The following is a 71,758-nucleotide window of genomic DNA, read 5'->3' as shown; positions in this document are numbered from 1 at the left end:
TAATTCCCATGATTTTGAATGAGATGGTTATCGAGCAGGTGGCCACATACTTTGGTCATGTAGTGTATGTGGTTCAGGTTTAGCAGATATAAGGTACCATCACTCATTCAATAAATGTCAGTCTAAACCCTCTGCTGTTTTCACTCTCTCTACCGGCCTGAGAATGGGCTGGTATTCACCAATGGACGTGTCCATATTTTTGACTTTGGTGTCTTAATGTTGCCTTACAGGATCATCAGGGACCATGGACTGATCAACCTGAGGAAGTTCCAGAGTAAGTGCTCTCCTAACAGATTAGAACTGGGCTGCAGAACAACCAGGAGACCAGGCGTTACTATAACACCCAGACTGAGTATGCATTATGTATCCATGGTTGTATGTAAACAACTGTTGCAATAATGATCAACAGTAACCCGAGGGACCCTGGAGGCACTGCCTGTGCTTTTATTTACGCTGGAAGCTGAGAATAGCCCAGTGCGACGTGTGCCAGAGCATGCTGCAGCATAATTATTGCTCCACTATGAATAGATGCCTATGAAATGAACACTGCAGGTCTAATGACCAACTGTATTGGAGATTTGTGAGCTCTTATTGATCCCCTCTCCATGGGCAGTGTTTCATCTAGCTTGGTAATATAATACATTTTTGTGTCCCGCTTTTTATTCATGGGAGATGGGACTGCAAGAGACTCCCTGAATAGATTTATACAATCGGTTCCTCTTTTTCCATTACTGCCCAGTGCAGTGTTATCTCCAGGTGATGCTCTGGGAAATTGGCTGTAGTTTTAGGGGTGGAAAAGGACACCCTTATGTTTTATTTACCAGTCTCCAGTCACTACGGCTCTCCTATCTCGTTAGTCTTTCAAGACAAAAGAGAACCCAGAGTTGCGGTAGAGCTGCAGCGTGGTTGTCATGGAGACTGTCAAAGTGTGTGTGTTAGTCATACGGTAATGGAAGCCGTGTCCAAGCCTGGGAGGCTCAGTGTCGTGCCTAGGCTGATCATGCTGTTGCTCCAGGCAGTTTGAACAAACTGTCTCACTCTTCTTATAGGCATCAGTACCTCAGGACCACCAATCCAGCCCATTCCTGTTATGGAGTGTTTCAAATCTTTGACTCCGCAGGACATTGGCTCTACCTGTGTGTGCATGTCAGACACGTTCTCATCACTGTACAGCCACTAAATCAATGAGGAACTCTTGCTGCCAGCTTGCAGATAGACAAAGCTGTGCCAGCCTTGAGCTGCTGTCATACTACCCCCACATTCACTGTGTACAGAATATATAATATAGAAATCACCATGTCTGCAAAGCCATGAGAGTCCACTCAATAAATAAATAAATAAATGTATATCTATATCTCAGCAAAAAAAGAAATGTCCCTTTTTCAGGACCCTGTCTTTCAAAGATAATTTGTAAAAATCCAAATAACTTCACAGCTCTTAATTGTAAAGGGTTTAAAAAATGTTTCCCATGCTTGTTCAATGAACCATAAACAATTAATGAACATGCACCTGTGGAGTGGTCGTTAAGACACTAACAGCTTACAGATGGCAATTAAGGTCAGTTATGAAAATTTAGGACACTAAAGAGGCCTTTCAACTGACTCTGAAAAGCAGGGTCCCTGCTCATTTGCGTGAACGTGCCTTAGGCATGCTTTAAGGAGACATGAGGACTGCAGATGTGGTAAGGGCAATAAATTGCAATGTCTGCCTGTACTGTGAGATGCCTAAGACAGTGCTACAGGGAGACCGGATGGACAGCTGATCGTCCTCGCAGTGGCAGACCACGTGTAACTCCTGCACAGGAACAATACATCTGAACATCACACCTGCGGGACAGGTACAGGATGCCATGCCCGAGTTACACCAGGAACGCACAATCCCTCCATCAGTGCTCAGACTGTTCGCAATAGGCTGAGAGGCTGGACTGAGGGCTTGTAGACCTGTTGTAAGGAAGGTCCTCACCAGACATCACCGGCAACAACATCGCCTATGGGCACAAACCCACCGTCGCTGGACCAGACAGGACTGGCAAAAAGTGCTCTTCACTGACGATTCATGGTTTTAGCTCACCTGGGGTGATGGTCGGATTCGTGTTTATAGTCGAAGGAATGAGCGTTACACCAAGGCCAGTACTCTGGAGCGGGATCGATTTGGAGGTGGAAGGTCCGTCATTGTCTGGGGCGGTGTGTAATAGCATCATTGGACTGAGCTTGTTGTCATTGCAGGCAATCTCAACGCTGTGTGTTACAGGGAAGCCATCCTCCTCCCTCATGTGGTACCCTTCCTGCAGGCTCCTCCTGACATGACCCTCCAGCATGACAATGCCACCAGTGACACTGCTCGTTCTGGATATCAATCCCATTGAGCACGTCTGGGACCTGTTGGATCCGAGGGTGAGGTCTAGGGCCGTTCCCCCCCCAGAAATGTCCGGGAAATTGCAGGTGCCTTTGTGGAAGAGTGGGGTAACATCTCACAGCAAGAACTGGCAAATCTGGTGCAGTCCATTAGGAGATTTAATGCAGCTTGTGGCCACACCAGATACTGACTGTTACCTTTGATTTTGACGCCCCCTCCCCCCTTGTTCAGGGACACATTCCATTTATGTTGGTCATATGTCTGTGGAACTTTTTGAGTTTGTCTCCAGTTGTTGAATCTTGTTATGTTCAAATGCCCATCGGGGGATCTTTTAAACCGTTCATGGCCACAGCAGGTTATCTCAGTGACGCAAGGGGGTCACTCAATGTGCAATGTCTGGACATTTTCTCCTCTGATGTTCCTCAAAAGCCTCTAATCTACCAAAAATGAATGTGCTACAGATCACTGCTGTCATACCCTCTTCCTGGAGATCTACTGGGTTTACAGTCCAACTCTAATGTACCACCTCATTCTACTTATTAGCTGCTCACCAAGACCTTAACTGGCTGAGTCGGGTATGTAGTGTTAGACTGAACCTACCGGACGGTAGATCTCCAGGAAGAGGGTTGGGCAGTCCTGCTCTACAATTACAGCTACGTCTCGCGACCATTGTGTTTTTATCTTACAGTCCTGGAGCATCGCTACCCTAAGGAGGTACAGGATCTGTATGATGCTATGAGACGTTTCGCCAGGGTGGTGGGCCCTATCGAACACGACAAGTTCATAGAGAGTCATGCATGTGAGTATGACATTATAATGCGCACACACAGTAGGCATTTGATGTTCACACCTACAGAATTCAGTTTCTTCCAACCCTTCTCCCTCCACAGTCACACATCCTATAATCCCTTGTCTTTAATAAACTTGGTAACACTAAGTTCATCGCTGGGGTAATGAGCCTATCAGATTACCTCCTGTCCTTACGCAGCAGCAGACCTCAGCGGCTGGCCTGCTGGAGGTCACATGACTGTCTGGGGCTGAGACATCTCGTTCTGATTAAAGGGCTTGGGCTTCAGGATAGCATGGCACTACTCCTTTGTGTCAGAGAGAGCAGCAGTAGAGGTAGAGCCTGCCTGGGTTACAACTCTGATCTGATGTTCACCTCTCGGTAGGCACAGGTCTGAGGGGTAAAGAGTTTCTCTCTCCACCTGTCTGTCCCTGTCTGCAGTATAGACCGGTGAGGTGAGTGGACAGGCCTTTCTGACCTCATGTCATCCTTGTCTTTCAGTGGAGTTTGAGCTGAGGAGAGAGATTGGCAGGCTGCAGGAGTACAGGAGAGCAGGCATCCAGTCTTTCTGCAGTGAGTCCAGTCTACCCATATAACCCTGCCCCCCCCCCCCCCCCCCCCCTACTGCCAGACAGTCCCCCTCAGAATCTGTGTCCCAAATGGCTCCCTATCTAGTGCATTTCTTTTGACCATAGCCCATACAGCGCTGGTCAAAAATAGTGCACTTTGTAGGAAAAGGGTTACATTTGGGACAGGCAGAGCCTCATTAGTGACTTCCTTGTGTCAGCCAGGACCCAGGGCTGACTGTACCAGTAACCCCCTCCCTCCTCTGTGTCCCCCTGCAGGTGCCAAGGTGTATGAGCGTGTGAAGCACGTGCGGGAGGATGAGCGGAGGAAGAGGACCATGCTAGTTGATGTGCTGCAGTACATTCAGGACGGACGGGCCTGCCAGCAGTGGCTCAGCAAACAGGCTGACATGTGAGCCCCGTCCTCTTACCCTTTTGTCCAGTGTTTCACAATCCATTCCTCTGGACCATGTGGTTGTACGTTCAACACTAGCCCACCTGATTCTACTAATCAATGGCTTGATGATTAGTTGACTATTTGAATCAGGGATACTAGTGCCTGGCTGTAACTGAGATACCACCCACTTCTGCAGTTTATTACGGTGTGTTTGGCTCTAACTGCAACAAGCAGTGCTTGATTGTTGATTAAATTTTTTTATGTAGAGCTGTTTTTGTCAATTTGTTTATCCTAAGCACAGCTCTTGGGTGTTCTGATAATGATTCTTTATGGGGGAAAAAAACAGAACTGCTAGTACTGCTAGTGATTAATTCTCTCTGTGGCCAATGATCCCGGAGAGTGAAGTGTGTGTGTGCATTGCCTGTAGTGACACTTCTCTTTCAACAGTGATGCTGGTATCACTCCTGTTGTCATCACCACATCAGGTAAGGATTCTCTTCCTTACCCTCCCTTCCTCTCCTTCCCCCGCTACCTCTCTTCTTGTCATGGTCCCAGGTGCAGTCACATTAATGTATTCTCAGAGATGCTCATCCAGAAATCCAGTCAACGTACAGGACTGTTATGCTTATTTGTCTGTTAGCTTTATCTTCCCTGTTTCCGTTGTCATTCAGTGACCTCCAGTGCACAAGTAGGACACATCTATGTACTCAGTCATTTCCACACAGCTATATTTATACTAATTTGCCTGTCATAAATATTTGTCTTTATTTTCCTCACAAAACTGATTTTGTCAACCCATCAGTTTGTCATTTATAACAATAAGAGAATAGTCTTTTTTTTTTATATAGATCTGTTAAACAGTGTTATTGTTCCACAGCAACAGGCAGGAGAAGCGCCCCTCCTCTCAACCTGACCGGCCTGCCAGGGACAGAGAAGCTCAACGACAGGGAGAAAGAGGTACACACAGAATCCATTACATTACATATGAATTATAGGATCTCTATGGATGTAAGACTCTCAGCCCCACCAGGGCAGGAAATGAAGGGCTAAACAGAGAGTGTGTCCTAAATGGTACCCTATTCCTCGTAGGCCCTGGTAAAAAGTAGTATACTCTATAGCAGGGCTCCAACTCTGTTCCTGGAGAGCTGTCCTCCTGCAGGTTTTTGCTCCAACCCCAGTTGTAACTAACCTGATTCAGCTTATCAACAAGCTAATTATCAGAATCCGGTGTTGTAGCGAAAACCTACAGGACAGCACCTCTGCAGAAAACGTCTTGGAGAGCGCTGCTCTATGGGGAATACAGTGGTATTTGGGATGCAGTCATGACTGGCATTTTGTTGATGTAACATGGCGTGTCTCTCGCTCTCTCTCTCTCCTGTGGCTGGCTGCAGCTGTGCCAGGTGGTGCGTCTGGTGCCAGGTGCCTACCTGGAGTACAAGCAGGCCCTGCTGAACGAGTGCAGGCGGCAGGGTGGTCTACGGCTGGCACAGGCCCGGGCACTCATCAAGATCGACGTCAACAAGACACGCAAGATCTACGACTTCCTGATCAAGGAGGGCTACATCAACAAGACCTAGGCCAGCCTGAGACCAAGGTTGTGTCATAAATGGAACCCGATTCCCTAAATAGTGCACTACTTTTGACCAGAGCCGGGTGCTATTTGGGACGCATCCAGAGTCAGAACTGTTCCAGCAGAGGTCGGCTGGACTGGACACTAACTGATACGTTTTATTCTCATGTTGTCTTGGTGAAATGGTTCGTGGGGCGACGCACAATTGGCCTGATGTCATCCGGGTTAGAGAGGGTTTGGCCGGTATGGATATCCTTGTCTCATCGCGCACCAGCGACTCCTGTGGCGGGCCGGGCTAACCAAGCTAACCAAGGTCGCCAGGATGCGCGCTTGGTTGGGTTGTGTTTCGGAGGACGCATGGCTTTCGACCTTCGTCTCTCCCGAGCCCGTACGGGAGTTGTAGCGATGAGACAAGATGGTAATAACTAACAGTTGGATACCACGAAAAGGGGGTAAAAAAAATGTAATGGTTTGTCGAGATCGGTGTGGAAGAACTTGACTGGCCCGCATAGAGCCCTGACATAAACCCATCGAAACCTTTTGGGATAAAATGAAAAGCTGACTGTGAGCCAGGCCTAATCACCCAAAATCAGTGCCTGACCTCACTAATGCCCTTGTGGCTGCATGTCCCCGCAGCGATGTTCCAACCACTAGTAGAAAGCCTTCCCAGAAGAGTGGAGGCTGTTATAGCAGCGAAGGGAGGACCAATGCCCATGATTTTGGAATGAGCTGTTTGACGATCACATACTTTTGGTCATGTAGTGTATCTCTGAATTTGTTATCAACTTCAGGTCCTACATTTTGCGTCAGTCTTGCCTTGTATATGTTCTAACCAAACTGACACAGTACCAGTCAAAAGTTTGGACACACCTACACATTCAAGGGTTTTTCTTCATTTTACTATTTTCTACATTGTAGAATAATAGAGAAGACATCAAAACTATGAAATAACACATGGAATCATGTAGGATTGAAAAAAAAAAAAAAGTGTTTTAAATAATCTAAAAAATATTTTAGGTTCTTCAAAGTAGCCTTGATGACAGCTTTTCATTCTCTTAACCATCTTCACCTAGAATGCTTTTCCAACGGTCTTGAAGGAGTTCCCACATATGCTGAGCACTTGTTGGCTACTTTTCCTTCACTCTGTGATCCAACTCATCCCAAACAATCTCAATTGGGTTGAGGTCGGATGATTGTGGAAGCCAGGTCATCTGATACAGCACTCATTACTCTCCTTCTTGGTCAAATAGCCCTTACACAGCATGGAGGTGTGTTGGGTCATTGTCCTGTTGTAAAACAAATGATAGTCCCTAAGTGCAAGCCAGATGGGATGGAGTATCGCCGCAGAATGCTGTGGTAGCCATGTTGGTTAAGTGGGGCTTGAATTCTAAATAAATCACTGACAGTGTCACCTGCATGTACCATCACACCGCCTCCGTGCTTCACAGTGGGAGCTACACATGCGGAGATCAAGCGTTCACCTACTCTGCGTCTCACAAAGACACAATAATCTCAAATTTGGACTCATCAGTCCAAAGGACAGATTTCCACCTATCTAATGTCCATTGCTCATGTTTCTTGGCCCAAGCAAGTCTCTTCTTATTATTGGTGTCCTTTTAGTAGTGATTTCTTTGCAGCAATTTGACCACGAAGGCCTGATTCATGCAGTCTCCTCTGAACAGTTGATGTGTCTGTTACTTGAACTCTGTGAAGCATTTATTTGGGCTGTAATTTCTGAGGCTGGTAACTCTATTTAATTTATCCTCTGCAGCAGAGGTAACTCTGGGTCTTCCTTTCATGTGGTGGTCCTCATGAGAGCCAGTTTCATCATAACACTTGATGGTTTTTGTGACTGCACTTGAATACATTTTCAAAGTTCTTGAAATGTTCTGGATTGACTGACCTTCATGTCTTAAAGTAATGATGGACTGTTGTTTCTCTTTGCTTATTTGAGCTGTTCTTGCCATAATATGGACTTGGTCTTTTACCAAACAATCTATCTTCTGTATACTGAATGGGTTAGGAAGGAAAGAAATTCCATAAATTAACTTTTTAACAAGGCACACCTGTTAATTGAAATGTATTCCAGCTGACTACCTGATTTAAGCTGGTTGAGAGAATGCCAAGTGTGCAAAGCTGTCATCAAAGCAAAGGGTGGCTACTTTGAAGAATCTAAAATATAAAATATATTTTGATTTGAACACTTTTATTGTGTTATTTCATAGTTTTGATGTATTCACTGTTATTCTACAATGTAGAAAATAGTACAAATAAAGAAAAACCTTGGAATGAGTAGGTGTCAACTTTTGACTGGTACTGTACCTTCCTATTTGTACAGTACTTTAATTGTCAGTGACACAGGAGCAGATAAGAAAATAGTGTATTTATTTCTCCTTGTAATGAAATGTTTTATGTAAAATGTATAACAGTACATGGTGTATTTTACTTATCATCAATGTGTAATAGCAGTTACCTGTTACATGATAACCAACTTTCCATCATAGCATCGGTGCTGAGTTGCTTTATCTAAGCAGGTTCTGTTAGCAACACCTCTCCCAGTTTGATAATGGGTTCCATCTCTGATTCGATTCCTTCTCTGCCAGTGGAGTGAGTCTGGGGCTGTATTTCTACAACTTTTCAGAGTAGGAGTGCTGACCTAGGATCAGACACCCCCACCCATCCATGTAATCTTAGAAATCCAAAAGGCAAAACTGATCCTAAATCAGCACTTTTAACTTGAAACTCTATATACATACAGGCCCTGGTGTGACGTGAGAGATGTGACTAATGCTAACTACCACCTAGACCCAGCCAGCCATCCCAGCGGCCTCTCCCTCTACTCTGATGGCATTATCAGAGCAGCGGTGTCACGTCAGCCAGCGCTAATAGCCTGATTACAGCTCCAGATCCCCCCCTTTGATGATAAGAAGGAGGCTGCTTCCTGAAATGGCCTTGGGCCTGGAAATGTGCTCTGTCTACAGGGATGAAGAACCCAGAAAGTCTGTTTTGCAACCTATTGTTATTTCTCTTTTTTGCTATGATACTAGAATATTGTTTATGATTCTGAGGTTCAGCAAGATCAGTGTCTGTTACTGTGGTCCCTAACTAGTATCCTTTGCCCCAATCACATAGTTTCTTATAATACCAGTCTGCTGCAGACTATGCAGGACCTTGTTAAGACCAATGCAGTTCAAGATGGCTTGTGAGGTTGTAGGTGTATTGGAGAGTTTGAAAAAGTTGTCAGCACTGTTGGTATAAGCTCTGCCTCCCAGGTACAATGACTGGACTCTCAATCAATGTGGCTCTGTGGGGCCACGTGAACCCCTTATCTACATTGCAAATGGGCCCTGGTCAAAAGTAGTGCAATATATAGGGAACAGGGTGCCATTTAGGATACACACACTCTGCCACCTGCCTACCTCCTGTTGAGAAGATGGAGGAGTGTGAAATAGGAAAGAGAGACTGTCCCAAAAGGTACATTATTCCCTATAAAGTGTACTACTTTTGACCAGAGCCCATAGACCCTAGTCAAAAGTAGTGCATTATAAAGGTACTAGGGTGTTGTTTGGGACATAGACCGAGTGCAGGTATCATGGGAGGAAATCGGGATGAGGTTCTGTGGGCGAGAGAACGTTTATCAGGCAGTAAGAAGCTCTGGGACATTCATTTTGACACCAATGTCTCATGGCCAGGTAAACAAGTTAATTTGCTGGGTTGTCTTGGAATAAGCGTGACATGGCAATGATCAATAAAATAACGAATCAGTGAGGTTAGTTGTTCAAATTACAAGAGCTTTTGCTTGTTATGGGGGGAGTGTCAAATTAAGCAGGTTAGGTTTAGCTACAGTGTAAATCCAAGCAGGCTTGGCTCAGCTACAGTGTAAAACCAAGCATACTGGGCTCAGCTGCACTGTAAAACCAAGCAGGCTGGGTTTAGCTACAGTGTACCATTTCTCTCTTCACCCACACACTGTCTGTTCAGATGCACTCACCATCACTCCCTTCCCCCATCCATCCCTACAGGGGTGAAGTGATACTGACTTCCTTTAGGGGAAACTCTGCCTCTGTTCATCCATTGAAGTTAAAGTGCATGTGATGGAATAGCGCCACTTTACATTACGCATAAAACACAGAACGCAAGTGGAACGTGTTAATATTTTAAGAGCTCTCTTTTTGTCACACACTCCTGTTGTTTTTCATTTTTGCTGACAACAGCTGGTAATTTTTTTATTAACTTTTATTTCACCTTTATTTAACCAGGTAGGCTAGTTGAGAACAAGTTCTCATTTACAACTGTGACCTGGCCAAGATAAAGCAAAGCAGTGTGACAAACAACAACACAGAGTTACACATGGAGTAAACAAACATACAGTCAATAATTGTTACGTGAATTATGTTATCAATGTTCATAAACTGAACTTCAATTAAACAGCTCAGTCTGCAACCCAGAATTTGTAAGAATATGGTTGAATGAAACAGAGTCCCAGCTACAATAGCCAAAATGTTTATTCACGAGGAGTGTTGGATGCTATTTTGTAAATGACATCGCCGAAGTCAAGGATCGGTAGGATGGTCAGTTAATATATGAGATGCATTGGATGGCATCAGTACCCTTTTTCTAGTACTCTCTACTCTGTGCCAAATCTGAAGCATTTCTAATGCACAACTACCAGATCAATCAGTTCAATTATGTAGGCCTATGTTCAGTCATCGAGGAGATATGATCAATCGATAACCTACAATACATCTGACAAACATGTATTTGGATGAATAGTACTCACTGCTCTGTTGTGTACGCATACACAGTAAGGACAAGACACTGTATGATAAGATAAATGACCCTTCAGGGATCATGAACAGGAAATAATTTGCTGCTTATTTGAGAAGGCATTGTTAAGTGCCTGCCAAGTCCCCCCTCACATGATCTCGTTCTGTGCCGTTCTCAGTGTTGAAGTGAGGATACATTTTACAGAGCCCTAAGTACAGTATCGTGTAAACTCCGAAGAGACCTTGGTTAGAAACACAGCTCTCCTAAAGAAATGGACATCTTGATTTTAAAGCATCCCCCGTCTTCCTCAGTATCGATTTTGAACTGCAGTATTATTTTGTGAAAATGGAAGAGAGATGTTTCCTTCCAGTTGGTTGAATAAACAAGCAGTCTTGGCTTTTTTTCCTGGTCAGTGGAGTCTTGGGCTGTGTGCTAAATGACACACTATTCCCTATATAGTGCACTACTTTTTGCCATGACCAATAGAGTCCTAAACCCTGTATAGTATCCCACTATTTGGGGAATAGGGTGCCATTTGGGACATAACCCTGCTCCTGCTGAAAGGACAAGCTCTAGCCGTTGCCCCCCCGCCCGCCCTTCTGCCTGGCCCCTTTCAGCCATTATTGCTAGGCAGTGATTAACACAGAGTGGAACCTGTCTGCCATTGTCAACATGCTTGGTTCCCTTGGCAACCAGTTCTCAGGCACTCTAGAGCTGAAGTCTGAAAAGAGGATTGGCTGGTGGAAGGAGGAGCAATGGGGGGAGATGTGTCAATAGCCACACACTCGCACACGCACACACAAGCACACACACACTTTCTCTTGCCCTGTTGCTCACGCTCATCACTGACTGAGTCACTGTAACGAAAGCCGAGAGCAAGCAGCTGCATTCCATTTAACACATAACATAGTGTTTTTACACTCAATGAGGCACACTTATTGCAGACATTTACTCCAAGTAGAATTTGAATTCTCAGTCAGTCAAATCCTTCTCCTATCAGGACACAGAGCAACAGCGAAGAGTGCAACCTCTTTGACACTCTGTTATCACAGGTTCTACATGGTTTTCTTTGCAGGAGTTAGCAGCAGCTAAATGTGTTGTTTGATGTGGGAGTAGTCCTGGTCACTGTGACAGAGACAACATGCTAAGCCCAGCCTCTCCTGCTGACATGTTGCCACTGCAAACACTTACGATCCCAGGTCTATTTACTGCAGTCACAGCTGGAGCGATGCAGGGAGGGAGGCACCTACGGGATCAATGGCAGCAGCCAGGGCTTAATTTAGACCGCCAGCCAGGTCTTAATTTAGACCGCCAGCCAGGTCTTAATTTAGACCGCCAGCCAGGGCTTAATTTAGACCGCCAGCCAGGTCTTAATTTAGACCGCCAGCCAGGGCTTAATTTAGACCACCAGCCAGGGCTTAATTTAGACCGCCAGCCAGGTCTTAATTTAGACCGCCAGCCAGGGCTTAATTTAGACCGCCAGCCAGGTCTTAATTTAGACCGCCAGCCAGGGCTTAATTTAGACTGCCAGCCAGGTCCAGCACATCTACTCTCCATCACTGACCACAAAACACTTTCCACATGCCTCATCTTACCAGCTCCCTGCCAAGGGGGAGAATGCATCAATGGCAGTTCCAAAATTAATGGCAGAGCAATCCGCAATGTGGCTCTTCCCTTTAGGTTGAGATAGTGTTGCAGCAAGGCTATATGACAGAGCAGAGGATTAGGGTGGATCAGACTGTGCATCTGTTGATTTAGTTTATTTTCTCAGGCATCATCATTAATCATATTATCAAAGGAGAGTATCAGGTCCTGTCTGAACTTTGTCCAACTTAGCCGTTTTTACACAGGCCTTTAATTCCACTATAGAGACTGTACTGTACCGACATATAATTCATATAATCTCTGCTGTCCAGAGACATGCCCACCTAAACAATTGAAGCTCCCTGGCTGACCCCTAAACCCAAGGCCAGTCTCCTCTCACTCTAACCCCCTGGAAGTGGCCTCCCTGGCATGGAAGGTGTGGAGGGTCCTGGGAGAGAGCAGTACACTCTTAGAAAAAAAAGGTGCTATCTAGAACCTAAAAGGATTTTTCAGCTGTCCCCATTTGAAGAACGCTTTTTATTCCCAGGTAGAACCTTTTCCATTGAGATGTATACATGGAACCCAAAAGGGTTCTACCTGGAAACAAAAAGGGTGCTCCAATGGGGATGACCTAAGAATCCTTTTGTAACCATTTTTTCTAAGAGTATACTAACATCTCTTATGGGGCAGGTCTCTCTCAGCTCCTGCCAATGCATCTGGCGCAGCACTTCTATTTCTGCTGTAGGGCTCTCTCTAACTGGGACGCTAAAATGGGTTAGCTGTTACGTCCAGCATTCTTCCTAAATGATTTAATTAGAATCTGGCTCTCGTGCCATGTTTTTATGTTCTTGATTTATTAGTGGGATTCAAGGTTTTCTATAGGCCCCATTGACACGCGATAGTAGTTATACCCCACCAGTCTTCATTATTTAGAAACTACATACTACAATGTTATGTGGAAAGATGCCTGTGTGTGAAATGTTTGATACTCCAGTGGTAGGTGTGACAGATATGTGTGACAGTCACTATGCTTGCTTAACAGCTTTGCTTCCACAAGTCTGCTACAAACAAACTCTGTTATATAGGAAGCCTCAGTCAAGTCATTGTGGCCCTAGTGCACCCTGCACCATCATCTGAGCACCTCTCTGAGTAACGGGAAGTGGTACTGCCCACCCATTCGGACCAGACAGCTCCACTGGAATGAGGCTGCAGGTGCTTGTTGTTTTTGGGTGACAGTGAGTGTATATTTTCAGCCTCCATCGCAGGAGGCTCTGGAACAATATTAAACCACCTCACCATCTCACCGGAATGCCTGTGACTCATCTGACATTTCCGTCTCCCTCTCCCTGCAGCCTCCAGCACTCAAACACACTCTCTTCTCTGTGATGCCCTGTGTCCCAAATGGCACCCTATTCCTGATATAGTGCACTACATAAGGAATAGGGTGCCATTAGGGATGTATCCCCTGTCGCACTCCCTCAATCTTTTTTCAGTTTTGCCCTCACCCTCTGTCCGAACACTCCTTATTACATCTTACTGCTGGCTTTAATCTCCTTCACTCTATTGGCAGACCACTATTTGCTCTGCTTTTACAATTTGCTCCCCTCCCCACGCATTTCTCCTGTGGTTCTTTGATAAGCACTGACATGTAGCATGAGCTAATATCTGTCTCCTACACCTTGTCCTGTCCTGTGAAATATGACATGCCAATATAGAAAGAGGAGCAATGTGTGACTAGCTGTCTACTCCCTGTGTATGTCCCAAATTGCACCATATTCCCTATATAGTGCAATACTTTTGACCAGGGCCCATAGGAAATAGAGCGCCATGTGGAACACACAAAGCTTTTTGGTTTTCATTTGCCCCCTGTTTCTTTGCCTTCCTGCCCATCTGGCCAGGCAGCCAGCTCTATATCACCAGTGTTGTGTTGTATTGTGACTGCACAGCCAGGTAGACAGACCACTGTTTCTTTGCCTTCCTGCCCATCCGGCCAGGCAGCCAGCTCTATATCACCAGTGTTGTGTTGTATTGTGGCTGCACAGTCAGGTAGACAGACCACTGTTTCTTTCACAGTTGATTGAGTTTGGTGATTATCATCATGGAACGTAATTAGGAATGACTCAGAGCGGGGACCATGCTTGGGTTTATGGGTAGGAAAATATCCCCCTCAGGATCTCTTCAAATAACATGGACTTTGTTGCATCCCAAATGGCACCCTATTCCCTACATAGTGCACTATTTCACCAATAGGACTCTGGTCAAACGTAGTGCACTTTATTTGAATTACGGTGCCACATGGGATGCAGACTTTGGCATGCAGCAGCCTTGATAATGGCTGTGTATGGATGTAGTGAAGACATTGTATATCACAGTGGCTTTATGGAAAACTCTACTGGGGCAGCTGTTCTGCCTGGTCTCAGAGCTGTGACATAGTTGCCATGGGTCATGTACGGTCATCTCACCCAGCCAGCAGACTGCTTCAACACATTCACAGCTTGGGCTGCCTCTGTCTGCTCTGCTCTACAAGGAAATCAAAGAGATTCCTCACAGGATAGGGATATGTGTATTATTAAACACGTTGGCCTATAGCAACAGGCTTATGTAGTCCAGTCTTTGTGAAATAAATGTACCTCATTGTTTGCATTTCTTTTGTGTTTGTTGTTACATTTCCTGAATCACATAATTCAAATGTAATGTGAAGAATGCAAGGATGCCCAAAGGCAGAAAACGTTCAACCGGTACACTGTAGTGCATGGAATTCTCCATCCTGTGTTCTATCTCTGAGCCTAATGAGACAAGCCAGACCTTCACAGGTGCTTGGTAACTGGCCAACAGCATTCATAGAACTGGGATGTCTATTGTGTCAGTCCCAAATGGCACCTGATTCCTAATGTAGTGCAGTACTTTTGATCAGGGCCCATAGGGCTCGGTATAGGGAATAGGGTGCCATTTGTGCCCCTTAATAGACATTCCAGATCTGATTCCTGCTAAAGGTATCAGGTTTTCATCTGACCTTTTCTCTCTTTGTTTTCTTTGACTACTTTAAACTCTGACCATGAGCGCAGCTGGCTGTTCTAACAAACAACAAACACTGGCATTGTGTCTTGTTTCAGGAAATTTCAAGTTCAAGTATGCTTCCTTGCAGTTCTATTAGTAGACATCGGTCATCTATGACAGCCATGCTCTTTGTGACCCTGTATGGCAGAACATTTGATTGCTTTCTGTTGCCCTTACCGCAAGACCCTACTTTGACCTATGGCTGTGACATTTTTGAAGCGATGCAGATGTTCATGTCTATGTTTTCAAAGAACTGCCTTTTGGAGAGATGTCCCCCTGACCAGCTTTGTGAGGCAATGTAGTTGAAGTTCTGTAGAATACCTAGTAGCAAGTCAGATTTCACCATAATTTCACGGGGGCTTGGTACTAATCTATTGTACCCTACCCACAGCTACTTCTACTGCGTTGTTCAGAGGGGAGGCGCTTCAATATACCACCTAGGTTCTTGCTTCAGTACCGAATGTTTTCCTGCGCGACACCGTTGCTGCGCGAACGTTGGAGAGCTGGCTGAAAAAAATTAATTCGCATGGAGTTCTCTCTCTGCTGACTTTGACATTTTAGTGATATTGTTACATACTTATTCTTTAATATTGTATTTTATTTCCCACAAGACTACGACTGTGCGAATTATCTGCTTTCCCTAATGTTCAGAGCAACCGCATGCCTGGAATCGTGCGTTAGCAACTCGCTTGGAAAATCATCGACTCAGGCAAAGTAAAGTGGTTTGGTAAGTTGGTTTATCCTCTACTGTATGTAGCTTATAGATAAAATATCTAGATTTAGTTGTATTCTTGTGATGATAATATTTTGTGTAAAACTCACATATTATGCAAAGCATAGCCTATGCATGTCTTTCTGAATGATTTTCTACAATATCTTATAGTAGGCAGAGAAGGTAGGATATTCAGCTGGCCAAAGAGTGACAGTAGCGTATCAGTCAAGAGACCAAAACATGTCTAGTCTATATCGCTCTATATATATTCACAGTTCGTTTGCATAATTCGTAGTTATTTTATCATATCCTGCTAATTTGGTGTGTGATCCAGATGGGATAAAGCTAAAAGGGGAATAATGTGTTTGCAATACAATCAAATAGACTACCATGTGATTTACAAGACCTTACAGAAATCACAAGTCCTTGTATTCTTGTAGTCTACTGGACTTATGTTCAACACATGGCATACACGCACACCTATTCACTTTGTACACACACAGTGTAACAGGTTGAGGTTTCCATTCTCATGTCTATGAAAGTAGCAGGGATGAAAAGGAGATGACTACTCAATAAGCAACAACATGTATCTCAACCTCTTTTTTAATACTGTACAATGCTACGGTCTGATCATCACAGGTAATGCTATACCTGTGACATAAAAATAGTTGTAGACTGTACAACACTCACTCACTCACTCACTCACTCACTCACTCACTCACTCACTCACTCACTCACTCACCCTCATCGTGCCAGCTGGCCATAGGGCAGCAACAAAGGCTCTCCATGTTAGTAAATGCATTATAAATACAGTGATACTTATCATATAATTTATACTGTGTATTCTGCCACAACAACCAATGAATGTGTTCAGTCTTTGTGTCTGTATCGACTAGAGCGAGAGAGATCAAATTACATACATTGAACAAATCAAACCCTTCAAACAGGATATTCTCAAACAATTAAACATAGCCTTATCTTATGCTTAGTCTCCCGAAATGTTCTGTCATTAAATTAGCTTGAGCTGCAGGTGGCTTGGGTCCACTTCTCTAGCTGACAGAGAGGGACTTTAAAAAGGGGGCGGCAGGACTGTGTAGAGGGTTACATGGCAGCTTCCACAGACAGGAGACAAATTGCTGGTGTGAATGAGCAGCACCCAGTCGCCGGTGTCACAGGGAGGTGGTACTCTGCTCAGACAGGTGTCAAGACAGCCTAACCCTGGCCTCGTGTGAGGTGTCATCCCTGATATACTGGAAAACATACCAGACCAGATTCTCATCTAGCACTTCAAGTTAGGCTGAAGAGGTTCCCTAATCTATGAATGCCCCTGTAAAACAACCCATTTCACATCACCTAGCTGGTGTACGGTGCGTTCTGAAAATATTCAGACCTCTTGACTTTTTCCACATTTAGTTATGTTACAGTCTGATTCTAAAATGGATTAAATTCATGTTTTTCCTCATCAATCTACACACAATACCCTATAATGACAAATCGAAAAAAATACGTAAGTATTCAGACGTAAGTATTCAGACCCTTTGCTACGAGACTCGAAATTGAGCTCAGGTGCATTCTGTTTCCATTGATCATCCTTGAGATGTTTCTACAACTTGATTGGAGTCCACCTGTGGTACATTCAATTGTTTAGACATGATTTGGAAAGGCACACACCTGTCTATATAAGGTTCAACAGTTGATAGTGCATGTCAGAGCAAAAACCAAGCCATGAGGTCGAAGGAATTGTCCGTAGAGGTCCGAGATACTACTGTGTCAAGGCACCAAAAAATGTCTACAGCATTGAAGGTCCGGAAGAACACAGCAGCCTCCAGCATTCTTAAATGGAAGTAGTTTGGAACTCTTCCTAGAGCTGGCTGCCTGGCCAAACTGAGCAATTGGGGGAGAAGGGCCTTGGTCAGGGAGGTGACCAAGAATCCAATGGTCACTTTGACAGAGCTCCAGAGTTCCGCTGTGGAGATGGGAGAACCTTCCAGAAGGACAACCATCTCTGTAGTTCTCCACCAATCAGGCCCTTCATGGTAGAGTGGCCAGACGGAAGCCACTCCTCAGTAAAAGGCACATGACAGCCCGCTTGGAGTGTGACAAAAAGGCACCTAAAGGACTCTCAGACCATGAGAAACAAGATTCTCTGGTCTAAAGAAACCAAGATTGAATGTTTTTCAGCGGCAGGGACTGGGAGACTAGTCAGGATCGAGGGAAAGATGACCGGAGCAAAGTACAGACAGATCCTTGATGAAAACCTGCTCCAGAGCACTCAGAACCTCAGACTGGGGTGAAGGTTCACCTTCCAACAGGACAACGACCCTGAGCACATAGCCAAGACAATGCAAGAGTGGCTTCAGGACAAGTCTCTGAATATCCTTGAGTGACCCAGCCAGAGCCTGGACTTGGAGAGACTTGAAATTAGCTGTGCAGCCACGCTCCCCATCCAACCTGACAGAGCTTGAGAGGATCTGCAGAGAATAATGGGAGAAACTCCCCTAATACAGGTGTGTCAAGCTTGTAGCATCATACCCAAGAAGACTCAAGGCTGTAATCACTGCCAAAGGTGCTTCAACAAAGTACTGAGTAAAGGGTCTGAATACTTATGTAAATGTTATATTTCAGTTTTGTATTTTTTATCAATTTAATTTAATCCATTGTAGAATAAAGCTGTAACGTAACAAAATGAGGAAAAAGTCAATCGGTCTGAATACTTTCCGAATGCACTGTATGTGACAATACATAACCCCCCCAAAAAACGTATAGATGCAGAGCCCTTTATTGTACATAGAAGGCTCTGGGTAGTTGTACAGTTCCTCACAGCTCCCATTTAGCGATAGTGTTCTAGAATAAAGAGTCATTCTGTGGGAACAGATGAGGGTGAACTACTATGAATTGCATTGTGAGAGAACAGTACACTACTGCTTACTTCCCTCTCTGTTCCAGTCAGACAGCCACTGGTTGATTCAGGAATTTTCTGTGTTTTCAAACATGTCTTGACGAGCGGGTGTGAGTGTCAATGAGCTGCTAAGTCAGCTGCACATGCCCAGTTCAAATCTGATTTCGAAGATCCACATTTGGTGTGGGAGAAGAGCCAATTTATGAGGCTCCAGTTTTTCTGCAAGGTGGCTCACGTTCCCCATTTGTGCTATAGGAGGTGGAACCGGACCAGAATCTCGCCATGCAGAGAGAGAGAGTCGAGATGTGCATCAGGGAATCTGTGAAGGGCCCTGTGTTGACATGCCCTGAAACGAACACTGAGTGATGGGCTGTGTGTTTGCAATGCAGATGTAGGAGAATGCATTTCTGCCATGCCGAGTAGAGCCAAGCACCAGCCAGATGGCTGGCCTCAAGTGTGGTGAGAACGTGCATGATGTGCCTTGAAGGCAGATCGACAGATGGATATTAATGTTAACCCTGTGGAAGGTGCTAACCACTTTTAAAGGGTCCTGAAAATGTGTCTCAAGCTGCTCCCTCTATCAGCTTCATTTTACATATTTATTCTGGAGAATTAAACCACAGAGAAAATTCAATTGACAGAGAGCCATCTCTTTGCCGGCAGACAGTAGGTTCATCTCGATGATATCCCCCGCGTAGCCTCCTTCCCTCCTCCTCTACTCCTCTTCTCTACTCCCTGCCTCCTCAGCCCCTCTGCCCAGGCCGAGTCAGATATAAATAGCCATGTGGATGGAGGGAGCGAATGTCAGCAAAGCTAGGCAGTGGTTTTGTTTCATTCCCTCCAGAAATCTGAGGGGGCACAACGTATGTGAGCATGGCTAGGGCGTGGCTAGGGCGTGGCTGGGGCGTGGATAGGGCGTGGTCGGATCATTTATTCTCTTCAGACACATGAAACAGCCTTTTCCTGCAATCTAGAGCCATAATCATTCTATGTCAAAATGAATGTTTCTGCTTATCTAAGCATACCTCTTGAGCTGTCTGTATCCTGACTGGTGGTTATTTTAAATAATGTAAATATGCTTCTCTGCATCTTTGCTCAAATCTGGAAAGAGATTTAAGGGAATGTGAGTCTTATTCGGTACATTTAGTAATTTAGTAAAAGTCTACCAACTTTGCCCACAGGCATGTCCGGTAACTTGATTGATAACCTGAAAGGTTGGGAGATTGGGAACCTATCTGGGCTAGCTAAAGCCAACTTCATAAAATTGCTAGGTAGTATTACAGAGAAACATAAAATAAAATAGAAAACTGGGCAAGTCTGAGGGGACAACTGCCCATGTGCCCCCTATGGGCATGACACCTCTGGTACAGTATATCCTGTTCCCTTTCTCCCATTAAATGTCATTTTGAATCAGTCACTATCTGTATATACAGAGTCATAGACTGCTCCTAGTGTTGCTGTCACAGCAGGTATTTTTGGTTTATCACCAACGGCAACTGTGAGAAAGATTGTGGAGTCAGCTGCACCTAAGTGTTCCATGGCAACCACTGCATGTGTGAGCAGGCAAGATGCAGGCCAGAGTGAAATGTAGCTCAGGAACAAGGGATTCCGTGGTCGGGCTGAGAGGATAGATTTCTTTGAAGTTAGCATCGGAGGGGAATAGGATAGCAGGGTGTGTATCAGTGCTGGGGAAGGGGGAGGGGAGGGAATAAGGGAGATAGACAACTTGCTCAAACTGGGCCATTGATGGGAATGCAGCCTCAGCCCTCAGTGAATGGCATTCTTGTGACTGCCATTAAAACGAAGCTCTCTGGTAGAAAGCAGGCGCTATCTGTCCTGGTTAGTGGCTTTATGATATGTGTGTGTGTCATACAGAGAGCCTCAGAGAACAACCACATTGAGGTGGAGGGTGACATGGGGTGTGCAGGTGTTTTCAGCACAGACGGCGGATTGAATTCATATTTCATGTGTTTGATTTGATCTGTGTGGCTTGTTAACCAGACTGTGGCAGAGAGGGAGAGAGAGCTCCCCCGGCTATTGTGCAAGGTGTGGATGGGATGACGCACGACCAGTGCAACAGTGTGGAAGGTAGTGCCTTAAACTCTGTGATCCCCCCCAGATAACTAACTTCAATTTAAATGCAGATGGATGAAGGGTCTTTCATATCAGAGACTGGAGCGATTTGATCTGTATGCAGGAGCTGTGGAGGAGCTGGTAGTGTGTATCTGCCTCCAGAGGACTGATGTCCATATGGTAGAGGGAGGAAGGGGGAGAGAGAGAAAGATAGAGGGAGACAGAGAGAGGCTGAGAGAAACAGAAGGGGACAGGGTGAGTCAGAAAGGCAAAGGGAGGAAGAGGGAGACGGGGAGGGACAGCAGGAGTGACGCATTACTAAGAATGGAAGACAGTAGCTTCAGTAACAGTTCTTACTGTGCAGGGGACAGTGTTCTGGTTCCACGTACTGGAAGCTACTGTGTGACCTGTTACAGGAAAACATCCCCAGCCCAGTGTATTTGAATTGTTTTTGTGTTGTTCAGTTTGTTCTTATTAGCCTCTTCTATGCTGTGATGGTGCAACTGGCTCTCTGGCTCCCCTCCATAGATGCCTTAAAGGCATTTTACAGCCACTGAGCCACCACAATACCTTCCCTGAGGGGGTAAGTAGACCCTGCCTGGTACTGGCACTGTGGGCCACACACACATCTCTCTCCTGGCGAGGGATGACTTGTGGTAACATTTGCCAGACACAGAACTTTTCTGTCACAGCACAATGTCATCGAAAAAGATCCTAATACCTAATTTGATGAGTCATTGCAAATAGCTTTAATGGCACCCTGCTGATGTAGTTGTATAGGTAACTGCCAAAATAAAGGAAACACTTGAGTAAATGAGGGATACAATGTATATTGAAAGCAGGTGCTTCCACACAGGTGTGGTTCCAGAGATAATTAAGCAATTAACATCCCATCATACTTAGGGTCATGTATAAAAATACTGGGCAGGCCATTATATTGGCTACCATGGCTGTGCCCCCATAGGATGACCATGCCTCCATCTGCAGGGCACGAGTGGTCACTGAATGGTTTGATGAGCATGAAAATTATGTCAACCGAATGCCGTGGCCATCTGTCACCAGATCTCAACCCAATTGAACACTTATGGGAGATTCTGAAGCGGTGCCTGAGACAGCGTTTTTCCACCACCATCAACAAAACACCAAATTATAGAATTTCTCATGGAAGAATGGTGACAAGTCCCTCAAATAGATGCCAAGGTGCATGGAAGTGGTTCTGGCTCGTGGTGGCCCAGCGCCCTATTAAGACACTGTTGGTGTTTTCTTTATTTTGACACTTACCTGTATGTTTGCCAGTCTGAGAGTGGTCATCACTAATTGTATAAAAACAAATTTAAAAAAACTGAAAAAACTGAAATTGGGATGTGCCTTTGTTGTTTTAGGTGAATCTCCTGCTGTCTGGTTCTGCTGTTCCAACATGACCTCAGGCTACTGAAGACCTCCCTGTTATTCCTCCTGCTCTCTCTGTATCACTCCTAGTACTCTATTCTCCAATGGGTTCCCGCAGTCAAGGTGGCTTTTTCCACCATCACCACCACCACAGCTCGGTGGTGCCCACAGCCGTGCCCAGGCTTCTCACAGAGAACGGCAGTCTGCTAGGGGGCATCGCCCAGATCACCCCCAACCTCTTCCTGAGCCGGGGAAACGTGGCGTCCAACCGAAGCCTGCTGCTGTCCAAGGGCATCACCTGCGTGGTCAATGCCACTATTGAGCTGCCCAACTTCAACTGGCCCCACGTGGAGTATGTAAAGGTACCCCTGGCGGACATGCCCCACTCCCCCCTCTCCCTGTACTTCGACAGCATAGCTGATAAGATCCACAGTGTTGGGAGAAAGCGGGGAGCCGTGCTGGTGCACTGTGCTGCAGGGGTGAGCCGCTCAGCCTCCCTGTGCCTGGCCTACCTGATGAAGTACCACCGTGTGTCTCTGGCTGAGGCCCACGCTTGGGTCAAGGCCCGCCGGCCAGTCATCCGGCCCAACGGGGGCTTCTGGCGTCAGCTCATCGACTACGAAAGGAAGCTGTTTGGCAGGAACTCTGTGAAAATGGTGCAGACGCCCTACGGGGTGATACCTGACGTCTATGAGCGGGAGCGCAGGAATCTGGCACCCTACTGGGGCCTGTAGAGGAGGTCTGGGGCCTCGCCAAGGGGGAGGGAAGGCGACGGAGAAGAGAGTCCTCCAGGGCTGCCGGTTCATGCATGTTCCCCCAGCCAGAGATGCAGAGTGAGATGAAGCGTGTGACTGTCTGTCTATGTGAAGCTTAATTAATGAATGCATTGGGATGTAGGGAGTCTTAGTAATCAGTCACTACACTGCAGACTGGTTACTGGTGGGTGATGCTACACTACACTGCATCAACCCCCGTCTGTCTGTCTCTGAGAGGAAGCAAGGCCTCCTCAAGTCTGGAATCCTCAGGACCAAAGGAGCAACAGAACCATGACCAAGCCAGACCCCAGATCAGCTGACATGGCCAGACCCAGACTGTGACTTTAGAGTCTAGCTTAATGCCCCAGTCTCTGGGAAGGTGTAGGCGGTGCTTTAGACTCAGCAATTTTGACAGGCAGCGGTGTGACTCACTCAAGTCCTTCCCCGACGTAACGTCATGTGATGGTATTGTGCCAGTTTTGCTGTTGTCTTTAATGTGAGAACTAGCAGCAGTCCTGCTATGTTTTGTTTGACAAATTGAATTATGTTCTTGAGAGAGAACTGAAATCAAGAAAAGATATGGTGCACAATGAATATTTAAAGCTGTTAGTGTATACACATTTTAATCATGACAACATCTAAGGCTGTTAGTGTATACACTTAAAAGTCCCTACTTACTATGGGGATGATTGTGCAGAATATACTGTATTGGTACTAATATTGTACAATATTATGCTATTTTAGAATGTCACCACCCTCTGTTAATAGGAAGACAGTACTGTGTTAGGGGCTTGGGAGAATCACAGTTTGTATTTCCCTATTTTTGCCTCATATTGATGTTTAAGTGAAATGAGGTCCAAGGAAGAACACAACCAGACAGTCCTGTGCTTAACTTGTGTACTGTCATTGATAAACCTTCCTAAGAATGCTATACCTTACACACGAAAAGCTTTTAAATAAAATGTTAATATTACTGTAGCAAGTGAACAATGCCCTTGTCACAGGTGTAAGCAGAAAGCCAAGCTTACATGAATTTAGTGCTCTATTCAATCTATCGCTGAAGCGTTACAGATTGTGCAATAGAAATGTAAAGGTAATTTCCGACTGAGCCAAATTTGTATCACGCTGTAATGCTAAACTTGACATGGATTGAATAGAGCCCTTAGGTTATGAAACTAAGGCAATGAATGATTAACAAGCTAATGTAACGGGTTAGCTCATGCAACTGTTTGTGTTTGAAATGAATAATAAAAGAAATGACTGATATGCATTATTGTCAGTTTATACTTTGCCCTGTAAATATGGAATAGTACTGAAGCAGAGTAACATAATGGATCCAGATACAGTGTGACTACACTGAAAATCTATACATGGAGTATATCAAACATTAGGAACACCTCCACAAACCGGTACACGTGGCTGGCACCTACTACCATCCGCCATTCAGAGGCACTTAAATCTTTTGTTTTGCCCATTCATTCAGAGAATGGAACACAAACACAATCTATGTCTCAATTGTCTCAAGGCTTAGAAATCCTTCTTTAACCTGTCTCCTGGATTTAACAAGTGACATCAATAAGGGATCATAGCTTTCACCTGGTCAGTCTATGTCATGGAATGCGCTGGTCTTAATGTTTTGTATTCTCAGTATATATGGAACGTTTAGAAAAGGTAAGACCTTTTATGAGGGATTTTCAAGTCCCTCGGTCGAGCACCTGATTCTCTTTTCGTTTAAGCTGGGCTGAAGCGTGTTTTGGGTTCACACTTTTTATTTGATTGATAATGGTCAATATTCATCCATGGTGTTGTAAAGTCATCGTCATTTTGAGAGCCAATCAGTCGATTGTAACTGACCATGGGAATATTCATTGTAATTTTCATGGTAATACTCAAGTTCTTTATTCAGACCAGTGGAAAATAAAGATGTAATGAGGTTAACAGTAAGTTTAGAATAATTGCAGAATTTTTCACTTTTGATAGATCCTGTTAAAGTCCTACTATCCAGCTGTGCCAACAATGAGGCTGGAATGATTATAACATGGTTCTCTATAGCAACAAAGACAATTCAGATTGAAAATGCACATTCTTACAAGTTAACCATGTGCTCTCTGTTTCTTTGTGACTTTAAACGTCTTGATATAAAAGTGAACTCTGTACACCGGCTCCTTCAACAGAAGACCATGGATGCATCCCAAATAGCACCTTTTTCCCTATATAGTGCACTCCGTTTGACCAGAGCCCTATGGTGTCTGGTCGCAAGTAGTGCTCTATAAAGGGAATAAGGTGTCATTTGATTTGGGACGCAACCTACTGATGTTGCTCACAACAATTTCCCTCAGAGAAGTCTTCAGATGTCACAGCAACATTCTATCATTCATTCTCATTTGGAACGGCCACGGAGAACCAGACAGACAGGGACGGGAACTATTTGTCTTGTGGCCTATTCTACTGAGGGATCTCCAGAATGGCCTACACAATAAACAGCATTAACCACACAGACACTGGCTCCATTAGATGACAGGCCAAGCGTGAGGAAGATGCAGGAGTGATGGGCCCAAATTATACCTTTCTTTATCAGCTTACTTCCCCCAATAGACTGACACTCTGTGTGTGTGTGCGTGTGTATGTCTCTCACTCACTGATTCTCAGGGAATAGTTAGCCATCCTAGAGTAAAGACATCTTTCAGCAGCAGCAGAATATGACCGTCAATCAGGAAACCAGTAAGCAGAATGATCTACATTACCCTGAACATCACAGGCAGTAAACTGGGCAACAGTGCTGTGGTGCAGGCCATGCAGAACAAACTGCTGTGATGAACTGGATGAGATGTCGTTAGGCTGTATGTAGGAAGGAGATGTGTCTGGCAAAAGGGCTCACAACAAACTGCCTGCCTGACTGCAGCTTAATACGCTTTGCAAAGCTTGGATGGTTGCACTCACATCAAGTTGGTCTCTTTAGAAGATCCTGCATTTTAAATTGGAATATGATCAAATACAAATGATGTGAACAAGCAAATAATATTTCTCATGACACTAACATGGTAGTAATGTTATGATGCATCGCCTCATAAAGGAACGTGTTCCTATTCCAGTATTTTATTTAGCCTTTATTTAACGAGGCAAGTCAGTTAAGAACAAATGCTTATTTACAATAATGGCCTACCCCGGCCAAACCCTAACCCGGACAATGCTGGGCCAATTGTGCGCCGCCCTATGGGACTCCCAATCACAGCCGGTTGTGATACAGCCTGGAATTGAACCAGGGTCTGGAGTGACACCTCTAGCACAGAGATGCAGTGCCTTAGACCGCTGCGCCACTCGGAAGCCCAAACTTGAATTGATGCCCTGAACACTACAGATGTAGGATCTTAATTTGAGCCAGTTTGTTACAGCAGGAAAATAATAATGCAGCACCAGGAAATGTGAATTGCACTGAAAAAATATATAAACACAAAATGTAAAATGTTGGTTCAATGTTTCATGAGGTGAAATAAAAGTACCCAGAATTTTTCCATACACACAAAATGCTTATTTCTCTCAAATGCACCAATTTGTTTACATCCCTGTTAGTGAACATTTATCATTTGCCAAGATAACCCATCCACCTGACAGGTTTGTCATATCAAGAAGCTGATTAAACAGCATGATCATTACACAGGTGCAACTTGTGCTGGGGATGATAAAAGGCCACTTTAAAATATAGTTTTGTCACACAACACAATACCACAGATGACTCAAGTTTTAAAGGGAGTGTGCAATTGGCATGTTGACTGCAGAAATGTCCACCACAGTTGTTGCCAGAGAATTGAATGTTAATTTTTCTACCAAAAGCCGATTCCAACATAATTTTAGAGAATTTGGCAGTACATTCAACCGGCCTCACAACCGCAGACCATGTGTAACCATGCCAGCCCAGGACATCCACATCCAGCTTCTTCACCTGCGGGATCGTCTGAGACCAGCCACCCGGACAGCTGATGAAACTGAGGAGTATTTATGTCTGTAATAAAGCCCTTTTGTGAGGGAAAACTAATTCTGATTGGTCGGACCTGGCTCCGCAGTGTGTAGGCCTATGCCCTCCCACGCATAGGCCTGCGCTCCTGCCCAGTTATGTTAAATCCATAGATTAGGGACAAATTAATTAATTTCAATTGACTGATTTCCTTATATGAACTGTAACTCAGAGAAATTGTTAATTGTTGCATTTATATTTTTGTTCAGAATAATTATGTGGATTGTAATTAATGGATATTTTTTGAATAGGTTGATACATTATACATTAGGGCAAATGTGGAAATTGCAAACTTTAGAAGCCTTTTTAAACCTTGAATACACTACAAGTTTGCATTTCCTGCTGTGCAAGAAAATTCTCATCAACAAAAGAGTGATCAAATTAGATCCTACATCTGTAAGCTTACTTTTAATTAAAACAGCTCATACAGTTTTTTCCTGGTATATATCATGCTTTTCTATTTAATAACAAGGTACAGACGGAGAGCATAGTCAATATTCGGACAAATAATAATCACGCTTGTTACACCATTGATGGGATAAGAGAAGAGAAGGCTGCCGAAAAGGGACATGATTTTCTAAAGCAATCAATCCTCATACAGGAGTGGAGAGATGCACTTTGTATGACAATACCTTGACAGCAAATGAAAACTACAGTAACCTTAGTAATGGTCACCAAGTGCAGTGGTGCTGTTAGAGATGAACATTAACACTGAATCAATGCCTGGGCACAGTAATCAATTGCTGTGGAGGAAAAATGGTGGGAGAAGGTGAGGAAGAGAGAGAGTATACTGTATGTATGAATGACAGACTGAGTTCATGTTCATTTGAAAGTTAAACTCAATAAAAATGGAGACAGAATGTGATGGGTTATGAATAGCCCAAGCATCATCAAAGCAGTTATATTTGTCCTCGTGTTCATTCCAAAACCATTTGGTACGACGACTTCTATTGAAACACAATCATGGATGTTTCAGAAAATGATCACAGAATTCTTGCTCCTTTTCCACAGTCATATAGTCAAAGATTAAAGTTAAATCGAGAGAGGGAGACTGACCTTGAAGTAATTCAATTTAAGCAGGGGTGGATGAAGTCATTCTTTCTCAGTGATCGGTTGACTGAGTGGGATTCTATCCTCTCTTCAAGCCTGCCTTTGACTCATCTATCCATTCCCCTTTAGAATGAACACTGATGAGCTCTAAATCCATGGCCCTACCTCACTGTGTTGTCTGGATCAGTTTATAGAAAGCACATAGATGCTGAATACTGTCATCTAATTGTAATAAATAATTAGTGATTAATAAATAGTAAGGATTTCTAATAGTTTCATCTTGTCATTGTTAAACTGAACAATTGAAAGTGTCTGTAGGAGATATCTGACTAATCTTGTCAGTGCCTTCTTCAAAGACCCATATTTGACCAGACAGGGGTTTCAAATTCTCAATTTCAAAGTACAAGATCTTGGACACTCAAGTGAAAATCTTCACAGATCTCAAGTCATGTAAGCCTCAAGCCTTTTTAAATCAGCAAAACTACAGCTCAGTCTGAAATATCACCCAGATTAGGCTGTGAACACTAGCTTTCATGGCCGATAGGATGTTTGTATGAATTCTAAAGAAAAAAAGGAAAATATACATTTTTCTAGGGACATCAAAGTAATAAAAGAGAATTAAGGGTAAAGGCATTACTTGCGAGTCAGGCGAGCAAAAAATCTGCCTTTAATCAATACTGTAACTGACAATGGGCATAAAATATGAAAGAGCCTCTGGCTGAAGAATAGCAGTGAATACAGTAGGGTAGCACTCCCTCCCATCTCTCCAGACCCATTCTCCTCAGGTGATCCTCCACAGCCCTGCAGACAATACTAGGCATGAAGAAGACAGGACATGGGGACAGATGGATGGGTCTGCATTTCAAATTTACAAAGCCTTATTATTCAGTAATTTGAGCATTTGTAATTTTCTGTAATCTGGCAGCTCATGGTGAGAAGACAGAGAGAGGAATTCATTTTCAGCAGGATGTTCAATTAGGGACTGGTGAGAGATAAAATGTATGTTGGAGAACACACACACCTGTCCTGTACACATAAGGAGACAGAATGATAATGAGACTGGTTCCATGCATGGCGCTACTATAAGCATATTTTTCATTTGATTGTCTTAGTTCTCCATCCTCCAGCGATGGCCGAGGTTAATGTATTTCATTTGGTCACAAAGTGATAGAGATGAAGCCTCTCTGGTCTGAGAAATAGCATGTTATTGAGTGGAAAATAAAAGACGAGACAATCTCAAACCATTTGGCATTTTAGGAGAAGTACTGCTAATATGATATCGCTGCATTAGACTCTGAACCTGACTTTATTCCAGATGTCATCCAGATTAAACGACTCGTGCTATTGGGACAATAGAATGCCTTCAGGATTCATGTTGGCATTCAAGCCAACCTTCTCGATTATATTCAGAAAATATTGAAAACAAAAACAAATTCAGCAGAACTGTACCATACTCTTAATTGATGTGTATGGTAATAGGCTTCCAGGTAATACATTCATTGATTCATTGATTAATGACCATGAAAAGTATTTAATTTATGCATCAATGTATTATTTATGTAAATGTCATCACTTCACATTACAGTTAGTCATTGCAATTACAATACTATGATACTGTAATCCTCACAAAGAGCTGCTGCAATAGTCCATAATCACAGTTGACTTCATTCAATACTTAGATCTGCAAAAACATCCCCGTCAACAGCGCAAGTATATATACACTGGCACAGCAAGACAGAAAAACAAAACCCACAGCCAACAATCTTTAAGAATTAAGACTCCCTTTCAAGCCCCAATGTCACAAAAATGTTCAAACAGGACATGAACATTCATTTAGATAAAGCAGTCCTTATCAAACAATACAAAGACAATACAAAGCAGTCAATGTCACACATTACTTAAAAAGTTAAATATCAATTCAAATGTTAGCAACCATAGACTCTCCTTTTAGAGACCCGACCTTAAAATGGATTCAGTTCCAGCAGTGTGATGATACCACAACCCTGATTCGAGAAGAACAGAGGAGAAAATACTACTTTAAGACCCAAACACCAATAAAGTCCCTCTTTCTTTGCTGAGCTCAAGCATTAAAGAGTAACCAAGCAACAAGTGACAATCAAGGGAAATGACAGATAGCTTTACACTTCAGTTTGTCTCCAAGTTCCTTCATTAGTAGTATATTGCACAGTTTTAATAGTTTGTTATGGACTTGTTGAGTCACAGAAAGAGTGCAGTACAGAAAATGTTGAAACCCATTACCCCATTCATATAACTGTCCACATTTTCTCCTGCTCTGACATAGGGACTAGACCTCCTTTGGGTTACCGTAGCACAACATTGGTTAATTATCTGAATAATGTTTGCCAAAATAAATCCTGCCAGGGAAGTCGCATAAGCATCGATGCTAAAAGGCCAACTTGCATTCTACTGTATATGAGACCAGACAATGAAAAAAAAAGAGAGAAAATGACACCATTTATAAAGTATAATTTTACAATACATTATGATACAGAATAGTCTTTACTGTGTCAAGCCTTGAATTTGTACAAACTAGCAGATTTGCACTTCTTCACCACCGCAAAGAGCACAGAGTACCTCTGAGAGAGAAAGAGAGAGAATAAAAGGCAAATAAATAAAGATGATTCCAGTGAATTCTGAGGTCTCTCCCTCTGTGATCTCTGTATTCGCAGCCCAAGGTGTGAGGCTGTGAGGTGTGTGGCGGAGAGCCCGGCTGTTGCACCTCGCCGGTGTTGATTACCTGGCGCCCATTGCCATGGCAGCGGTGTCTGCAGTTCAGAGCAGGTCGGGCAGAATGAGGCCCGGCGGTTTGGGCTCCACGCAGTTAATCCAGAAATTGGCACAGCTGGCGTGGTACTGGTGGCCCCCGTACGGCAGCTTGAAGTTGTCCGTCTCTGAGTTGAAAGCCTGGTGGAAGGGTCAAATAAGAGCGAAACGAGGGGGGATGTTAGTACAAGGTTCTACTGAATAGTTAATAAACAGATGAACTTGGCAGTAGCTCAGGCTAACAAATAGAAAGCAGTGGTAAAGATAAATCAACGATCAACAGGAACTAAATAATTGATCTATGAAAGTAATGGTAGAAGCAGGGATTTGTAGGTAGCTTAACCTGCATACAGTATCTCCACTGTGGCATATAAACAAGGGGTCAATGAAAACTGGTCCTTTGAAAATATGACTTGTGTTTGGCACAATGATCTGTTTACTGATCAATAAGACTGCTGCTCATTGCCTGTCCTCTTGACTGTTAGTTGAATATATTGAGATAGCTGAATGGCACTCCCACATAACATCTGAATATAGCCGTTGAGAAAATAAACTGAGTGAACTGAGAGGGGCAGAGAGCTGTTATGCGAGCTTGCATTTAGCTGAGCCCAACTGTAGCAGCAGGTTGGTGATGAGGAGGAGATGCTAATGTTTAAGAGTTTGCATCCCTGGTGAAATATCCGAACTGAAGCAAGAAAGAGAAATAAGTCATGTGTGGTGAATCATATCCTCCCACAGACAACAACCTAGAAACACACACATCATATAGTATACTCATACCTGTCCACCTGCTCACAAACCATTTATAGTACATTTACTATGCTGTGCACACCTGTTGTCTTTCTCACACACACTGACACACTCAGGTTTCACAGACACAATGTATTCTCCTTCCATCTTTTGCACGTCCTCCCACTTCTTTTGTCAAACCTGCATTTAGTCCGCCTGCCAAAGCCTGGAATGTTGGAGAGCGAGAGCGAGAAGAAAGGAGAGAACACAAAGGCATAACCCCTCGTCTCCACGTCCTCCCTCTCCTCCTCCTCACCCCCACCTCCACCTCCACAGTCCCAGCCTGCAGAACTGTAATGATGTGCAATTTACCCATCAAACATGATTGTGCCGACACATATAATGTGGTGAGACATAACAGAAGTAGAAAGTGCTGGAGAGAGGATATGCTTGGGAGAGTTAGACAATTTGAAAACCAAAATGAAAGGTCAGCATGATTAATCCTAGGTAACCTTTCTAACTGTAATCTAAAGGTTAATGACCCTCCATTAGGAAACCAAGACGACAGTGCTGCTCATGGTGCTACAGGGCTCCAGACTAGAAACACCACCTGTTAATGCAAGGGGCATCATGCCTAAAGAGGGAGGTTACAGTCTACTGCTGCTTAAGAGGCGGAAATAAGTGAAGCATACCCTTACCCTTAACCTCTTGTCATGGTCTTTAGCCAGTGCCTGTAAGTAGCATAAGAGGTGTCAGCATTTTCCTGGTTTCATGCATTGTCCTGAGTAAGCAAAGTGAAACTCTACAGTAACTGAGGATCAGTCCGTCAGTTTGCACAGAACGGAACGTTGGTACACCAAGGAGCTGAAAGAGCAACATTCCAAGAGCCCCAAAGTGAAAGAATCTAAAGTACCACCTTACGATCATCCATCTAATTTTCCAATAAACATCAAACAGGGATGGGCATCTTTCAAACAGGGATGGGTAGGATTCCAGACTCTGCAATAGATTTGAGAGAAATACTGTGCAGTCTGCAAAGCCATGGCATCCACTGCCAAGTAAACCTATTTGAATGTTATTGGCCTATTTCCAGATAAAGTCATAACCAAATTAAACAAACTGAAAAATAACTTAAAATCCTGGAGGTACAGTATATTTCAGAATCTGACATTTATGAATAATAATGCATCATACTGCATAAATTAGTATTGGGAAAAAATCCAAACCAGTACTTTTGGGAATGATTGCACTCATTAACATTTATCACTGACCAAAAATAGTAATACTTTATTAAACCCAAATTATCACTCAGAGAGTTTATAGCTTGTTGCAGTCGCCAAGTAATAAACTATGTTTAGATGCTACCTGTTGCTTAGCCTGACAGCAGATCTGTATGTGCTGTAACCAACTCCCTTGTCATTCGTTGTCATACCATACATGTTTGACATGACAACAAGCACATCAGAGGACTTGGCTGAAACCCAGGCTGATCTGCTACCAGGCTACATGGTGCTGCTGTTGCCCATCCCTGACTCAACATATGAGGGTGATTGGATGAAGAACATTGAGAAAGGTCTCCATTGGATAAGTTAAAACCCAGAACCCAGTCAGCAGTATCAAAGACCAACAGCCTAGGACCAGTCTCTCAATGGTGCCCATCATAGTATTATGCCAGTGATGCCGTCAACACCACACCTTTACTTGTAGTTGGAAGACAGACAGAAACTACCTGTACTCTGAAAGATAATAGTATTATCAGCTTCTGTATGAAAACGCTTTCTGTGATTTCATTATTCTCTGAGGGGATGTTATTCTCTGTTTGGCTTTTATGCTTTCTTACAAATGTTCCTCTGGACACAAGTTTAATTAAAAGGTGGCTTATTAATCTGATGTCAGGGGCAGGCTGAATAAAACTATTATTCAGCCTGACTCAGTTCACACGAAAGAGAGAGAGGAGAAAGAGCAAGAGAAAGATTGAGATGAACACAGAGAGTGTGAGAGAGAGATTGAGAAATACCCTAACCCTCAGCAGATTTCTTAGCACCTGCGCTCCCAGCTCCTGACTGATCTGATGCGTGAGCCACATCAGCTGCCTAAACTCAGCCATCCTCCCTCCGCCTCGCCTCATCAATCTATCTCTAGCTAAATGATGCAGGGGAACATTGCAAGAAACAATCAAAGCAATCTTGTCCTGCAGACTGTCCAGTCAAACAATACTATTAATGGACCCCAATATGACAAATAGTTACTGATGATCAGGGTTTGACAAGTGGAAAAGAAAGTGTCACAAACACATTTTAAGCCATAGCAGAACTCAAATGATGAAACAAATGAACACACAGATATGGATGAGTAATGTATAGACTTGTTGTTAGTAGCTGGTAAGAGGTGAAGTGAGAGGTGGCTGTCAGATGAAGGTTGAGCTACAAGCCTGTTATTGTCAGAGTAAAGCTGCATGCTTCACTGACCCTCCAGAAACCTTCCCACAATTCCCTCAGCTCAACCAGAGGTGCCAAAAGAACAACTTCACTCCTCTCACGTCCTGTCTGTCTGTCTGTCTCCTCCAACTCTTTTTATCTCCCTCTTTTTCTCCATCTCTCCCTTCCTGAATTGTTATCATCTTAACAGGTGTCATTTTATCATCATTGTTTCATCACCTTCTCTTCTAAGACTCATTTTGGAGGGATATTTGGTGAAATCGGATTGTCTGGTCATTTCTAACACATCTGTGCATCCATACAGTGCTGCTGCTGTCGGCACTGGCAGTGTCTCAAATAGCACTCTATTCCCTGTATAGTGCACTAGTTTTGACCAGGGCCCATTTTGTCTTTTGGGATGCAGTCAGTGTGAAGGGAGGGAGCTGAAAGGAGAAGAGTGTGCTGTCCTTTTGGCACCCCATCGCCTGTCTATCAGTGGAGAATTTGGCCCCCAGGCCCCCAGTAGCAGAGAGTGAAGTGAGATTCAGTTGACAGTTCACTGCCTCATCATACTCTTTTAAACAGACGTCCAATAGTTGTCTCTTCTTTGCTCTGCAAAATGTTCAAAGTCAAAGAAACGATCATTTAGTTATTATGCGTCAACCACTAGTTTAAAAACAACTCTCAAAAGGCAAAATGATTCATGGTTTATTCAGCTTGAGAAATTTGTTGGAACGGATTTATAATCAAATGTTTCAACAGTTGTTGGGTCCATCTGTTGAGGGATTGAGGGTGTGTTGGTTGGCAATCATGATTATGTGTTGACTGAGAATTACTGTATGCTTATTGTGTTGTGTGTCTGTACGTTTGTGTGTGTGTGTGTGTGTGTGTGTGTGTGTGTGTGTGTGTGTGTGTGTGTGTGTGTGTGTGTGTGTGTGCAGACCTTGCTGCGTGAGTCCACGTTGAGCAGGCACACCCCACAGGCCAGCTCCTTGGCGTTCTTGATGCCGTGTCTCAGGATACAGGAGGAGAAGTCCAGCGAGCTCTCATCAGGCTGTACAGAGAAACACACAACATTACACAAGGAGAAACACACACAGGCGAACGTACTCAAACACACACACACACACTTTATTTGAATCCACAAATTGCATTACATTCAAGAAGGATTCAAAACATTTCAAAGGTCTTTGTGTGCATGGACACTTAAGGATACAGAAAGCCCCTTCTCATAACAGCTGAAACAGAGCAGTACCTAGCCAATTACTTTGCCTTCGGCTGGCCTGCAACCTGGAGGCCATGTACTGTAAGCCTATGTTTGTGACCGAGACACACACAGAGTGGTAGTTTACGCCCTGTGTGGAGGTGCTGGCAGATTGGTCACCTGATCATAGGACTCCGCTGTGGGGCACACGATGTTGCTACGCCTCACATCAACAACTTCACAAAACACTGCATGAAACGAGGGATCTACAGTTCTGATTTTTGAGGAAATGTACCATATTTGCAAGGATTTTATAAGGGTGCCAACCAATTTACATTTAAAAAATAAGTTGTATATTTAAGCAATAAGGCTCGGGGTGGTGTGGTATATGGCCAATATAACATGGCTAAGGGCTGTTCTTAGGCACGACACAATGCATTCAAAGCTCGAACAACCTGGTTTACAATACCTAGATACAGACCACTGTAACTGTACATGTGTAGCAGCTTCCTCTCCAACACTGAGCTACAGAACAATAGCTCGAAGGAAGAGACATGTCTCTATTCATTCATTAACCAGCTAAATGAACTGAAGTAGAAATATGTCTTTAATCTGGGAAATGAAAGTAAATACAGTCCATTAGTCTGTTGGCAGCAGAGCTGTGTGAACAAGTGAGTGTGCCCAGGCATCCATCCATCCATCCATCCATCTCTCTCTCTCAAAAGGCAGCTGCAGGTCTACGGTCTGAGATAACGTAGCGTTACTACTCACTCACTCACTGACCGTCTCCCTCCACCTCCCTCTGTCCCTCTCAGCTAATTCTCTCTCTTTCTGTACTGACATTATCTCCAGTAAGGAGATGGCCAGCCTGTATTATCTGCTGGCATTTGAGAAGCAATGTCATTCATTGGGCTGGCTGCAGAGGATAAGGCCAGCACATGTCCTCTCTGCCTCTGTTCTCAACACATCACTACAGCCTACAACAAACAGCTCTACACTCCCCGTCCCACAGCTACACACACTAACAGATACCAGCATAGGGTTTGGTTTCGTACACTATCAAGGTTTCATTGATAATCCTACTAGGCAGTCCTTATCCACTCAACATTTCATCAGGAACATTTTCTAGACAAAGTTGTTACAATCAAGTGTAATTTTCTCAGGTCTGTGTGTAGCCTAACCAACTGCATTTTAGGAAGGGAGGTCTGTGAGTGTGTGTGTGGTGACTGTACTGTGTGCGTGGGTCTGTGTGTGTGTGTGTGTGTGTCTGTACTGTATCGTGTGTGTTTCTTACCGCCAGGTTGGCCAGGGACATGAAGCCCATGAGGTTGTTCCAGACGCGGCTGATGTCCTTCAGCAGCTGCTGCAGCTTCTCGGAACACACGGCTGTGGCCTTGATACCCAGCTCCACACGCTTGGTCACGCGGTACACCTCCACCACACCTGCCACATAAACACACTTAGACAATAAGACAACACCCCTGTTCCCAGTTCTCTCCCACAGCCAGCTCCAACATAAGCCAAATATAGACAGTGAGAAGGACAATGAAAACAGCTAACATGTCTACACTCCCCTATGTTGAAACCTCCTCTGAAGTTGGATCATTAGACCAACCTGACATAATGTTGGCTGTAACACTACCCTCCCTGGGGATTGAAGGGTTAACATGTTGTTGTTCTCCGTTGAGAGGTCAAAGGTTTATAATGGTGTGTTTTTGGAAGAAGACTCATTGGTGGTACACTGTGTTCTGTTCTCAGCCCCTCACAACGGTATGGGTGCCTGTCCCACTCTCACCACTCATTAAAAAGACACCCTGCTGTCTGTCTGGTCAGATACACACTCCTGTGCATCCCAAATGGCACCCTATTCCTACTCTGCCTATGACCAGAGCCCTATAGGACAAAAGGAATAAGGTGACATTTGAGACACATCCACAGTCTGTCAGGCCGAGCGAAGACAAGCCCCCACTACCCCACTAGGTTCCACAGTCCGTCAGGCCGAGTGAAGACAAGCCCCCACTAGGTTCCACAGTCCGTCAGGCCGAGCGAAGACAAGCCCCCACTAGGATCCACAGTCCGTCAGGCCGAGCGAAGACAAGCCCCCACTAGGATAAACAGTCTGTCAGGCCGAGCGAAGACAAGCCCCCACTAGGATCCACAGTCCGTCAGGCCGAGCGAAGACAAGCCCCCACTAGGATCAACAGTCGGTCAGGCCGAGCGAAGACAAGCCCCCACTAGGATCCACAGTCCGTCAGGCCGAGCGAAGACAAGCCCCCACTAGGATCCACAGTCCGTCAGGCCGAGCGAAGACAAGCCCCCACTAGGATCCACAGTCCGTCAGGCCGAGCGAAGACAAGCCCCCACTAGGATCCACAGTCCGTCAGGCCGAGCGAAGACAAGCCCCCACTAGGATCCACAGTCCATCAGGCCGAGCGAAGACAAGCCCCCACTAGGATCCACAGTCTGTCAGGCCGAGCGAAGACAAGCCCCCACTAGGATCCACAGTCCGTCAGGCCGAGCGAAGACAAGCCCCCACTAGGATCAACAGTCTGTCAGGCCGAGCTAAGACAAGCCCCCACTAGGATCAACAGTCTGTCAGGCCGAGAAAAGACAAGCCCCCACTAGTATCCATAGGCAACACTGGAGCGCTGAATAAATCTCTCAGAGGGGATCAGGCAGAGTTTGGGGTTCTAGCTGAAGACTGTTGGACCTTGTTTAACAAGCTCAGGACCTCTGTCTGTGTCTCTCACCCAGTAGGTAATCCATGCCCTGAGCAGACTGGATGACCTCAGTGCAAACAGTAGAGCAGCTGATGCTGTTTAGGGTGTTGTTGGCTTTAATGATGACCTGGGGACAGAGACAGACAGCAGAATGGGTTAGGGTTACACACAAACACACACGCTCAGATATGGCAAAACATATATGGCACACTATCTTACCTGTACAGCACTCTCCAGACACCTCTGCCACTCATATGCATAGCGCTCACTCTCCTGAAACAACATGCTATAGTTGTTAGAAAGAGTTCAGATATGAGAAGACATTTACACATTTCCATAAAGACACTTACATAAATACAAAAAAAAACTAATAAACTTATTAAGGCCAAAGCCTCTCTGTGGTTTGCTATTGAAATCAATGTCTACTGAACTTCTAAACACTCTACAGAGCATCTGGATAATTGGCAAATGTAGTTAACATGTCTGGGATAGAGTGACTGTGTGTCTCACCTCCACCTCCCCAGTCAGGTCCTTGTACTTGTCTCTGATGACGGGCAGGGCAGGCTTCTTCTCACTCAGGGTGCTGGAGCGGTCTCTGAAGGGCTGCTCCGGGGCCGGGGAGGGGGGCGAGCGCCCAATCTCCTTCTCCCCCAAACTGTGGCTACGCTTGTGGGAGCCTGAGGCAAGGAGAAGAGGAGAGAGTGTCTTGATACGTACATAAATAATATATACAGGCAATGTCTGGCATAGATACAGTACATTCAAATGCCCTTTTAATGGCCACTTCTACCAACCCAGAGATGTTGGCTAATTCCAGATATGCACCTGTTTGTTTACTATGGCATAATTGGGACTTTTTACTGAGCTCATTTTCTGTTGTGGCTAATTCCTTCCGGACAAGGACACAGACGTCAAAACACTTCATTTACAACAAATGATAATTATGTACAAAATAGCGCCACGGCAACCAATGCAAGTATGAATAATTCATGATGGCTCACTCACTTACACAGACAGACACACACAGAAAAAAACAGACAGACACACACAGAAAAAAACAGACAGACACATGAAAAAAGACACACAGTCACAAGCCACAGGGGCTCTCTCTCTGTTTGTGTGTGTGTGTGTGTGTGTGAGAGAGAGAGAACAAGGTAATCACCCCCTGCGGAGACATGCATCATCCTCCCCACAGCATGACAGCACTAATACATTCCCCCATTACCTCACACTGATCAGATTACCATTCAATAAGGACAGAAGAATAACAAGTAAAAAGTAATTAGGGTTAACACTGGGAGAGAAATCATTGAGGCAAATGAGCCTTTATCACTTTGGAGGTAGGAATCGCTAATTAACTATGCATGAAACATAACACCGGAAAACAGCAGTAAAAAATGAACACACAAGGAGTGAATACGGTTAATTTCGTCTGGGCATTGATTTTCTGGGCTGTGCTGTTAATTAATCTCATTTGCCTGTGTTGTGTACCAAGGATGTGTTTTACAGTCTCTGGGCTGTAGTCACAACACTGCCATCTATTGTCTGACAGCGGAACTGCACTGAGCTGCCAGAGTAGCCACAGAGCTCCAATACGAGGTGATGAAAGTCCTGCTATGTCACATCACAGCCAGCTGATCTGATGCACACCACTACATCAGAACTAGAAGGCATGGAGTAACTGGACACAATATACCACCATCTACTTACTGAGGATCAGAAAATGTACGTATATCTACAGAAAATAAATCAACAAGAGGAGAGACAGAGTACAGGTCAGATAGCTCACCTTGTACAGAGAGGTCAAAGGTGGCCAGTTCACTCTTGATCATCTCTTCACTGGACTTGACCTTGGTCTGAGAGCTGGCCTTCAAAAAGTCAGACTTCCCAAACTTGGCCTTGTCCCCCTGAAAGGCCTTGAACTCATCCGGTGCCTCGTTCAGGTTCCCCTCGGAGCCCGGCTCGGCCGCTGCCGCGGGGGAGTCTGACTTCACTGACACCGTGCTGGCAAAGTCCCCAAAGTCATCATTCTCATCCCCACCCAAACCTTCCGGCTCACAAGAGCCAAAGTCAGCGAAGGCCTCAAACTTGCTGTCGGTCGACACACTATCCTCTGTTGAGAAGGTGGTGATCTTAGTCTGGGCGATGTGTGTGATGGGGATGTTCTCTGTGCTGCCGAACGACGTCTCCTTCCTGTGGACTACGTCTGAGGGGAGAGAGGAGGAAACACCAACACCGTCCAGGCCCAGATGCTTCTTGGCCTGATCCTGAGCGGACAGGCATTCCTCTCTTTCTGACCAATCATAGCTGGCCACGCTGCTGACTGCTGACGTTCCGAAGGGGTTCAACTTTATGTCGTCTCCTTCTGTAATGACAACAAAAAATACACACTGGTACCTCTAAGTGGGAAAAGCATAAGGTGCTGAAATGATAGCTACTACTCAGTCAGCCATGATAAAGTGAAAAGGCATTTGGGCAAGCTATGATATGTTATATGAAAAATACTTACTGTGGAAGCCATATTCTGTGTCTGACGCTGAATGTGTGTTGACTTACAAGCAGCTTTACTTTGCTCAGAGTACCACCTCATCTCCCCTACATTGTAACAGCAAGATCAAATGCACTGCATTTAATCTTGTGCTACACTATAGTGTGTGTAAGGGTTCACTTACTAGGATGTGATCACCAGCTTAAAGGAGGGATAAAATGCCGAAATTGATCGGGTTCTAAAAATATGTTTTTCACCAGTCTATTTCCAATTGGTGACATAGATGACAGATAATATAGGGGTACAACATACGTTCGTTGCTCCCATACAGATACAGTGAAATATTAGTTTGGATAATAGCAATAGGTTGAAAACCTCTACAGGATCCCCCCGCGGGATGGTTGAGCTAACGTAGGCTAATTAGCGTGAGGTTATAAGTAACAACAACATTTACCAGGACATATCTGATGTGGGCCTAAAGCTTAAATTCATTGTTAATCTAACTGCACTGTCCAATTTACAGTAGATATTACAATGAAAGAATACCATGCTACTGTTTGAGGAGAATGCACAGTTATGACCTTGAAAATGTATTAATAAACCAATTAGGCACTTTTGGGTAGTCTTACAACATTTCGAACAGAAATACAATGGTTCATTGAATCAGTCTAAAACTTTGCACATACATCTAGTGGCCAAAATCTAAACTGCACCTAACCTGGAATAGTACATTATGGCCTTTCTCTTGCATTTCAAAGATTTCAAAAAACACTATGTTTTCTTTGTATTATCTTTTACCAGATCTAGTTTGTTATATTCTCCCACATTCATTTCACATTTCCACAAACGTTTCAAATGGTATCAAGAATATGCATATCCTTGCTTCAGGTCCTGAGCTACAGGCAGTTAGATTAGGGTATGTCATTTTAGGCGAAAATTTAAAAAAAGGGTTTGATCCTTAAATTAAAGGGATACTTTGGGATTTTGGCAATGCGGCCCTTTATATACTTCCCCAGAATCAGATGAACTTGTATGTGTCAGTGTCCAGTATGAAGGAAGTTAGAGGTAGTTTTGTGAGCCAATACTAACTAGCGTTAGCACAACGTCTGGAAGTCTATGGGTATCTGCTAGCATAAATTAACCAAGGGTTGTGTTAGCTGTCCTCTGATCCAAAGGAAATAGATGTCCTGTCAGGGTTGGCTGCTGGGGTTGTGAGGTAGATTGGAGATCTGACAGTTCTGAGGCAGATAAGACAGGATAGGACGAGGCCCTGCTGTAGAACACCTCTCTAGTGTTTTCTCTAGGTGTGTGACAATACTGTAGCACAATCTATTAGGAGCAGACAGTTCTGCTAACATGATGATACAAAATGACATCCGTTTCATGACAGATTGCCATGGCAACCTCAGTAGTGGAGTGGAGCCGTTCTGTCTCTGTATTGATTGTCTACCCCACAAACTGTGTTGTACAAGCAGAACACTGTTCAATTCATAATATATCTGGCAGGAATTGTATAACTACCGGTAACATAAACAAGCACATATTCTTACAAGTGCTCACACAGTCACACACTCAAACACTCAGAGATACACACTCCTACTAAGATACAGTATAACCTGCAGGAATGTGTGGACCCCAGTCAGCGTTGCCTCATGCGTGACAGAACCCTTGCACGCAAAAAAGCAATTTGTGAAATTGACAAGGAGCTAGTGTAGTAGTAAGCCTAATGTAGCTAAACATTATCTGGCCTCTGAGGATAGGAAAGGGAGAAAATAAGACGGTACGCATTTCAGCAATACCAATAGTAATATTTATTACGACAACATGGGTTAAGAGAGCGAGAAAGATCACAAAAGACTCTGAGAGAGGTCTATTGTTACAAGAGGTTTGCCAAACTAACACTTGTAAAAGTATATTTGAATCATTTAGAACACAAGGGCATGCAGTCAGAAAAGAAGAAGAAAAACAAACTGAGAAAACGGTAAAAGAAAGAAACCCCCCAGAAGAATATAGCTGCAGAAAGCAGAATGAGAAGGCACAGTCACAGACTAAAATGAGTAAATCTCGGTAGAAGAAGACACACTGTAGTTGTACTAACAGGGTGGAAAGCAACAGGTTGATTGATAGAAAGATAATTGAATACAGAACACTTGAAAAAGCCAAGGTGAGGTTCAAGGCAGGAGAGTGATTAACCCTTTGAGGACCTGAACGCTTCTCTACTATTCTCGCCATGATAGAAACTCAAATGTCAACGGCAGACTTTAGAGATCAAATAAATACCGGTAAGGGTTTTGTCATTTTTAAATCCAAACTTTGTGTCCTACTACATAATGACAACATCATATAAATAGGATACATTTCTACAGTCTACTACATCCAATAGGACTCAGAGGCATTACATTGCCTTACATTCTATTTCTGAGAAGTTGGAGGAGAGGTATGGATCACCAAATCCATTGTTTAGCACATGTACATTACCATTCACAAGTTTTGGGTCACTTAGAAATGTCCTTGTTTTTAAAGAAAAGCACATTTTTTGTCCATTTAAAATAACATCAAATTGATCAGAAATACAGTGTAGACATTGTTAATGTTGTAAATTACTATTGTAGCTGGAAACAGCAGACCTTTAATGGAATATCTACATTGGCGTACAGAGGCCCATTATCAGCAACCATCACTCCTGTGTTCCAATGGCATGCTGTATTAGCTAATCCAAGATTTATCCTTTTAAAAGGCTAATTGATCATTAGAAAACCCTTTTGCAATTATGTTAGCACAGCTGAAAACTGTTGTTCTAATTAAGACGCAATAAAACTGTTGTACTGATTTAATGAAGCAATAAAACTGTCCTTCTTTAGACTAGTTGAGTATCTGGAGCATCAGCTCCAACAGGCTCAAAAGGGCCAGAAAAAAAGAACTTTCTTCTGAAACTCGTCAGTCTGTTCTTGTTCTGAGAAATTAAGGCTATTCCATGCGAGAAATTGCCAAGAAACTGAAGATCACATACAACGCTGTGTACTACTCTCTTCACAGAACAGCGAGTTTGAGAAGAAAGTTCTTTGTTTCTGGCCATTTTGAGCCTGTAATCAAACCCACAAATGCTGATGCTCCAGATACTCAATTAGTCTAAAGAAGGACAGTTTTATTGCTTCATTAGTTTTCAGCTGTGCTAACATAATTGCAAAAGGGTTTTCTAATGATCAATTAGCCTTTTAAAATGCTAAACTTGGATTACTTAACACAACGTGCCATTGGAAGGAGTGATGGTTGCTGATTATGGGCTTCTGTACGCCTATGTAGATATTCAATTTTTAAAAATCTGCCATTTCCATCTACAATAGTCATTTACAACATTAACTATGTCTACACTGTATTTCTGATCAGTTTGATGTTATTTTAAATGGACAAAAAAATTGCCTTTTCATTCAAAAACAAGGACATTTCTAAGTTACCCCAAACATTTGAACGGTGGTGTGTGTAAACTTGTCAAGTGATCCAACTACATTTTTCTCCAATATGATTCTTCATAAAACCATTCTGCTCAAGCTCTCAAAGGGTTAAAGAAACAAAGCAGGCTATCTTACCACAAGACCTCAGAAAGGTTCTTCATCTTGTCCAATCACAGGTGACAAAATAGATTTAAAGAGACAGTATCATTTTTCTCTTGCTACCTATTAGTTCAACGCTCCTGTGTACAAGCTCTTAATAAGACTCATTCAATAACTAACAGCAAGACAGGGTTTCTCAAGATAATAATCCATATTTGATTCTGAACCAATCTAAAATATTTTCCATAACTAGGCTATCCTCATAAATACATTTAATCTTCAAATAGTTTACACAACACAGTTTAAAACAATATCAGGAAGTCTATCTAGTTTGAAAATAAATAAGAATTCATTTTCCTGTAATAAAAATACACTATTAAATCTGTATACATTTAAATTTTCTTTAATAAAAACAGCTAGTAACACTGTTAAGCAGAAAAATGGCATCCTATAATATGTTCTTGTCAATTTCACAAATTGAACAGGCAGGCACACTGCAGCAAAAAAGCAAGGCAGGGAGGGTATCACTAACTTCAGTGTGTTCTCAAGGAGCCTGTTCGTAGACCAACACATAACAAAACATACCTGAATATCAAAGACAAATGAAAAGGCTTCCTTTTGAGCTGCTCAGACCCATAGGAGCCCCGGGCGGGGAAAATAAATACTGTCTCTTTAAGGTTGGTTACATTTTCTCCTAGACTGAACACAGTGCAAGCATGTTGAGGCTTTCACACTCCAAGGCCTGCTACTGTACGCTTTCTTAAAGATGAGAATTGATTGGTGCTGTCCAGAAACAAAAATACTGATTGGATGAACGTGGGCCAGAATAAAAGAGAGCAGCAATTAACAGGTTCTGAGGAATGTTTTCAACGCTCCACTACACTATCTCCATCATATTAACGGCAACCATTTTGCTGCAGCTCCGGGATCCGTTGCCATTGCTCATTGTCTTACTCTCTCCTTCGAGAGTAGCCTAACCATTTCAGTTCAACTGAAAGTTGATTTATTCTCATGTGCAATAAAACTTAAACAAAACAAATGGGTGTCGTTACATTGATCATTTCCCGATTTAGAATAACTAAAATGGTGAATTCCTAGACAGAGCTTGATTGCGATGCCTCTTTGCCCGAACTGCTAAAACCAATAAACTGATGTGTTGGCTAGTGTTGAAATATTATAGGCTATAAGGACATCTCACTGCACACTTATGCCAATAGATAAGCACATGGGTGTTAAAAGGAGTGTGCTGCTCACACACAGGGGATGTAAGGAGAGACCTTGAATGTACTCAGAGGAATATGAGACGTGACATGGAAGATGAGATGCTTAGTAAATTAATTACGATCATGAGAGGGGAGAAGGGTGCTGATATGGACAATGCCTGGACATTAAGGCTAATTAGATTCCATGAGAGTGTTTCCATTTAGAGGTTCAGTACCCTGGTCCGCTAACCTCTGATCTCTTTGTAGTGATGTGGGCTTTGTGGGGTCAGGGCCAAAAGACCACTTAGGTTTAGGGAGATGGAGCAAAAGCACTATGGGAGACTGATAGCCAACACTGGGAGTGTCGAGGAATACTATATTGGTACTCTCTCACACACAGTAGGAAAACTCACTCGTACACATACAAAACACAACCAAGCAATCACACTCACACATACCAACACACAACGAGCAATCAAAACAATTTACTCAATGCAATAAGATAAACTGTGTGATATGATAAACTGTAGGTGATTTCTGCCATTCATAAATACTTTTAGCCTTTTCATAAATACTTTCTTTTCACATAATACTTAAGTACAGTGCATTCGGAGAGTAATCAGACCCCTTCCCTTTTACACATTCTGTTACGTTGTTGCATTATTCTAAATGTTATTAAATACATTTTTTCCTCATCAATCTACAGATACCCCACAATGACAAATAAAAAAATTGATTTTAGAAATGATTGCAAATAAAAAACTGAATAAAAAAAGAATACCTTATCGACATAAGTATTCAGACCCTTTCCTATTAGACTCGAAATTGAGCTCAGGTGCATCCTGTTTCCATTGGTCATCCTTGAGATGTTTCTACAACTTGATTGGATTCCACCTGTGGTAAATTCAATTGATTGGACATGATTTGGAACGGCACACACCTGTCTATATAAGGTCCCACAGAAGACAGTGCATGTCAGAGCAAAAACCAAGCCGTGAGGTCGAAGGAATTGTCCAAGACAGGATTGTGTCGAGGCACAGATCTGGGGAAGGGTACCAAAATAATTCTGCGACATTGAAGATCCCCAAGAACAGTGGCCTCCATCATTCTTAAACGGAAGAAGTTTGGAACCACCAATACTCTTCCTAAAGCTGGCCGCCAGGCCAAGCTGAGCAATCAGGGGAGAAGGGCCTTAGTCTGGGAGTTGACCAAAAACCCGATGGTCACTCTGACAGAGCTCCAGAGTTCCTCTGTGGAGATGGGAAAAACTTCCAGAAGGACAACAATCTCTGCAACACTCCATCAATCAGGCCTTTATGGTAAAGTGGCCAGACGGAAGCCATTCCTCAGTAAAAGACACATGACAGCCCGCTTGGAGTTACCAAAAAGACACCTAAAGGACAGAGTTCAATCTTGGTTTCATCAGACCAGAGCATCTTGTTGCTCATGGTCTGATGAAACCAAGATTGAACTCTGGCCTGAATGCCAACCATCACATCTGGAGGAAATCTGGCACCATCCCTACGGTGACGCATGGTGGTGGCAGCATCATGCTGTGGGGATGTTTTTCAGTGACAGGGTCTCGGAGACTAGTCAGGATCGAGGAAAAGATTAACGGAGTAAAGTACAGAGAGATTCTTGATGAAAACCTGCTCCAGAGAGCTCAGGACCTCAGACTGGGACGAAGGTTCACCTTCCAACAGGACAATGACCCTAAGCACACAGCCAAGACAACGCAGGCGTGGCTTTGGGACAAGTCATTGAATGTCTTTAAGTGGCCCAGCCAGAGCCTGGACTTGAACCCGATCAAACCTCTCTGGTGAGACGCCATCCAACTGGACAGAGCGTGAGAGGATCTGGAGAGAATAATGTAAGAAACAGGTGTGCCAAGCCTGTAGCGTCATACCCAACTAGATTTGAGGCTGTAATTGCTGCCAAAGGTGCTTCAACAAAGTATTGAGTAAAGGGTCTGCATACTTAAGTAAATGTGATTTATTTTTGCAAAAAAATCTAAAAACCTGTTTTTGCCTTGTCATTATGATTATGATTGATGAGGACAAAAAACTATTTCATAAATTTTAGAATAATGTTGTAATGTAACAAAATGTGGAAAAAGTCAAGGGGTCTGAAAACTTTCCGAATGCAGTGTATGTCCACGCTCAAGGAACATCTTTACAAATGTTCCTTGTATGCCTCTTATTATCATCATGTTTTGATTTGATAACTAAGCATGAAGCATCAATATAATACATCTGAGGAAGAATTTGGCTTGCTGTGAGTAAAGGTAAAGCCTATTGATCTCCTGGTACAGAGGCCCATCACCATTACATGGCTCTGCGTTAATCTGCATTCAGCCATTTTAGTTGCATCACTCAACACACAACCAAGGCTGGGGAGACAAAAGGTGCATTGAGGAGATGAGCGATGTGTGCTATGACAGCACAGACAGGGAATGAAGGCCAGTGGTCTCATAGAGCAGCGTGACTGCATCACATCAACCTGACTGTCTCTCATCAGAGGAAGCGAGGAGGCCTGTGCTTTTTGACTGTGCTACAAATTCTAAACAAATTAGTAATAAATAATAAATTAATCAAAAGTATCTTAATAAGTTTAATAAATAAATAAATATTAGGTGAATAGAAATGCTGAATGTAATACCAGGTAATGATGGGTTTGGGAATGAATGACTGGTGGGTGTGATGAGATGACTGTCTCATCATGATTTAGTAGTAATGTGGTTGAGCTAGCTCACTGCTTTGCCCTCTAGTCTAAACCCTAGTTTAACGGGCGCTAAGGGGCACTGAGGGGGGTGGAGACAGAGAGGCCACCGCCAGGCCTACGATTGGTTCTCTATGTGTGACTGGACGGGGCCTCACCAGAGGAGGCGCACTAGTTCCTCACCTGAGGCGGGGGGTTGGTGGGCCGAGAGACCCGGCAGGTCCAGAGAGCTGTCTGACATCACGTGCTTCAGGTCTCCACCCATGTCCGACAGCTTCATGTCCAGCTGCACTGACAGAGCGTCCTCAGAGTCCTCTTTGCCCACGCTGCTGCCCCCGATGGATGGGAGGTCTAGGGACTTAACTGAAGCTGAGTCCTCCTTGCCTCCGTGTTTGAAGGCTGACACCTTATCCACCAGGCTCTTCTCCGAGGCCCCCAGCGCCGTGCAGAACTTGGATGACTGGAAGTCGGCGAAGTCGTCTGCTTCGCTCCTGAGTGACGAGAACGAGCCGCCGGCACTCTCCTTGTTGTCGTCGTACGCCAAGCCTCCCTCCAGAGACAGCTGCTTGAACACGTCGTACTTGTCAGAGCCCTGCTGGGGCAGCTGTGGAGCGATGGTGGTCTCTCCTCTCCCCTCTGCCCTGCCCTCTCCAGACCTCAACCCCTCACCCTTGGCCTCCCCCCCAGAGCTGCCGAAAGCCATGAAGTCTGCAAAATCATCCTGAGATGCTGCCACGCCCCCTCCCAGAGCAGTGCCAATAGGAACAGCCTCAGAAGACGAGGCGGGGCCAAAGAGGGCAAAGTTGCCAAAGTCCTCAGCCCCTCCCCCAGGGGGCTTAGCCCCACCTGGTGGGAGCACTAGGGAGGGGGGCACAGAGGGGAAGGGACTGGGCTTGGTCTCAGCAGGGGTGGGGGCTGAAGGAGCCATAGAGGAGAAGAGATCCAGGTCAGCCATGTTGAGAGGGTTTTTAGGCTGAGAGAGAGAGACTGCTGGTTGTTGTTGTTGATGTAGATGTAGCTGATTTTGTAGTTGTGGTAGAGACTGAGAGTTAGGGAAAGCAGGAGGGAAGGCTGGCTGAAACATCTTGGCCTGGTCTGGAGGGTCTAGTGGAGAGATGCTGTCGGAGGTTTTAAAGTCTGTGAAGCCATCATCCACGCTGACAGACTTGAAATCGGCAAATCCTTCCCCTGCGAAACAAATAGAACAATTGAAGAGGATTGCAAAAGCATTTAACACAGCAGCCAGACAGGAAGGACATTGGCATGACACAGAGTAACATCAGTCGCCTCAGTTCCAGATTTTTTTATAATTTCACAATCCTACAAGAAAGAGAGAGGCGGATTAGTTACGCCTCTGTAACATAACAGAGACGCGTGTTGAATTTCAAGCAGTGGAGAGACCTGCGCTGGGCTGTAGTCCAGAGACACACTGCTATGAAAGAACAGCAGCAGAACACAGCAGTACACAAACCAGGCTGGGCTCTCTACAGAGACACACACAGCACCACAACATGCAACAGTCATCTGTCAGTCCCTAACCGTGGGAAAGAACTCCCTACAATCTACAGACTTCCTCCCAAGTCTCAGTAGTGTTTTAGATTTTTAGAACAGCATCTTATTCCCAAACCACACATTTTACTTCAATCATGACAGGAGGGCCCTAGAAAAGCACAGCAGAAAAGTAGGTAGAGTTGTGGTTGTAGTGGCTGCTACACCTCTGCAGTAACAGAAGCAGGAAATGGTGTTCACACCACTGCTGTTTTGTGGGAGAGAGAGAACTAATGTGCTCATTATGGAGAATGAGCCTGGCAGGCAGCACACAGGAAAGGTCACTGCAATCAGACTCAGGCAGGACTTACTGGAGTCGTGAGAGCTGCTGTCCCCATCGGAAACTGTTCTAGTGAAACAGGGAACAGCAGGAAACAGACCTACATCAGGGCGACTTCTGAATGTACTGAACACTCTGGAAATGTGCGCAAGATAAAAGCACACACACTACAGAGCAAACACAGCACTCAGAAATAGTATTCTTCTTGGTACTCAGTCTCTAACCCCTTCCCATTTACACAGCTCTACATTGGTCTAAATCTAGGTAGAACACATGGCTATTTCGGTCTACCTACAAAAACAAGTCATCAAACATATTTTCTCCTCCAAGGCTACTGTGACTTTGAAGATCTGTCAGTTTCTTCCTCTAGCCATCTGTTGAGTACAGGGACCATCTCAGAGCCCAGTCCCACTATGCACTCTCTGAGAGAAGGCTTGGGAGCTGTAGGGGTTGGCTTGGGAACTCTGTCTGTCTGTGTGTGTGTGTGTGTGTGTGTGTGTGTGTGTGTGTGTGTGTGTGTGTGTGTGTGTGTGTGTGTGTGTGTGTGTGTGTGTGTCTGTGTGTCTGTCTGTGTGTGTGTGTGTGTGTGTGTGTGTGTGTGTGTGTGTGTGTGTGTGTGTCTGTGTGTGTGTGTGTGTCTGTGTGTCTGTGTGTCTGTGTGTCTGTGTGTGTGTGTCTGTGTGTGTGTGTGTGTGTGTGTGTGTGTGTGTGTGTGTGTGTGTGTGTGTGTGTGTGTGTGTGTGTGTGTGTGTGTGTGTGTGTGACCCAGCCCAGAGCCAGGGAGGAGGGAGAGCTCCACTTACCTACTGGTTTCCTGTCACCTGGTGGCTCTAGCTGTCGGAACACACTGTATTTGTCTCCGCCAAAATCTGGGTCAAACGAGATAAACAAAACAGCTGAATGATAAATGACAGCATATCTGGCAGGCAAGAAATGTACTGTACTACAATACCACACAAAGACTATTAGGTAAGTATTCTATGACAAACAACATGAACAATGTCTATTTCCTACACATCTGTTAGTTGTGGTGGAGGATGAGCAGTGAATAGTTGAGGTGTGATGTAGGGCCAGGAGGGTGTGTACCTGAGGCAGGCTGAGAGGGCTCTGGAGGCTGCTCCACCGAGAGCTGCTTGAAGACAGCATACTTATCAGAAGATGACGAGGAGGAGCCAGAGACCGGAGTCAGAATGGCAGGAGCACTGCAGACAGACAGACAATACACCATGCTCAGTCCACAGGGGAGTCTGGGGATGTGTCCCAAGTTGCACCCTATTGCCTATATAGTGCACTACTTATGACCAGAGTGTGCTATGTATGTAGGAAATGTATGTAGGGAATAGTAGTGGACTATGTATGTAGGGATTTTTGGACACAGTCTGGGGGTCAATGCTGCACCCATCTCCCCTACCTTAATCCCTTTAAGCTGCCTGAGTCGATTGGACACTTACAATGGTGAGATCTCATGGCAGTTTTACACCATACAGTCACACAGATAAGAAACAGGGAATCAAAAGCCTGGAGGGAATGAGGGATCTCTCCTGATGCCTAGCCCTCAACTGACCATCATCTTGTTAAGAGCCATTCTACAGCTGCTGTGAGAGCCAACTGTCTATCCTGACGATTCAGCGTGGGGTTTTTCAGTCTCCCTTTCAATTAGACAGTGATCTGATACCGGGGTGGGGGGCAGATACGCAGGAGGAAACAATTCAGCTTTTGTTTTTGGGGAGAGAGGAAGGGGATTGTAAAGGACTATGCCACCATGCCACTCAGACGTGAGAACCTTCCACATTCTCTTTGTTTTTTGTCTTGTAAGATAACTGGCTTTGGGCTGCCTCTTCCTGAGGGACACTCCCCACGCAGGGTTTGAAAAGTAATATAAAGAAACTCATTAAGAGATGGTGAGGTGCAATTGTTACGCTGGAGAGACTATTACAAGCAACTAAGAGACCATGTACTTGTTACCCACAATACCTGTATAAGATGTAGCATTCAGCTTTACTTCCATACAGAACGCATCATCTTATTTAAAGTAATATCAAACACTGATCCCGCCACTGAACTGAAGTCAGTCAGTCTGTACTGTACCTGTTCTGGTGCAGAGAAGGTGTGTTGGTGGGGAAGGTTTGTCCTGACTCCCCCTGGAATTCAGTGAAGGACTGGTCCCCTCCTCCTGCCCTGGGGGCCTCCTGGAAGTCCTGGAAGTCATCATCGTCTGCTTTCCCCTAAACACACCACCAAGACGATGGACACATGAGTGAGTAAACACAGAATGAATGAACACACTTTGGATAAAAGCGTCTACTAAATGGCATAAATTCTATAATTATACATAATGTGAAATGAAACCACATGTATCTGTATATACTATGGAGAAGCTTGGTTGGCTCATTGGCTGGATGTGATACCTGCAAATTTGGGAAGTTGGTGATGAAGTTGGTGGGAAGTTGGGCAGAGGGTAGAGGAGCTCCAGGAGGAGCCCTGCCCATGACTGCTGGTGCTGGGGTAGGCATGGCCATGGACACGGGGACGGGGGTCTGAGTCATCATGGGCTGCTGGTGTTGGTGCTGCTGGGGCATGACAGGGGCCATAGCCATAGCCAGGGCAGGCAGGTTGGGCACCGGGGGAGAGGGGAACTGGCTCAGGATCTCCACATTCATGGCTGGAAGACCACTCTGCAGGGGAGGGATGAACAGGGATCAGTGGTCAGGTTCAGATAAGGCTACGTCTCCTGAATGATGATATATTTATTTTAAATGGTATTTATGCCCCGTTTTACTCCCAAATTTCGATCTTGTCTCATCACTGCAACTCCCCAACGAGCTCGGGAGGCAAAAGTTGAGTCATGAGTCCTCCGAAACATGGTCCACCAAACCGCGCTGCTTAACACCCGCCCGCTTAACCCGGAAGCCAGCCACACCAATGTTTCGGAGGAAACACCATTCAACTGACGACTGAGGTCAGCCTGCAGGCGCCCGGCCCGCCACAAGGAGTCGCTAGAGTGTGATGAACCAAGTAAAACCTCCCCAGCCAAACCCTCCCCTAACTCGGACGAAGCTGGGCCAATTGTGCGCCGCCGTATGAGACTCCCGATCACGGCCGGTTGTGATACAGCTAGCACTGCAATGTAGTGCCTTAGACCGCTGTGGCACTCGGGAGGCCCTGAATGATGGACTTTTAGCGTGACATCACTGAAAGTCACAGTAACTACTTAATGCGTTAATGTCGATTTTCACATGTTAGACTTTTAGAAAGTTACACAGACAGGGGCATTAAACTTTGCAAAGACACCCGTCATCATATAGTGAATAGGCAGTGCTGTCTGTAAGTGCATCATCATTTTAAAGCAGTGACACTGGAAAATTGTGCTTTTCCTTTCATCCAACCCAATCATCTATTATAATTGTATTCCATCCAGCAGGAGCCAGACAGATGTTTTGCTGAAATAAATCATTCATTAGTCAAGTTCCATTTTAACAGCCATCACTGGCGGCGGCTTCCCAATCTTTTTCATCATTGTACAAAGGATGCAACTCATGCCGGCGCTCCCTCAAGACTCGTACATAACAGAATAAGTGATATTATTCTCGCTGTGGCAGGTGGCGGTGGCGTGCAGAGTGAGTTGTGCAGTGCAGAGGATTGTCAGTCTCTCAGGGGTGCTGGTGAGCGACAGGGCCAGGCCAGGCCAGGGGAGATAAGAGGTCTGCTGTCACACTAGGCTGAGAAGAGACTCAGTCACTTTCACCTGGCTGCCTTAGCTCAGTCATACCACCACCACCACCCTCCCAGGGCCCAGAGCTGAGATTCAGCACAGTCACTCACTAGCAGTCTCCCTTTCACATGTCTGAGGTGACTGACTGTAAGACCGTTCTTAGAAGATCAACTGCACACATAATAATATGCAGTAGGCCTAACTACAGAAGGTGGGTAAGGTGCTATGAAACATAATATTAGGAACTGTCCTTTACTTCACATGAAGAAAAGATCACAGTGAAGGTGAAGGATGGCTTTGTGTCCCCAATGACAGAACAGATCCTCAAATCTTTCTGTTGTTAATAACTCTGACCCTTTAAAAAATGTAAGGTGATGCAAATGCCTACCTGTGCCACACCAATCAGAGCCAGGACTGTGTAGAGTTCCTCCTTGGTCAGCATGCCAGGTGTGGTGCGATTGGCTGAGGCCCAGATCTGGCCCAGTGCTTCCCTGGGCAGGCCTGAGGACATCAGGATGGGGTAGAGCTTGGCTGTGTCGATGCCCCCCGGAGTCATGGTGAACTGCAGGACCTTTTTGAACATCTCTGGAAGGGAGAAAGAGAAGGCATAGCAACAGGTCAAACATATTACAGAAAGACTGGGTAGAACTAGGAAGTTTTCTCTGACTCAATGGAGAAGGCGTTGGACAGGATCTGAGTAGACACCATAGACATAATGTTTACCTGGGATGAGGCTGTCGTTGTAGAGCCAGCCTGGTACCATGGGCTGAGGGTACCCACCAACACCTGCTGTCAGCAACACAGGGACAGTTAGGTTAGGAGCTGAAGCAGAGACTTAGGCCTGGGTGTACTACCTGCTCTGCATCTCACCAGACCAGAGCCTGCCTGTATAGTATTCTCCACCTTCTGGAGATCTGAGTGGAAATGTAATGCTGCTCTGCACTGATTCACTAAGGACACATCCAAAATGGCACTCTGATGCACTACCTTTAACCCATATGGATCTGGTCAAAAGGAGTGCACTATAACGGGAATAGGGTGCCATTTGGGATTCCACACCCTAAGCTTCATACAACTATTCATGTGTCCTTGTACCAGAACCAACTACTCCGACAGCTCCTGAGGGGGAAGAGAGGGTTGGATTTGGGTTATCAAACAAATAAATGAGCCTCTCTCTTTAATTCATAGTGACATTGATCTAAATATTCTGTGTAACCATGAGGTCATTTTTTCATGAATGTACTAAGGTGGAGTTACTGATTCAGCAGGTGTAAAAGCAGCTCCTAAAACACACTGAATAAGGTGCATTCAGAGAGGAAGATGCCTTAATGGATGCATTAGACTAGCACGTCGAAATGACAAATGTTGACTCAAGCAGCTACTTGGCTACATCATCCCCTCATCAGACCAGCTCAATCATCTCAGACACTTAAATAACTATCACAGTTCACCCAGTCTCTGATGAGGAGCCTCTACATTGCCTTGGATGACAGACAGCAAGCGACTGAGGAAAAAGACCAACAAACGAAACCAAATAGACAGCAGCAGTAGCAGAGTGGAATGCAGAATAAGAATGAGGCCCCAGGTCTAAACCCAGGGGACCCCAGTAGGAACGGGTCAATCCAAGCGTAGCATCTCATCCGTGTTAAACCTAAGCAGTCAGCAGCATGCACCAGTCTCTATGACTGCATCAAATGACACCCATTACCTACAGGGCCCTATGGGCCCTGGTCAAAAGTAGTACACTATATAGAAAACAGGGGCCCATTTGGGACACAGGCAGGGCGAGAGAGGTTCATCTTTGGGAAAGTGATCCCCAGTAGAAGAACAGACAGAGAATTATTTAGTCAGTAGGCAGGTATTCCTCCAGGGGATCTCCACATTGTGCAGGCTAGCGTGAGACAGGCCTAATGAGATCTGGATGGAGAAGAGACCCAGCAGAACGCTTCCTCAGCTATATAGGCATCCCGAAGCAGGAGGAGGCAGAGATGGGACACTCTAGTCCCTATGAGTGACTCATACAAAACAGGATAAATTACATCAAAAGCTTTCAGGCTTTGCCAAACCAATCTGTGAGCCCAGAGGTGGTTAGTATGATTTCCATTACAGATTGAAAAATCAAGAGAAGTATCGGGGTTAGAAACAGTAAAATCACATTTTCTGAAGTCTTATCAGTCAACATTGAAGTGTTTGCTGAAAAATAAGAGAGGATTCGGGGGCATTCGGCCATAAGCTTGAGTGGAGAGTGAAAAAATAGATAGGCCCCATGCTCTGCGTTGACTGTGTTAATACTGCAGTGAACAAAGGCAGAGAGAGACTGCTAAGAAATGGTTTCTTTTCTCACCACCGTCACTACTGGTTTGGGGAGGAGGGGTGTCGGCTTGCGGTGAGGGGGCTGTGGGCCCCTGTGCTGGTGCCTCTGGTTGTGGTGTTTCTATAGTGAAGGCAGAACTCAGGTCCCCAGGAGCCTCAGCCCAGTTCCGGGCCTTGGTGCTGGAGTGAAACTGGGCCGAGACTGTAGCTCTGTAAGGGGCCAGGGTCCTCTGGGACTTAAAGCTAACCTGGGCCTTCTTTTCAGCTGTTAAATCACATGAGGAGAACAGTTTCTCTTCCAGGGACGGGCCTAGAGAAGTGGGTGAGGAGGAACATAGCTGCTTGATATCACAACCATTCATACTGCCTGTTTCTTAGTTATATTGAATTTAGATTTCACAGAAACTGACCATCATTGCTTTACAGCTGTCATTCAGGGACACTGTAAGAGTGTAGAACTACTGTAGTGCATCAGCAGCTTCACATATTACATGACAAATATGTTCAACTTTTGCACCTAGGTGGAGCTTCTGGCAGCTTACTGAATGCTACAGATAGGCTAGCCTATCAGTTTCTAGGTCGATGGCACTAGCAGCATATCAAAGAGCTAGAGTAGGGGAGTCAAATTCATTTTGCCCCGGGGGTCCGCATTCGGTCTTCAGCGAGGTCCACAGGGTTGCACTGAAAATGTGTTATAATTTGCAAAAATAGTCCTCTATCCATCGTTTTTTGAATTTTCGATGCTCCCTGACAGTCTAGCTTTCATTTTGGTGATTATTAGCGAGCAGGACACAGACAAGAAACTGTATGAATGTAGGTTCATTATAATTTCTACAGTGTTTCAATTTGGTTTCAGTCATTTTAAAATATGTTTTATAATAACCACCTGCGGGCCGGATTGGACCCCTTGCGGGCCGGACTGGACCCCTTGCGGGCCGGATTGGACCCCTTGCGGGCCGGACTGGACCCATTGTGGGCCGGATTGGACCCCTTGCGGGCCGGATCCGGACGTATGTTTGACCATTTTTTGCTACAGTATGTATCTACCACCTAATTGGCTTATTATAGATGGGAGACAAGTAGGTCATTAACTCCTTAAAGGATTGGAGACAGATGTGTGCGTACCAGCTCTCAGCTGGCATGTGTTCTCTGTAGGCCAGTTCCCTCCTTCTCCGTACAGAGAACACAGGGAATGATCGAGGAGATTACAAGGCAGGGGACACAACGAGCCCGGCTGCATCTCAAAGAGCACCCTCTTCCGCTGCCTATTCCACTAGGGAATAGGGTGCCATTTGGGATGCTGCCTAAGTCTCCTGTCCTCCTGGTGTGTTTACTGTCTGTCAGAGTCTTCCATCTCTTCCTCACTGGCTTATCAGGGCCACTGCCAGCCAGAGTGAGCACTAACAGTCCCAGCCCATTCTGGATGGTACAAATACATGTGCCACTGGGAGTACTTTACTAAATGTCAGTAACACAGAACTGGTTGTTGGGTACGGCACTCACATGGTTTACTTTCTATTGTGCATTAACTTAAAGGCTTAAGTAATCTGACCATCTGTCGTACCGTCTGTATGCTTACACACAGTAAAGTGACTACAAGCCGAATCTGACGCTAGAGGGTTTTCAACACCATGATGCGGTACGGCATATCGTCGCATCAGCAGCACTGGTGATAACTTCCAAACTGTGTTATTGGTTGATTATGAACACTGACTTATGAGGTTGATGCAAACAAAAAAATGTTACCTTGAAATGCAGATTGAGAGCTGGAGTTTCCAGTAGAGTGTTGGGTGGCAGTAGGAATGGACACAGAGGCAGGGAGGGACTGGGAGGAGGATCTCTGACCAGGACCTGGGTCTAAAGACTGGGGATGGGCCTGGGAGGGGGGGAAGGAGGGTCTCTGACTACGACCTGGGTCTAAAGACTGGGGATGGACCTGGGAGGAGGGGGGGAAGAGGGAGGAGGAGGAAGGGAAGGAGGAAGAGGCATCTACGGGCCCCTGCATAAAGTCACTAAACTCGTCATCATCAAAAGCAGGGGGGGGGGAGTGAGAGGTGACAGAAGAGTGGGATGGCGATGAGTCTGTAAAAATGGAGGAAGACAACACAGGCTACGATGACGGGAGGTGGACACAGTGCACAGTGCTATAGCAGTGACACATAAAGGCTAGTTGGTTCAGGATCAGAAAACGTACCATGGATTCTTAAGCAAATTATTGTTGAATATGTTCATCATATGAATGAATAAATATGATAATGTCCATAGTTAATATGAACTAAGGATGTCAGATCAATTAATACTAAATAAATACGGTGGTTAGTTTGATGTTTGCTAAAAGACATCTTTCTGTAATGCACAAGATAATGACAGTATAGACACACAGTAGGTCAAGTTGAAGATCTAAAACAAAGTGAAACGTGACAGAGAAACAGAAGATTATGTTGCTCTCTTAGTATGCTAGAATCTTTGTGAGACACAGAGGCAGATACAAGCTGCTCTGTCCTTTGCAACAGCTGCTGTCACATAGGTTGATAGCCAGCCTGTTTGTCTGTCTGCCTGTCTCGTCTGTCTGTCTGCCTGCCTGCACCCCAGAGGCAGCCTTATCAATCTAGGGGGAGGCTGCAGCAGGGGAGTGGAGCTGTGTCCTGACTCCTGGAAGACAGATACAGAGGAAACACAGAGTGAAGGACAATGACTGTACTGATGAGTGTACCTGGCTTCTTGGGGTGTGAGGATGGCGTGGGGTGCATCTTGGCGTCTCTGCTGAACCCGTCCAGGTTGCCTTTGATGGCCTCCAGCGCGGCGTCCCGACTCGCCCCCATCTGTCCCTGTGGATGGGAAAAAGCAGGGCTCAGGAGGGGAGTGTATCTAGAATGACAGCATTGAAGCATCCTAAATTGCGCCCCATGTGTCTTTATCACACTGTGGGAACTAGGCAGGACTGAGGCAGCAGCCAGGCATGATGATGATGATGTGGCTCACCTTGGGTTTGACGCTGCTCAGCAGCCTCAGCTTCTGTTTCTGCTCCTCAAACTGCCTCCTCTTCCTGTCCTCCTCCAGCATCCGCTGCTGCTGCTCCAGACGCTTCCTACACAACATAACACACAGAGAGCATACAGCTAACACACACACACTGACCACATAGACAGACAGAACAACATGTAGAGAGAAAGAGAGACTCTTACTGGTGTTCCTCAGCCATCTGTTTCTGCATGTCGGCAGTGTACTGGGGCCCGGGGCCCCTCATGCCCATGAACTGCGGCTGGCCCATGAACTGCATCCCAGGGGCCTGCATCCCCATGGCCATCCCACCCTGCACAGAACACACACGCACGCACACAAAGCGGAGGTCTCGTTAGCATTCATAGCATTCATAGCATTCCTTTCATGCATTATTACATGTCAGGAAACCAATGCATTTCTAAGTTGTTTTAACACAGAAATCACTACATAAGTACAATCAGACTGGAAATAATGTGTGCTATTAACACTATGCAACACAGAGGTCCTAACATTTCAGCAGTGAATGGAGGAAAAGTTGTCATTTGATAAAAGAAAGAGCAAAGAGACAGAAATAAAGGCAGGGGATTTGGTGAGGATGAGGCAATGCCCTGCAAAGTGCTCCTTCTTCTAAATGTCTAGCCTGAATGAAAGAGAGATAAAGGCAGAGGATTTGGTGAGGATGAGGCAATGCCCTGCAAAGTGCTCCTTCTTCTAAATGTCTAGCCTGAATGAGAGCGGTAGCTTGAGGCAGTCTGCTCTCTTATAAAGAGCAGCATTACAGGAGAGATTGTCTTGCCCTTCTTCTTCTTTTGGCTTATTTAATACCTCAGAGGACCAAAGAGACAGTAATGTAAAACAGAATACCTTTCACTCTAGGGTAATGAAAGGAATATGTTGTGGCCATTGCATTCAAATACACACACCCGTGCACGAACACACACCTGCATAGGCATGGCACCAGGAGGCATCTGGACTCCGAAGTTCATTCCCATCATCCCTTGCATGTTGGGCTGCATTTGGACTTGGACCATACCAGGGAAACCCTGCTGTTGTTGCTGCTGCTGTATGGGCATCATGCCTGGATGAAAACACATCACACATGTACAGTCAACCACAAGCACTACAAAAGGCTACACTGACAAAGGTTTGTTGCAAACCATAAAGATGACATGTAGTAACTAAAGAGTGAACATGTACAGTCAAGGAGGACAATATAAGTAGAGTTGGCCCAACTGGACTGGAGTGTGTTATTGGACATAGACTAGATGTACATTGTACAGTGAATTATTATTGCAAACACATTTCCTGGACAGGGAAGAGTAAACAGAAGCTCAGCAACAACCCAATCTGTTTTGCCTGTGTGAGTGGAGTGCTGTAACAGCTCAGAGCAAAACAGAGGAGTATTAGGGAATAGAACTAGAGAGAGTGTGTTTGTTTGCACAGATGCTCTGGCTGACAGTCCTCCTGGAGCCTCCACATGATTTACCATATAACGCCCCAACCAGGCTGAATAATGGGTTATGGATCATCCAAACAAAGTGCTGCATGCATTCTGATGCGTATTTGCGGAAACATCTAAGGACCCCTAACACAGCCACAAGTGTGTGTGTGTGTGTGTGTGTGTGTGTGTGTGTGTGTGAGAGTGAGTGAGTGAGTGAGTGAGTGAGTGAGTGAGTGAGTGAGTGAGTGAGTGAGTGAGTGAGTGAGTGAGTGAGTGAGTGAGTGAGTGAGTGAGTGAGTGAGTGAGTGAGTGAGTGAGTGAGTGAGTGAGTGAGTGAGTGAGTGAGTGAGTGAGTGAGTGAGTGAGTGAGTGAGTGAGTGAGTGAGTGAGTGAGTGAGTGAGTGAGTGAGTGAGTGAGTGAGTGAGTGAGTGAGTGAGTGAGTGAGTGAGTGAGTGAGTGAGTGAGTGAGTGAGTGAGTGAGTGAGTGAGTGAGTGAGTGAGTGAGTGAGTGAGTGAGTGAGTGAGTGAGTGAGTGAGTGAGTGAGTGAGTGAGTGAGTGAGTGAGTGAGTGAGTGAGTGAGTGAGTGAGTGAGTGAGTTGAGTGAGTGAGTGAGTGAGTGAGTGAGTGAGTGAGTGAGTGAGTGAGTGAGTGAGTGAGTGAGTGAGTGAGTGAGTGAGTGAGTGAGTGAGTGAGTGAGTGAGTGAGTGAGTGAGTGAGTGAGTGAGTGAGTGAGTGAGTGAGTGAGTGAGTGAGTGAGTGAGTGAGTGAGTGTGTGTGTGTGTGTGTGTGTGTGTGTGTGTGTGTGTGTGTGTGTGTGTGTGTGTGTGTGTGTGTGTGTGTGTGTGTGTGTGTGTTTTTTATGTTTTTGCACGATATTCCAAATGCCTGTATCGCAAGAATCGAGGTTCTATGATTTTTCGTGTTTATAAGCTTGTTCTCATGTTGTATATTTAGTCTCCTCTCTTTCACTCCTCTGTGCTGTGTGCACCTTCCCCATTTACACCAGAGATCTGTATAGCTTTTCAAATGATGTGCTTTTTATGTCTCAACTACTCAAATTGTGCGATGAGCAGACACTAATAAAACGAGATGATCAATGAAAATTGATTCTGGAAAATGAATGCTCAGGTTGTCGCAACGCGGCATTGGTACCACGTACCGGTAGCAGCATTTTAGCCAACGACTGTTATACTATCTGTCTAGTCTGTGTTTTATAGATGTGCAATAAACATAACACAGAAATAAGGTAGACCAGTTGATTTTAACATCTGAACAAAGTGGAAAGGCTAGCATGCTGTTCAAACAGTTGGAGACAGACAGAAGGGTGAGTTCATAACAATTCGACTGTTCAACTTTGTTAACTAGCAAATAGATTCAAGTTGGCTAAACTTGAAATATAAAGATTAGCTGGCTCATCACTAGCACGAGGGCTTAAGAGGTTGTTGATGAGACCTGTGTTCATTCTCTATAGCCTAATACCTGCTACAAGAAGTCAGTCATTATAGGTCAATACGTATTGTGTATATTGTAGTTAAATTTGTAACCAAAAAGGGCATTTTCATAGACAGACTTGAAAGCCAGAAAAGTGATTATTGCAACAAAAAGCAAGTTAAACTGTTTCAATCAAATAAATGTAATTATTAGAGGGTCTTATGGTTGTGGAAGGATTATATTTAGTCCTGAATTCATTAGATTATTGCTGACTGTTTTAAATGCAGTGTATTTTACAACAATGCTTATTTAGAGACAAAAATGATTTTGTAAATCAAGATATATCTTGTGAATTGCCCAGCCCTAGTTTGTTTATGAAGAGTGTCATTGTAAACTCAACAAACACCCTATACATAACACAGCTACAACATAAGCTACATGATACCAGAAAGTTGTCATGGGTAATGACCAACGCTTAGTATTGTTAAGTCATCAGGGTCAATTCCAGAGCTTACTATCACAATGTGAGATGATCAAATATCCCAATTACCTAATAAACTATTACAAACAGATAGGACATAAACCTAGGGCCTATGTATTGTATTTGACTGATGTTGTTGTTGATAGCGCAGACTGCACCTCTGAACTGACTTTACTCTGATAAACATCATTATGAGTTATTGGTTAGGCCTATTTACTGAATCCAAAAACGTCTCAAGAAACCAGGGCACATAAGAGAGTGAAGTGCCCGGGGAGATTTGGAAAAGTAGCGCTGACTGACAGGACGCGTCACAAATGGCACACTATTCCCTATATAGTGCACAACTGGTCAAAAGTACTGCACTAAATAGGGATTAGGGTGCCATGTGGGACGTAGCGTGCAGGATGACTCACCTTGTGGCGGTCCCAGGCCCCCTCCAACAGGATAAATAAAACTGCAGGAGAGAAGGAAAAACACAGGTCAATAACACAGCTAGAGACTAGCCTAAAGGGAAGACTAATGGAGAACATCTAGGCTGAAATCATTCAACTCTCTCACAATAGCCTATCGCATAAAAGTAGGAAAGATTGGACTATTCATCGAAAACCATTCAGCAAATGGATCATTATCAGTTCACACCAATAATTTGTCAGACTTTAAACAATGTGACACAATAGCTAGCATTTTAACAAAGGAGTCATCATTCACATCACAAAGAATTAGCAAAACTGGAGATTGGATATGATTTCCTTACAATGGCACGGAGAGAAAGTAAAACAATAAACATGCTGTATGGTGATGTGGCAATACCTAGCCTCCCTTTTTCTGTTCCGTCTTTATATTTTGGACACTTTTCTGTTCGGCTAGGCAGCCTGGACTTGAATCCAGTGTGGCCCTTATTGTTCTAGCTCACTGCTTTCCAGGGAATGCATGAATAAATATTGCATTGACCGCGAACACTAAACCTGACAGGCAGGAAGAAAAATCTATCCAATAACCCTTTGCTGTTGCTCCGAAGAACATTTATCGATCAGGGAATGAGCTCCTCTGAAAACAGTCGTTCTGGAATGCTTCTCCAAGCATATCCATGCTCTGTAATTTTCCATAGTGGTAAAGTAATAACAGCTAGACAAAGATTTTCATGGAATGCACGTCAGTGGTCTTGATGGAGAATCTGTCTAGATCGGGACACGGCAGGGAAATGGAGACACGAGCAGGAATCTATAGAAACTTATTTATCTATAGAAACACAAAAGATAGACTAGATTCTAAGAACAGACCGTGTCAGAGAACTAGGTAAGAGAGAGGGATAACGAGTCAACAAGGCCAGCTTGGAACTTTGACGCAGTCGGCTTCTTGTCTGACTCCTCCTCTCACTAGCTCTATGGTCCTACTGATGCTGGAGGAGAAAAGAGATGGATGAGGATACAAGCAGACAGCTTTAGTCTACCTGCTGCCCATCATAACACCTGAACATCCAGAGAGACTACTAATACCCAGGTAAGCCCACACGCCCAGTCCATCCTACAGAGCAGTACACTGGACCTTAGAGCTTCACTTTACAACTGCCATTTCAGGCAAATCCATGAATCCATCCAGATAGCACTTGCAAGCTGTTTTTTCTCCATCTTGTCAAAATAATCCTTTCCCAGAGGTACCAAAATGCCATACGAGACAAAAAACTATGTTTTTTCTATTTTAGGATGCCAGAATCATATAATTTGAAATGAAAAGAAAACAGTATTCCTTTGTTTACAAATGTAATAATACAATGCATTAACAATACCAGGATCCTTTCCCATAACCTGGGCTTGATGTGAAGTGAGACATTCTGGCTCACATCTGTTCTCCCTCAGATTTAGCATGTAGCTTTACAGAGCTTTCATAGCAGCGCTATGCTACGCAACCACAACAAATGAAACCCCCTGGAACAACAGTGCAGATTAACCCAGAGTGAGATCAGCAGTGCCAGTGATACCAGCTGTGGGCTCTGTATAGGCCATTGCATTGTACAAGGCCTGTGTTCATTGATACAACAAACATTGTTGGGCTAATATAAGGCTTGGGCCGTGCCACATGCATAAAGGTGCTTCTACCACAGTAACTAGCCTACCAGATCCATGTGTATCATTAGACCTAACGTGCTTTCTCCTTTTCACTCTGGTAACGCATTTAAACAAAAGTACTGATCTTTCAACATCAATGAACTCCTCATATGAGCCTTAAATTATGTAATGCATCCCTGACTGCACTGCAACCTAATGTAAACCATACTTCTGCAAGTCTTTTACTCTTTTGGCATTTTGGACATAATGAATAAATAAAGTGCATACTGAAAGTCTGGAAGCACCAGCACCAGTCATGTACCCTCCTAAAGACTGATTAAACAGCTCGGCTTTAATATGATACTTAACTATGAACCTATAAAATAACACTTAACCCTGTCTTGAGCAATTCATCCGAGTACAATTTCTCAGTCTCACCCATCAAAGCACTTTAACTGAAGATGAATGCTACACATAGCTGAGCTTTTCCCACAAGCTCAACACAACTCCAAAATGTAGCTAGCACCTGTTGCTACAGTACAGCTCTCCTATCGCAACTTCCTATAGGCCTCATTTAGATTTTTTACTTAACCTTTTTGTGATAGGGGGCAGCATTTTCACTTTTGGATGAATAGCGTGCCCAGAGTGAACTGCCTCCTACTCTGTCCCAGATGCTAATATATGCATATTATTATTAGTATTGGATAGAAAACACTCTGAAGTTTCTAAAACTGTTTGAATGATGTCTGTGAGTATAAAGAACTCATGTGGCAGGCGAAAACCTGAGAAAAATCCAACCAGGAAGTGGGACATCTGAGGTTTGTAGTTTTTCAAAGCTTTGACTACCGAGTACACAAGCTTTGCCTACCGAGTACACATTGAGATATGGATGAGGTTGCACTTCCTAGGGCTTCCACTAGATGTCAACTGTCTTTTGAAAGTTGAATGAGGATTCTACTATAAAGGAGGGGCTCATGAGACCTGTTTGAGTCTGGCATAGTGCCTCGGTCTCATGGCGCGCGCTCCTGACAGAGTTACCTCGTGTTCCTGTGCTTTTTCTGAAGACAGGAATTCTCCGGTTGGAACATTATTGATGTTTTATGTTAAAAACATCCTAACGATTGATTCCATACATCGTTTGACATGTTTCTAAAGGACTGTAATGGAACTTTTTGAGTTTTTGTCTGGATGAAATGCTCGCGCCTCATGAAGATGGATTACTGAACACGCTAACAACAAGTGACTATTTGGACATAAATGATGGAACTTCATGGAACAAATCAGTCATTTATTGTCGAACTGGGATTCCTGGGAGTGCCTTCTGATGAAGATCATCAAAGGTAAGTGAATATTTATGGTGTTGTTTCTAACTTCGTTGATTCCAAAATGGCGGCTTTTACTCTGGCTGTTTTGGGTTCTGAGCGCCGTTCTCAGACTATAAAGTTTTTTTTAAATCTGACACAGCGGTTGCATTAAGGAGAAGTCTATCTTTAATTCTGTGAATAACACTAGTATCTTTTATCAATGTTTATTATAAGTATTTCTGCTAAAATCACTGGATGTTTTGGAGATTTTTGGGATATAAATATGCACATTATTGAACAAAACATACATGTATTGTGTAACATGATGTCCTATGACTGTCATCTGATGAAGATCATCAAAGGCTAGTGATTAATTTTATCTATATTTCTGCTTTTTGTGACTCATATCTTTGGCTGGGAAAATGGCTGTGTGTTTTTGTGACTTGACTCTGACCTAACATAATCGTTTGTTGTGCTTTAGCTGTAAAGCATTTTTGAAATCGGACACGATGGGTAGATTAACAAGATGTTTATCTTTCATTTGCTGTATAGGACTTGAAAGTTACATATTTCTAAAACATATTTTTGAATTTCGCACACTGCCTTTTCAGTGGAATGTTGTCGAGCGCTAGAAAGGTTAATTAACCTTTATTTATCTAGGCAAGTCAGTTAAAAACAAATTCTTATTTACAATGACGGCTTACCCCAGCCAAACCCGGGGCAATTGTACGCCACCCTATGGGACTCCCAATCACGGCCAGTTGTTACTGGATTAGAACCAGGAACCAGTCTGTCGTGACGCCTCTAGCACTGAGATGCAGTGCCTTAGACAGCTGCGCCACTCGGGAGCCCAAAGCGGAGTGCTAGTCCCATGATGTGAGACTTTCTGGTCAAAAGTAGTGCATTACATAGGTAATAGGGTGCCATTTGTGACACATCCTCAGAGTGCTATGCCAGGCAGCAGGGCCAGTGAAGAGTAGACTCACGCCTCTGGCTACTGTTGACAGCCTGGGATCAGGATGTTTCTCATTAATTTCAGGCTAGATTGCCAGCACAGCGCCTGCCTGCCTGCCTGCTCCCCGTCCCTGGTTCAGTGTGTAACATTGTCATCAAGTAGTATGTCCACCACATCGCAGAGCCTTCACCACACACTAACACAGTCACACACACCCAGCAGGGCTATGCATAGCTAGCCCGGGTCACGTTCGCTGATCTGAGACCACTAGCCAGCCCGTTGGATGTAGACAGCTTACTAACAGAGAAGGGGGAGAAAAACATTATTCTCATTATTACTAACAAAGAAGGGGGAGAAAAACATTATTCTCTACAGATCTTAGCTTTCAATATAGATGAGTTCAGTTGGGAGTTTGTACAGCTGCTCAGCACTCTAAATCAGCACTTCACCTATATCTGACCCCCACCAATGGTCTTAAAGTACACCAATGCCAGGACAAGAAATGTCTCCAGAACGTTTGTTAGTCAGAGACAAACATCACCTGTTATTTTCAATGAGACCATATATGAGATAGGCTACTCTTGCCAATCTAATCTGTAGGCCCAGCCTAATCTAAAGCTATTTGGTTTCCCCAGCATCAGTATCCCTATCACCTGGCTGGTCGGGTCCATAGGCACGTTGCAGGCAGACATTCATTATTCACACCGCTCAGCTCAGGCCCAGGCTGCTGATGAAAAAGTCATGAGGATAGCCTTTTCAAGTCCAATGTAGGACGAGCTGCTGCTTCACCAATATCAACAGGCTCATGCAGGACTCAAGACTTTACTAAATATTCACCATTTCTCATAGACCTCTACATCAATCGCTAAAAACTGAGAGGAGATTTATTTCACTAGAGCAGCTCAGGTTTAACACGATAACCGCCTGGCCTTTCAGCCTATAAGTACCCACTAGAGAAAGTTGAGAACGTTGCCGGCCATCTGCTTTAGCATAATCATCAAATTCACATCAACCCGCAAGGTGCGCAAACATAAGCACCTAGACTTGATAAACAGCGCATAAACTATTGTAAAGCATGAATTGCATTAATAAATATTTGTGGAAATATTTCCATGTAAAAATATAACAATAAAAAAAAACATTAGCCTAAAGTACATTATCGACACATTAATATTCTAACAGTCTAATAAATACATTTCATATAATGCTATCGGAAGAATAAGAATTTGGTTGTTCATAAAGGTTTTAGGTCACATTAGAAAACTAAAAAACAATTATTTCAAAAGAACATAATAGCATTTTCATTCGTTTATGTTACTTTAGGCTCTAAGAAAAAACGAAAAACCACTAGGTCAAGTCCATCACAAAGGACTCCATTATAATTTTAGTTCTGGTAGGTCAAAAGAAACATTGTGGAAATAAGAAAATGAATTTAAAAGAAAACAGAATAGAATATTTGACATGTATTATGTTACTAGTCTTTGCTTAGTAGCCAGAGCAATGTTGCCATGCGAGTGGTCATGTGCTGAACGCATGGACAGCGCAAATATTCTTGGAAAAAGTCAAATTTTTAAATAGTGCTGTATCTCTTGAATTGAGAGTAATTTGACAAAGGTAAGTATAGATATAGACATCAAAACATGTTACTTGCATGTGACTCTGAAGGAGGATTTGATAGTGGTTCTCCTTTCCTTGCATCTGGCTGACTGGCATCGTTTGTTTCACCTTGCTCATCCATTTGGATAGTCAATTATATGTTTTGCATTATTCTAAAGGCCTGATGCAACACGTAGCATGTTTTCGTTTCCAGTACAATAAATGTGATTAGTAATAAGAGTTATAGTAAATAAAACAGTCAGTTGACAGCTTGTTTTTACAAAGTAAAACGTAAAAGAGAATGGTATGAATCCGCAAGTCAAATTATTAACGGTGATAAAAAGGCATAACACAAACTCATCATTATACTATTGTTGTTCTACATTAAATCAGCCTCTTCACCCTCATCATTCAGTTGGGCCAAATTTACATTTGATTGTTAAGTAACTTGCACAATTATATCCCATTCATCCATATGGTATTCATTTAGTGGTTTGGCAATGTTTGCTTCCCTTTGCTCATCAACTCAGAGTCAAGGATATGTTTTTCATTATTCTAAAGGCCAGCTGCAACGACGTCGCATGTTTTTGTTTCCTTTACAACACATTTGATTAGTAATAGAGTTGTAGTAAATAAAACAGTCCTGTAACAGCTTATTTTTTACAAAGTAAATGTAAAAGAAAATAATATCAACCCGCAAGGAGTCTGGTCAAGTGATTTGCTATAAACATAAGCGTCAACGCTGATTTAAATTCAATTGTGAAGCAATGTGCACAATTACCATTAATTCAGTGAGAGAGAGACTCATTAGCGCATGGCTGGGTAACAACGTTCTACAGCGCATTGTCTCGTGGGTTAAGTTGGAAATAGGTGGGGGATAAAACGGGGGAAAAGTCTCTAAATACTTTTGTTTGTGATTTAAAAATCCTAACAAATGAGCAATGTAAAATAGAAACATTTAGGAAAAGTTAGGGAAGGCTCAGGACCTTGCATTCCTTTTGGGCCAATTTGTTTAATTTACAAAATCAAACGTCAGTGGCCGTTTGTTTGCCTATAGCGGTTCTATTGTTAAGACATGACTGATAGATCTGACTGACTGAACTACAATAGTTATATTATAATGACATCAGACCAGAAGCAAAGATCAGGAAAGCAAAAGTAATTTTAGTCTAAGCAGAGAGGATTTATCTTTCAAGGGGCAAAAACGAGATCTAGGTTATATGCATGTGTGTTGAGATCATGATCAAGCCTAGATTTGGCCACTGAAAGAATGAGGGCATGGCAGCTTGCTTCATGATGTCATCCAACACCTGATCAGACATCAGCTTTGTCCAGGAAGATTCACCATGGCAGCACCATAGCTGCTTTAGTGCTTGAATGTTTAGGGGATAACATCTTATGGGATATTAGCATGATTTGACCTCCATTTTTTACAAGTTCCCAGTTGTCTTGAAAGCACCAACACCATTGAAGGAGGTTGGGGAGAATGTGTGCAGTGTGGATACTCTGACGTAACGTTAGTTGCTACCGTCCTTATTAGCTCGGGCTATGTTAGCTCGCTAGCTAGTCAGCTCAACCCAACAACCTAAAGATGACAGTGTGTTGAGGTATCGAATCCTCTTAGCCTGCCAATCCATACCTGGGCTGTTCGCACAAGCAACTAGCGTTAGCTAGCAAACAACATCTGACAACTCAGCTGATCTAGCTACTCGCTAACGTTAGCTGGATGGCTAGTTAGCTAACTACATTACTGTGCTGCAAATACGCTTTATATAAACTATAACACATTATTTGTTATTATTATTCGACAGCCAGCAGACGTGACAATACATCTAACCGTTAGCACTTCACTAAAAAGCTGCATTCCTATGATATCTAGCTAACTTAGGCATCTAGCATTATTAGCTGTATGGCTAGCCTGCCTCGCCTAACGTATTGCAACGCTCATTCTTCACTCGCTATTCCGTGTGTAAATTTAAACCGCAGCTGTCAAGTGCAGAATATCGTAAGACAAATAATTGACTCGTTTCTTATATATTTATACAGACAGAAAATAAGTACCTGCCACCTCCCCCAGATCCTGGCCGTAACGCCATCTTGATAACATTGGTCTGTGACAGAAAGATGTCGTCGGCAGTGACCGTGTGACGGATCTTCCGGGTCACTGTTGTTTCTCCTCCACAAGATGTCGCTGTGGTGCTTCTGCCAAACTCACTAAAATATTTGGCATTACGTCCATAGAACATGATGCCAAAGCTCTTGGAAGGTTTACAGTAAATATGTAAATTGTGTACCTGTCTTGATTATATGAAGAAGATGCTTCTCATATCACAAGACAAACCTTTCAAATAGTCCCAAATTTCTAAGGTATTTTTGTTTTTAGATAAATAAAAGATTAATTAACATCACTAAGTCAATGCTGATGATTAATTTCCCTGGGTCTTCCATATCACTGACATTAAAACCCTATCCTGGGCTGGATAGAATTAAACCTGCCTCTGCAAGGTTTGCAATATGTGTGTTTTACATAAATACTGTCAGTTCAACACATGCATTGATCATGGTGTTTTTTCAGTCCCTCAAACACTCTGATTTTATTTGATGACATGGGAAAAGTTATCTTCGTGGATAGGCCTACTGCAACATGGGGTCAATTGACTTGACCCCTCATTCTTCCTAATTGATCAAATTAGATTTCCCTAATACAGATGTAGGATCTTTATTTGATCACCCTTTTGCAGAACTTTCATGCAATTCCTGCAACTTGTAGTGTATTTGAGGTTTAAAAAGCCTTCTGAAGTTTGTAATATCCACTTTGACATTTCAGACTTTATTTTTCCTTACGAAATGTTTTATCAACCCCTACAAAAACGTCCATTAAATATAATCTACATAATAATAGAATTTCCTGTTGCTGCAGGATTATTTTTCTGATGTGGCAAACTGGGTCAAATTTAGATCCTACATCTGTATATCCATTATCAGCATGTCAAATAAACTGATATTTTTACAGCTTGTTGTATTTCATGGCACCTGCATTTGTCCCCTGAGGGATTTGTCCAACATTTATACTGGCTGAATGAGGTATTGAGGCTATTGTGTGGCCCCACACATAAATGTTTTCAGCAAGCATCTTCATTGTTGCACCAGTGACAAGGTGGAGTTACAAGGATGAACCCTTCTCCCACTGTGGGTGTTTTTGTGAAAGATTTACAGCTTAATGAGGGTAGCCACCAGCTAGGATTGACCACATTTATATCATTTTTACTCTGAATGCATCTGATGCTTTCAATAGATCACAGACAGGGTATATCCTGATTGTGTAGAATAATACCCAAATATGCAAAAGAGGATATTACATACTTATGCCTTTCAGTATACCATTGTGCATCCACATTAGTATACTGAACTTTCTGACAGAAACTGCAATTTCCAGGTTACAAATTGCTACAAATAAATGACTGCACTACAAATATAAACACATGACTTGACCCATTAGTCCATATTGTGTCCATATTGGTACAATGACACATGGCTACTGACACAAATTTAACTGATGCTTGGTGCAATACATTCTTTGAAAGAAACTACTAACTACTCATTACTAAACTATCATTACAGATACACTGATTAGCAGTTGTCCTATCCTGTGATTGGTTTTAGTGTGAAGTGCTGATTTAAACAATATCTTCTGAAGGAATTTAATTTGTTTGCTACTTTTTGCTACTTGTGAAACTCCTCACCGGCCCCTCATCAGTCTCCTCAGTCCCTCCTACACAGCTCTTTGAATCCATTCACAGGCCTTGAAGAGAGCATGGGTCTCCTACCCTGCTGGGAGCATAGAGTTTAGCTGGAGGCCGG

At 44.0% G+C, this 71,758-nt stretch overlaps 3 protein-coding genes across 23 annotated transcripts in view; 2 read left to right on the top strand and 1 right to left on the bottom strand.

The window, feature by feature from the left end:
• tada2a (transcriptional adaptor 2A) overlaps nt 1–9,441 on the top strand; it is a 17,606-nt gene extending 8,165 nt beyond the window's left edge. For 2 of the 5 annotated variants that reach the window (XM_020508554.2, XM_031795805.1), the window contains exons 9-15: nt 231–274; nt 3,044–3,154; nt 3,644–3,715; nt 3,988–4,120; nt 4,553–4,590; nt 4,983–5,062; nt 5,497–6,662. In XM_020508554.2, coding sequence (XP_020364143.2) covers nt 231–274; nt 3,044–3,154; nt 3,644–3,715; nt 3,988–4,120; nt 4,553–4,590; nt 4,983–5,062; nt 5,497–5,682 — 664 coding nt within the window. In that variant the 3' untranslated portion in view covers nt 5,683–6,662. Of the gene's footprint in view, nt 1–230; nt 275–3,043; nt 3,155–3,643; nt 3,716–3,987; nt 4,121–4,552; nt 4,591–4,982; nt 5,063–5,496 lie in introns of all 5 variants that reach the window. The other 3 variants (XM_031795806.1, XM_031795803.1, XM_031795804.1) reach the window with 2 other exon arrangements.
• Nucleotides 9,442–15,288: 5,847 nt separating this feature from the next.
• On the top strand, nt 15,289–24,181 carry LOC109909117 (dual specificity protein phosphatase 14). 2 transcript variants are annotated; one of them, XM_020508046.2, is made up of 3 exons: nt 15,289–15,810; nt 21,232–21,350; nt 22,150–24,181. In XM_020508046.2, exon 3 carries the CDS (start codon nt 22,261–22,263, stop codon nt 22,888–22,890), a length of 630 nt encoding a protein of 209 aa, XP_020363635.1. In that variant the 5' UTR covers nt 15,289–15,810; nt 21,232–21,350; nt 22,150–22,260; the 3' UTR covers nt 22,891–24,181. The 2 variants fall into 2 exon arrangements, with proteins under 2 accessions (XP_020363635.1, XP_020363636.1); XM_020508047.2 differs by lacking the exon at nt 21,232–21,350.
• Nucleotides 24,182–29,484: 5,303 nt separating this feature from the next.
• LOC109909430 (synergin gamma) lies at nt 29,485–70,065 on the bottom strand. 16 transcript variants are annotated; one of them, XM_031795723.1, is made up of 26 exons: nt 69,959–70,065; nt 62,411–62,451; nt 59,584–59,720; nt 58,825–58,952; nt 58,622–58,727; nt 58,353–58,467; nt 57,386–57,721; nt 55,671–55,949; nt 54,050–54,115; nt 53,715–53,911; nt 52,023–52,289; nt 51,703–51,839; nt 50,701–50,816; nt 50,418–50,483; nt 49,646–49,678; nt 47,970–48,974; nt 39,617–40,192; nt 38,338–38,504; nt 38,047–38,100; nt 37,858–37,954; nt 36,402–36,550; nt 34,847–34,957; nt 34,477–34,515; nt 32,185–32,217; nt 30,732–30,898; nt 29,485–30,570 (listed from the first exon to the last, which is right to left on the bottom strand). In XM_031795723.1, the coding sequence occupies exons 1-25, from the start codon at nt 69,991–69,993 to the stop codon at nt 30,767–30,769; spliced, it is 4,422 nt and encodes a 1,473-aa protein (XP_031651583.1). In that variant the 5' UTR covers nt 69,994–70,065; the 3' UTR covers nt 29,485–30,570; nt 30,732–30,766. The 16 variants fall into 16 exon arrangements, with proteins under 16 accessions (XP_031651583.1, XP_031651582.1, XP_020364061.1 ...); XM_031795722.1 differs by having other exon boundaries at nt 29,485–30,898; XM_020508472.2 differs by having other exon boundaries at nt 29,485–30,898; nt 54,050–54,112.
• Nucleotides 70,066–71,758: the final 1,693 nt, after the last annotated feature.

This window comes from Oncorhynchus kisutch, linkage group LG18 (assembly GCF_002021735.2).
Source record: "Oncorhynchus kisutch isolate 150728-3 linkage group LG18, Okis_V2, whole genome shotgun sequence".
In the NCBI taxonomy this organism is placed as follows: Eukaryota; Metazoa; Chordata; class Actinopteri; order Salmoniformes; family Salmonidae; genus Oncorhynchus; species Oncorhynchus kisutch.
This window is presented reverse-complemented; position numbering and strand designations above follow the sequence as displayed.

Excerpts from the sequence above, each read along its gene's own strand:
- LOC109909430 (XM_031795722.1), bottom strand. The coding sequence starts at position 69,993 with ATGGCGTTACGGCCAGGATCTGGGGGAGGTGGCAG. Across the intron at positions 58,468-58,621 it reads TGAGCAGCGTCAAACCCAAG|GGACAGATGGGGGCGAGTCG; the intron begins GTGAGCCACATC and ends TCCCATCCACAG. Across the intron at positions 54,116-55,670 it reads CCAAACCAGTAGTGACGGTG|CAGGTGTTGGTGGGTACCCT; the intron begins GTGAGAAAAGAA and ends TGTTGCTGACAG.
- LOC109909117 (XM_020508047.2), top strand. The coding sequence starts at position 22,261 with ATGGGTTCCCGCAGTCAAGGTGGCTTTTTCCACCATCACCACCACCAC.